Source organism: Elephas maximus, chromosome 2, assembly GCF_024166365.1.
Source record: "Elephas maximus indicus isolate mEleMax1 chromosome 2, mEleMax1 primary haplotype, whole genome shotgun sequence".
NCBI classification, from domain to species: Eukaryota; Metazoa; Chordata; class Mammalia; order Proboscidea; family Elephantidae; genus Elephas; species Elephas maximus.
The window spans coordinates 225136398-225208486 of record NC_064820.1 but is presented as its reverse complement, the minus strand read 5'-3'; the positions used below and the strand labels follow the sequence as shown (position 1 = coordinate 225208486).

The 72089-nt window shown below is 45.6% G+C and overlaps 1 long non-coding RNA gene across 2 annotated transcripts; it reads right to left on the bottom strand.

Annotated features, from left to right (window-relative positions):
* Positions 1-13182: 13182 nt before the first annotated feature.
* On the bottom strand, positions 13183-55190 carry LOC126062113 (uncharacterized). 2 transcript variants are annotated; one of them, XR_007513979.1, is made up of 4 exons: positions 54984-55190; positions 50704-50839; positions 31883-31937; positions 19949-20190 (listed from the first exon to the last, which is right to left on the bottom strand). It is a non-coding gene; the product is annotated as an uncharacterized LOC126062113 (long non-coding RNA). The 2 variants fall into 2 exon arrangements; XR_007513978.1 differs by lacking the exons at positions 50704-50839; positions 54984-55190 and adding an exon at positions 13183-13244 and having other exon boundaries at positions 19981-20190; positions 31883-32119.
* Positions 55191-72089: the final 16899 nt, after the last annotated feature.

Sequence of the window (72089 nt, the reverse complement as noted above, 5' to 3'; positions counted from 1 at the left end):
GTGACTCCATATACAACAGAAAAAAATGCTGCCCTGTCCCGCGCCATCTTCAGGACCGTTGTTGTAGCTTCTGTGTACTCTGAGTGTCTTTCAACTGAGGGGGCTCATTTTCCAGGAGTGTACCAATGTTCTATTGTGATCCATAGAGTTTTCTTTTCTTCCTTCCTTTCTTTCTTTTTTTTATTGTGCTTTATTTAGGTGAAAGTTTAGCGAGCAAATTAGTTTATCACTAAATAATTAATATACGTATTGTTTTGTGACATTGGTTGCCAACCCTGTGACTTGTCAACACTCTCGCCTTCTCGATCTTGGGTTCCCCATTTCATTTGTCCAGGTTTCCTGTCCCCTCCTGCCTTCTCGTCATTGCCCCTGGGCTGGTACAGCCATTTAGTCTCATATACATGTTTGAACTACATGTGTTACTGTTTATTTTATAGGCCTGTCTAATCTTTGGTTGAAAGGTGAACCTCAGGAGTGACTTCAGTACTGAGTTAAAATGATCTCCAGGAGCCATACTCTCAGGGTTTCTCCAGTCTCTGTCAGATCAGTAAGTCTGGCCTTTTTTTGTGAGTTAGAATTTTGTTCTACGTTTTTCTCCAGCTCTGTCTGGGACCCTATATGTGATCCCTGTCAGAGCAGTCGGTGGTGGTAGCCAGGCACCATCTAGTTGTGCTGCTCAGTCTGGTGGAGAGTGTGATAGTTGTGGTCCATTAGTCTTTTGGACTAATCTTTCTCTTGTATCTTTGATTTTCTTCATTCTCCCTTGCCCCAGATGGGGTGGGACCAGTAGATATATCTTAGATGGCTGCTCACAAGCTTTTAAGACCCCAGATTCTACTCTACAAAGTAGGATGTAAAACATTTTCCTTATAAACTGTTATGCCACGTGAGCTAGATGTCCCCCGAGACCTGATCCCTAACCCTCAGCCCAGTAACTCAGTCCTTCGGGGGTTTGGATGCGTCTATGAATCTTCTAAGACTTCGCCTTGGTCAAGTTGTGCTGACTTTCCCAGTATTGTCCACTGTCTTACCCTTCACCATAATTACCACTTATCTATTGTCTAGTTAGTGCTTTCCCCACCTCCACCCACCCATAACCATCAAAGATTGTTTCTTTCTGTGTGTAAATCTTGTCACGAGTTTTTATAATAGTGGTCCCCTACCATATTTTTCCTTTTGTGATTGACTTGTTCCATTCAGTATAATGCCCTCCAGATTCATCCATGTTGTGAGATGTTTCTCGGATTCATCATTGTTCCTTATCGTTGTGTGGTATTCCATTGCATGTACTGTAGTTTATTTATTCATTCATCTATTGATTGGCACTTCGGTTGTTTCCGGCTTTTTGCTATTGTGAATAAGAGTGAAATGAACATGGCTGTGCATACGTGAGTGCACGTGACGGCTCTTATTTCTCTAGGATGTATTCCTAGGAGTGGGTCTGCAGAATTGTATAGAATTCCTGTTTCTAGCTTTTTAAGGAAGCAGCATATCGTTTTCCAAAATGATTGTGCCATTTTGCATTCCCACCAGCACTGCATAAGAGTTCCAATCTCCCTGCAACCTCTCCAACATTTGTTATTTTCTGTTTTTTTTTTTGATTCCTGCCAGTAATGTCAGGGTGAGATGGTTTCTCATTGTAGTTTTGATTCACATTTCTCTAATGGCTAGTGATCATGAGCATTTCCTTATTTGTTAGCCACCTGAATGTCTTCATTGGTGAAGTGTCTGTTCATATCCTTTGCTAATTTTTTAATTGGATTATTTGTCTTTTTGTCATAGAGGTGTTGGATTTTTCTATAGATTTTAGAGATTAGACTTTGTTGGATATGTCATAACCAATTTTTTTTCCAGTCTTTTTACTCTTTTGGTGAAGTATTTTGATGAACATAAGTGTTTAAGTTTTAGAAGATCCTAGTTATGTAGCTATCTTTTGGTGTTTGTGTACTATTATTTATGATTTGTGTCCTATTTATGCCTATTAGGGCCCTTAGCGTTGACCCTATTTTTTCTTCTATGATCTTAATAGTTTTTCGTTTTATATTTGGGTCTTTGATCCATTTTGAATTAGTTTTGTGTATGCTGTAAGGTATGGATCCTGTTTCATTTTTTTACAGATAGACATCCACTTTTGCCAGCACCATTTGTTAAAACTGATTAGTTGTTCCATCTTGTTAAAGAATGCTCTTTGTTGGGTCGGGATTGCGTTGTATTTGTAGATTGATTTGGGTAGAATTGACATTTTCACAATGTTGAGTTTACCTACCCATGAGCATGGTATGTTTTTCCATTTATATAGGTCTCTTTTGGTTTCTTGCAGCAGTGTCTGTAGTTTACTTTATATAGGCCTTTTACGTCCCTGGTTAGATTTATTCCTGTTTTTTTTTTTTTTTTTTTTTTAGGGGCTATTATGAATGGTATTGTTTCCCTGGTTTCCTTTTCATAGTTCTGTTTACTGGTTGTCTTAGTCATCTGGTGCTCTATAACAGAAGTACCACAAGTGGATGGCTTTAACAAAGACAAATTTATTTTCTCACGGTCTACTAGGCTAGAAATCCAAATTCAGGTTGTCATTTCCAGGGAAAGGCTTTCTCTGTCAGATCTGGAGGAAGGTCCTTCTCATCAATCTTTCCCTAGACTAGGAGCCAAAGGACAGGCTCTGCTCCTGGCCCTGCTTTCTTGGTGGTATGAAGTCCCCCATTGTCTGCTTGCTTCCCTTTCCTTTTATCTCTTGTAATATAAAAGGTGGTACAGTCCACACCCCAGGGAAACTCCCTTTACTTTGGATCAGGGAGGTAACCTGAGTAAGGGTGTTGCAATCCCACCCTAATCCTATTTAACATAATTTAATCTTTCCTCAGTAACCACAGGCAGAGATTACAATTTACAACACATAGCAAAATTATAATCACAAAATGGAGGACAACCACGCAATACTGGGAATCATGGCCTAACCAAATGGACACATATTTTTGGAGGACACAATTCAATCCATGACATTGGTGCTTAGGAATCCAACTGATTTTTTGTACATTTACCTTATGTGCTGCTACTCTACTGAATCTTTCTTTTAGTTCCAGTTGTTTTCTTGTGGAATCTTTTGGGTCCTTTATATATAGTATCATATCATCTGTGAATAGGGATTTTACTTCTTCCTTACCAATTTGGATGCCCTTTATTTCTTTTTATTGCTTTATTGCTATAGCTAGGACTTCCAGTACAATGTTAAAAAGGAGTGGTGGTAAAGGGCATCCTTGTCTTGTTCTTATTCTCAGGGGGTATATTTCAGCCTCTGTGAGAATGATGTTGGCTGTTGGTTTTGAATAGATGCCCTTTATCATGTTGAGGAATATACTTTCTTTCCTATCTTATTGAGAGTTTTTATCAGGAATGGGTGTTGTAATTTACAGATTGATGTCTCTGGTTCCCTGTTGTAAGTGTTTTAGTTTTTTTTTTTTATCCTTGAGGCTTCATTACCTAGGTTTATATCTGGCTGATGCTGTCCTGTGTCCTAGATTCAGGCTGTTGTCTCTTCTCTAACTGAAGGACTACCTTTAGTAATTCTTGTAAGTTTGCTTTGGTTTTCATGTATCCCCCTAATTTCTGTTTATCTGGAAATGTCCTAATTGTGCCATCATATCTGAGCAAAAGTTTTACAGGGTATATTGTTCTCAGTTGTTAATTTTTGTCTTTCAAGCTTTTGTGTATGTTATCCCATTGCCTTCTTGCTTGCATGGTTTCTGCCAAGTAATCAGAGTTTAGTCTTATTGTTTTCCTTTTGTGACATTTTTTTTGAGCTGCTCTCAGGATTCTTTCTTTTCCTTTGGTTTTATTCAGTGTGATTATGATATCTCTTGGTGACTTTCTTTTAGGGTCTATCCTATATGGCATTCATGGAGCTTCTTGGATGGTCAGCTTTTCACCTTTCATGATATTAGGGAAGTTTTCCATCGGCAAATCTTCAAAGATCCTTTTTGTGTTTTCTGTTTTCTCCCCCTTTTCTGGAACTCCAATCAAATGCAAGTTTTTGTTCTTGACTGTATCCCACATAGTTCTTAGGATATCTTCGTTCTTTTCTCTGATTTTGCCTCAAACAAAGTGATATTCAAGGATTTATCATCAGTTTCACTGATCCTGTCTTCCATTGTTTCAAATTTGCTTCTAAAATTTTCTACTGCATTGTCCATTTCTGAAATCTTGTTTTTTGTCTTTTGGATTTTTAATTGCTTTTTTTTTTTTTTTATGACTTCTAGTTGTTTTATTTTGACATTTTGTTCTTGTATTGTTTTCCTGAATTCTTAAATTGTTTTGTCTGCGTTTTCCCCATTTTGTCTGTATTTCCATGATTTTGTCTATTTTTTCCTTATTTTTTCTGTGTTTTCCTTCATTTCATTCCTATTCTCTCGGAGAGTCCTGTATATTAGACTTTTGAATTCCCTGTCAAGTAGTTTCATTGCCTTTTCTTCTGCCAGAAGGCCATCTGTGTCTTAGTTATCTAGTGCTGCTATAACAGAAATGTCACAAGTGGATGGCTTTAACAATCCATTAGGCTAGAAGTCTGAATTCAGGGCACTGGCTCCAGGGGAAGACTTTCTCTCTCTGTTGGTTCTGGAGGAAGGCCCTTGTTATCAGTCTTCACTTAGTCTGGGAGCATCTCAGTGCAGGAGCCTCAGGTCCAAAGGACACACTCTGCTCCTGGCATTTGTTTCTTGGTGGTATGAGGTCTCCATGTTTCTCTCCTGCTTCTCTCTTTTATATCTCAAAAGGGATTGGCTTAAGACACTACCTAATCTTATAGACCCCATCAATATAACTGTCACTAGTCCATCTTATCACATTATAGTGATAGGATTCACAACACATAGGAAAATCACATCAGATGATAAAATGGTAGGAAATCATACAAGGGAATCATGACCTAGCCAAGCTGATGGATATTTTGGGGGGACACAGTTTAATCCATGAAATCTGGTGTTTCATTTTAGTCACTTACTGGAGCCATTCTGTCCTTTTATATACACATATAGACATACAGACATATAGATATAGATATTGTCTGTTGTCTCTGGGACACTCAGAAATTATTTTCTTCATTTATTGATTGTAGGTTTGTTTGTTTCATTCTGCTCTTTTGTTTTATTTGGTTATGTCTGGGTGGGTAGGCTGGGGGTGTTTTGTTGCTTGCTTGTCTGTGGGCAAGACAGTTCTTTCCACCTTGTCCAGGCAGGCAGGGCTGGCCACTCAGCTATGCTACAGCACAGCAGGCCCAGCAGGGGAGAAGGGTGGAGATGGGTTGCTTGAGGCATGAACTTGGGCTGGCAGAGAAGGTCTGGGGTGGTGTGGCAGGGTGCAGCCCAAGGGTCTGGAGGTCTGCACTGGGCTGCTTGGGGGCATGGCACTCAGTGGGTTGGGGCCAGGGGTTGGCATGAGGTGAGGTCTGGAGGTCCGCACTGGTGCTGCTTGGGGGCACTACGCTCAGTAGGTCTGGGCAGAAAGGCAGAAGAGAAGGGAGAGGTTGTGGTGTGTGGAGCTAAGTGGGAGAGAGAAAGAAGAGAAAAAAGACAGAGAAACAGATGCAAAAAAATGAAGAAAAATAAATAAATAAAATGGTGACATGGTGGAAATCAGTGGATGGGGGTAGGGCATACCTGGAGCTGCAGTGAGCTGGTGACTGCTTAGCTGAGAGGTGTAGCACAGCCCACTGAAAAGGTGCAGTGATGGCACATAGGGCTAGGTGGGCAGAAGAAAGGAAGGGAAAGGGAGAGGAGAAACAAAAAACAGAAAGAACAACAATAACAAAAATATGGCACTAAAAACCCAGTCATTGCAGTGGGGTAGAACGTCGATAGCAGCCAGCTGATGTCTTTCTCACCCAGCAGTGTGGCATGGCCTGTGAGGAAGAGACAAAGACAGCGCAAGGCCAGGTGGGAGGAAAATGGAGAAAGGGAAAGATGAAGAAAATAAAAAATATTGTGCTGTGGGAGCTGACCAATGGGGGCGGGGCAGACCTGGGGAGGTCATGTGCTGGTGGCTCTTTACCTGAGCGGTGGGGCATGACCCTTCAAGAAGGAGTGGGGAGGGCACAGAGGCTTAGGTGGGTGGGAGAAGGTAAAGGAAGGAAAGGAAAGAGAGAGAGAAGAAAGAAAAAAAGCAAAACAAAACAAAAAAATATGGTACCAAGGGAACTGGCCATTGGGAGTGGGTGGACCTGGTGCCGCAGTGAGCTAGTGTCCCTCCAGCCAAGCAACTGTGGCCTGATGGAAGGCAGCAGAGGCAGTGTACAGCACAGAGGGGTGGGGGTGAAAAAGTGTATATCTCCGGTTATGGGGTGTTCTGTCTCCTGCTGGGAGCTCCATGAAGTTGTCTTCCCATACTCCCTGTCTGGGGTCACTGGAGGCTGTGCTCCAAGATGGGGGATCCATGCCTTGTTAGCTGGCAGGGGTCATCCACTCCGTAGCTGTCCTTGTTCTCTGTTCTCCATCAGTTTCTTCTTCCATTTGGTGCATGATCTAGTTCTTTATCCTTTCATTTGATGCTTAGGGCTTCAGGAGTGATTTTGTACCTGTTTTACTTAGTTTTTTGGGTCTTTGCTGCACAGGGACTACATGATGCTTCTGTTTATAGCACCATGTTGGCTCTACCTCCTTGATCCATAAGGTTTTCATAGGCTGATTTTTTGGACATAGATTGCCTGGCCTTTCTTCCTAGTCTTTCTTAGTCTTGGAAAAAACCAAACCCCATTGCTGTCAAGTAGATTTCAGCACATGGAAGTGTCATTGAACCCATGAGTGAAGCCACTGGTACTTGAAATACCAGTGGCATGGCTTCCAGCATCACAGAAACATGTAAGCCACCACAGTACAATAAACTGACAGATGGTGGTGATTTAAAATACTAGACCATTTGTAATATTTATCCTCTGCTCTTCCCTAGGTGTGGGAGACCCTGCCCCTGCTTCTTTGTGCAGTTAGTTCATTCTCACCTTTGGGATCTCAGATCCAATGTCTCCTCTTCAGAGATGCCCTCCTGAGCACTGGATCCAAGATGACCCCACCATCCCCCTTCCCCACAGTCGTGCCCCATACCAGCAGCCTGCTTGTTTCCTTGACAAAAGAGCACCTGCCATTTCTTATTTGTACATTGTCTTTTCCACCTGGAGGATGCAAGCTTCACAGGAGCGAGATCTCACCTATAGGTTTATCACCAAGTCCCCAGCACAGAGCTCAGTGTCTGGTACACAGAAGATGCTCCATGAATATTTGTGGAGTGAACAAAAAAGAAAGAAGGGATGAATTAACACAGGCTGCTTCCAATTACCAGTAGCGTTTTGCTGAAATTGTGGTTCTATTCATTCTAGGCTCTTAGTTTTTTCTTCTTCTCCTCCTGCAGCTGATAGTTCTGCCCTCGGCTGTCAATTAGCCCCTCTCCCAAGGCAGGACCACAGAACCTAGAGACTAAATCCACCGGGCTTGCTTAGGAAGCAGATATATAAAGTCGTGGTGGGACCAGAAACTTTGTAAGGCTGCAAGTAAGGGTAGGGTTCTGCAAGGGCTGGAGCCGTGTCTACAGATACCAGATCTGTATGTAGTTGTATCATCAGAGAATGCATCCTACTGCACCCACAGGACCTGGGGCTCCCAATTCTTAGCTCAGATCTTGGGGGTGATGGTGCAGACCCTCCTCAAGGGCAGGAGACTGAGAGAGTTCTCTGAAACAGGAGCCAGGGAAACTCCAGTATAAAGGACTCCTTGATCCCACTTTGAGGATTGGTACGAAAGCCAACAATGTGAAATTCCTGCCTATGTTTATGTGATAACTGGTGTTGGTGGATTAGAACCCAGGCCCTATGTAATACCTACCCCTCCCCCCATCCCCAAACCTCCATCTCCTCTCATCAGTGTTATGGGTTGGGACTGATGGGACTGAAGGGAGTGTGGCACTGAGAAGGGCTTGGGAGACCCCAGCCCACTTCCCCGAGGGACTTTCTAATGACTTGAGCTCCTCCTTACGGTAAATACTTGAGGATTTGGGTCAAACATACACATGCTATATACATTTGGCCATGGAAGACACATCTCTGAATTATCTCCTGAAAGTCTGGCGAGCAGTGGCGAAGGACACTGATTAGGGAGGAGAGACCTGGATTTGAAATCCATGTGTGTGATTTTGGAGATCTCAGGCTCCACATCTGAAGTGGTATTGACAATCCCTCTCATGCTGCCAGCACCCAGGAACTGGTCCCTCTGCCTGGGCTGCTCCTCTTGCTCTGTGGGGAGGCCGACTCCTACTTGCCTGCAGGGCTCAGCCCTCCACCTGCTTGAGGAGACAGTTGCTGGGGCCTTGGTCTGTGTGCCCATCCCACCCCAGACCCCTCTCTCTCACATCAGTCTCCCTGCTTTCCTTCGGAGCTCTGGGCTTGTCCTCGTGACCGGAACCTGCCATTTCTCAGCATATCGTGAAGGTGAGTTATCAGTGCTGCAGAGCCCGGAAAAGTTCATGAGGGAGGAGGTATCTCACAAGTCCTACTTTGAAACAGATGCTGTCTCTGAGGCATCCAGAGCTCTTTTAGAGATTTGGCTACGTGGAATATCCGTGGATAGGGTTCCAGGGCTTTTTGCCAGAGAACATCCAGGTAGCTGCTTCTTCCTTCTGGTAAACTCACTTCCTCCTTCCTTCCTTCCTTCTTCTCCTCTTCTCTCCCTCCCTCCCTTCGTTCCTTTGTATTCTCTTAGGCACTTACCACTCTTGGGCACTGTGCTAACTGCTTTTGTATACATTCGCACTCTTAATTCTCAAAGCTACCTTTTCAAAAGGCATGATTGCTATCCCATTTTACAGGTAAGGAGGTTTGGAGAGGTGGGCTCTCTACCCATGGTCATGTTGTTGCAGGGTGGAAACCCCAGATTCTGCTAGGTGCAACTAGTCTCAGCCAATAAACTAGAGACCGAGGTGGGAGGGTGGAAACTGTCAGGGCTGCTGTCTCCAAGGCTGCCCAGTGAGGGTGAGCGGGAAGGTTACTTTTAAGGGATTTACAAGTAGGAAGTTCATGCAAGTTACATCAGCAACATTCTTAGTCATAGTACGCGGGTGTGATGGGGGGCACATATAACTTCATGCATTGCGGGTTCAGAAACTGGCAGTTAAATTCCACCCAGAGGTGAGGAAGTTACTATGTATGAGGTTATTTAAAGAACTGAAAGGTAATTCTGAATGTCAACATGGCACCTAAACTGGTTTCTGCCAATTTGCTCCAGTTTGGGGCAGAGTTTAAGGGGAGTGGAACCAGAATTTTAATGTGAAGCTACTGGGCGTGCCAAGGAAGCTGATCGAGGCTGTGGAATTTTCCATAGCCTGGGGACTTCTGTCTTATTGTGACAACCAGTGTGGGTGGACTCCAGGGTCTGGGCCTGCTTCTCTAACCATTACGCAATACTCCCCCACCCCCATCCTCAAAGATCCAGCCCTGGAGGTGCCAGATCTGCTAATACAGTATAGGAGAAAGGCCCTGAACACAGGGGAGACCTCCCTGAGCCTGGGGACTTCATAGAGTAGAATCCCCCCAGGATATTTACTTGATGGGGGTAGGGGGAAGGATTAACGCTGACTTCACAGGGTAAGTTGCATCCCCTTATAATGTCCCTTTTGTTGAATTCCTTGATGCCGCCGCCAACATTCCAGTCCCATATCAAGCTTCAGATAAGGAGAGAGCGCTTCAAATCCCCCTTTGTGTTCCCTGTTTCTCCTTGGAATGAAAAACCAAAAGCCAAACCTGTTGCCGTTGAGTCAATTCTGACTCATAGTGACCCCATGGGACAGAGTAGAACTGCCCCATAGGGTTTCCAAAGAATGGCTGGTGGATTTGAACTGCCGACCTTTTGGTTAGCAGCCGAGCTGCTCTTAACCACTTTGCCACTAGGGTGCCAGGGGAGGAGGGTTTAAAAGAAGTCACTGTTTTTATATGTTGGTTTGTATGCTTGGGCTTTGATGAGACCAAAGCCTCAGGAAGGAGCCCTGGTGGTACAGTGGTTAAGCACTTAACTGCTAACTGAAAGGTCGGCAGTTGGAACCCACCAGCTGCTCCTTGGGAGAAAGATGAGGCAGTCTGCTTCTGTAAAGATTATAGCCTTGGGAACCCTATGGAGCGGTTCTACTCTGTGCTATAGGGTCACTATGAGTCAGAATCAACTTGAAGGCAATGGATTTGGTTTGGCTAAAGACCCAGGCACAAGTGCATCATGAGTCACATGACTCAGGGAGAGCGACATGTTACTGTTTGCTGCCATCAAGTGAGTCCTGACTCATGGCTACCCCCTACACAATGGAACGAAATGCTGCCCAGTCCTGCTCCATCCCCAAGATCGGTTGCGAATCGGAGAGTTGTGAGCCATAGGGTTTTCACTGGCTGATGTTCAGACATAGATCGCCAGGCCTTCCTTCCTAGTCTTAGTCTAGAAGCTCCACCGAAACCTGTTCAGCATCATTTGTTGTTGTTGTCAGGTGCCATTGAGTTGATTTTCAGTGCAGAGCTGCCCCATAGGGTTTTCCTGGCTGTAATCTTTATGGAAGCAGATCTCCGGGCCTTTGTCCTTTAACATTTTGGTTAGAAACTGGGCACTTAATCATCGTGCCAACAGCATCATAGCAACACACAAGCCTCCACTGGCAGGTGGGTGGTGGCTGCACGTGAGGTTCACCAACCAGGAATCAAACCCAGATCTCCTGCATGGAAGGTGAGAATTTTACCACTGAGCCACCACTGCCCTCAGTGTTCTTGTGCTGTCTAATAGTGACCCTATATGGCAGAGTAGAACTGCCCCATAGGGTTTCCTAAGCTGAAATCTTTATGGGAGCTGACTGCGAAGTCTTTTCTTTTGTGAAGCGGCTGGTGGGTTCGAACTGCCAACCTTTTGCTTAGCAGTCAAGAGCTTTAATAATTGCACCACCAGGGCTCCTTGTAGGAGAGTAATAAACCCAAAACCAAGCCTACTGCCATCGAGTCGATTCCGACCCATAGCGGCCCTATAGGACAGAGTAGAACTGCACCATAGTTTCCAAGGAGTGCCTGGCGGATTCGAACTGCCGACCTCTTGGTTAGCAGCTGTAGCACTTAACCACTACGCCACCAGGGTTTCCCCAAATCCTCTGTGTGACTCCCCTGAGGCAGCACCAAGGCACAAAGAGGGCAGGAAAGACGGAGCCGGACCACTCTGTCCTGCTGGCTTGCGCCAATGGTCATCTGTTCCTGACTCAGGAACAGGCTCCACCTGGGGTCTGGCCCTCCTGCCACCTCAGTTACTCTTGTGACAGCACCCAGCATCTACACGAAGCGGCCGAGAACCCACCAGCCTCAGTTCCACAGGTGTGGGGCCTTGACTGGAAGAGGTGGAGCTCCGGCCTGATGCAGAGGGAGGCCGGGATCCAAGACCAGTCAGTGTGGCTCTGCCCACCTCACCCTGCGTCCCTGGCACAGGTGGGCCCGGAGCTCATTCACCTTCCTTAGGAGCATCTCTTTCCTGTCCACACGCACACCAAAATTCTGGAGGTCGTGACATTTGTCATGTGCTGATGGGGTGTGGAGGAGGGGGAAAAAAGAAAAGATCTGAGTGGACTCCAATCTGTTGATAGAGAGCTCCTGGAGAGCCTCTGGAACCTTCTAGATCTGGGAACGTCTGACTCCGAGGAGGACACTCAAATCCCAGGAAATGTGTGTACACTCCTTGGAACTATCGTCAGGCCACAGTATCCCCAGCAGCGGCTACAAGGAGCTCTGAGGAAGCGTGGCCACAATCCCGGGCTGAGAAAAGCAAAGTGAGCTGGACAGCTGTCGGTAGTTTGAGTCTAGTTTTTGGAGAAAAAAATAAGACTGCCTGGGGTTTCTCATGCAAGTGGACAGGAGAGTGGGGCTCTAAGAGCTGCCAGAAGAAAGGAAGAGGGGGGAGAGTGAGGCCGGAGCAGCGGGGCATAAGCCATCAGCATGGGGACGCCCACCTGCACCTTCATGGCACTCGAAGCCCCCAAAGAGCCTTCCAAGCTGGCTGAGCCTAGTCAGGCCCCTGGCCCCATATGCTGGGGGGTTCAGAAGAGAAGGTCTTCAAGTGTCCCAGGACCACATGCAAGGAATAGGGGGCTTGTCCAAAAGAAATAGAGGTGCTAAAAGGAAGTGAAAGGGGATGCCAGTGTGATGGATTGAATTGTGTCCCCCCAGAATGTGTATCACTTGGCTAGGTCATGATTTCCAGTATTGTGTGATTGTCCACCATTTTGTCATCTGAGATGATTTTCCTATGTGTCATAAATCCTACCTCTATGATCTCAATGAGGCTGGATTAGCGGTAGTTATGTTAATGAGGCAGAACTCAATCTACGAGATTAGGCTGTATCTTAAACAAATCTGTTTTTTGAGATATTGAAGAGAGAAGAACAGAGAGATAGGGGGACCTCAGACCAAGAAACAAGAGCCAGGAGAATAGCATGTCCTTTGCACTTGGGGTCCCTTCACTGAGAAGCTCCTTGACCAGGGGAAGATTTATGACAAGGAGCTTCCCCCAGACCTGACAGAAAGAGAAAGCCTTCCCTTGGAGCTGACACCCTGAATTCCAACTTCTAGCTGCTTAGACTGTGAAAGAAAAAAATCTCTTTTGTTAAAGCCATTCACTTGTGGTATTTCTCTTACAACAGCACAGATGACTAAGACAGCCAGCAAATAACATTTCCCTTCCCTTGATTTGTCCAGTAGCAAGGCATTCCACAGACACCTGGGAATTGCCATCCAGCATTCCAAAATGCTGTATACTGCTGATGGGAATGTAAAATGGTGCAGTCACTTTGGAAAACATTCTGGCAGTTCCTCAAATAATTAAACATAGAGTTACCATATGACCCAGAAATTCCACTCCTAGGTATGAACCCAAGAGAAACGAAAACATGTCCATGCAGAAACTTGTACACAAATGTTCATAGCAGCATTTATAATAGTCCAAAAGTGAAAGAAAACAACTCAGATGTCCATCAATTGATGAGCGGATAAACAAAATGTGATACGTACATACAATGGAATATTATTCAGCCATAAAAAGGAATGGAGTCCTGATCTACTCTACAACAGGAGCCTTTTGGATATTCAGTGAACCGCTGATTCCTCAGAAACCGCTGGTACTGCAGGAAGATCTGCCAGAAGTTTAAGTTGGATTCAGAAGAGGACGTGGAGCGAAGAGTATCATTGCTGACGTTAGATAGATCTTTGCCTAAAATGGAGAATACGAGAAAGATGCTTACCTGTGTTTTATCGACTACACTAAAGCATTCAACTATGTGGATCACAACAAATTATGGATAACATCACAAAGAATGAGAACTCCAGAACACTTAGTTGTACTCCTGAGGAACCTGTACGTAGATTAAGAGGCAGTCATTCGAACAGAACAAGGGGATACTGTGGTGTTTAAAGGCAGGAAAGGTGTGTGTCAGGGTGTTATCCTTTCACCATACTTATTCAATCTGTATGCTGAGCAAATAATCCGAGAAGCTGGACTATATGAAGAAGTACGTGGCATCAGGATTGGAGGAAGACTCATTAACAATTTGCAATATGAAGATGACACAACCTTACTTGCTGAAAATGAAGAGGACTTGAAGCACTTACTAATAAATGTCAAAGACTACAGTCCTCAGTATGGATTACAGCTGAGGGTGAAAAAAAAAATTTTTTTTTTCTTTTGAAGGTGAAGAAACTGAAAATCCTCACAACTCGAATGATAAACAACATCATGATGAATGAAGAAGAAATTGATGTTGTAATTAAGAGTCCCACATAGGACTAATTCTAGTATGTACATGTAACACAGCTTTGGTCTTGTTGAACTGTGACTTCCTTCCCAGTAGTGCCACAATATTTGTGATGGCAGGAGGGTCTTTGAAACCCTGTACTAGTCTTTCTCCCTGGCACTGGGGTCTTCCTGCCAATGCACTCTGCCCTCTCCTGGTCCCCAATTGTTTATCTGATGCCCTGAACAGCGAACACTTCTCTGCTACTTCTGCCATTGACCCTAAAAAACCAAAAACCAAACCCTTTGCCATCAAGTCGATCCTGACTCATAGCAACCCTATAGGACAGAGTAGAACTGCCCCATAGAGTTTCCAAGGAGCGCCTGGTGGATTTGAACTGCTGACCTTTTGGTTAGCAGCTGTAGCACTTAACTGCTATGCCATTAGGTTTTCTGCCATTGCCCCTGCTGCTCCCCATCTCATGGCCTTGCACATCCATGGTAGACCTCACCCTTCACTGGACTCATTTACTTTGGATTTTCGGCCCTTTAATCTTGTCAACTTGACTCCAGGATTTTAAGTGTGGAGCCAGACAAAGCAATGAGAATCCAAGGAAAGGCTATTTTAATACCCACACATGCTGTGGCCCTGGCAGACAGGAAACCTAAGGAGAGAGTGAAGAATGGAATCAGGCAGGAAGCAGGTAAACTGAATCTAATCCAGTGGGAATGCATTGTTCTGGCATCTTCAACATTGGCCTTCCATCTTGTGTTCTAAGATGGCTGTTCCAGCTCTAGCAAGAAGGAAGCAGGAAAGGAGAGGAGGGCGTGTATCCGCTCCTGAAGGAACTTTTTAGACATTGCCTACTCCATTTCTACTTACTTCCTGCTGGCCAGACTTTGGTTACAGGGAAAGGGAGACATGCAGTCTTTATTCTGCATGGCTGTATGTCAACCAGGAGGTGGAGACTGATGATGAAAGGAGAGAAGGGGTGGTAGCAAAACTGCCCCAGAGAAGGTGCAGGCTCTATTCAGACAGAATTGGGGCACCACAAAAACACAGGGGATATGTGTATAAGGCCACCCCAGTTGCTGATTGCCATTTTGTTGTCAGGTGCTGTTGAATCACTTCCGACTCAAGACAACCTTATGTATAACAGAAGGAAACATTGCCCAGTCCTGTACTATCTTCACGATCATTGGTATATTTGAGTCCACTGTCGTGGCTATTGCATCAATCCATCTCATTGAGGGTTCTATTCATTTTCATTGGCCCTCTTCTTTACCAGATATGATGTCCTTTTCTAGCAACTGGCCTTCCCTGATAATGCATCCAAAGTAAACAAGTCAAAGTCTCACCACACTCGCTTCTAAGGAGGGTCCTAAATGGTTACCAGTGTATCACGAGAGTCAGACCCTAAGTCCAAGTCAAAAGTCTCCGGTTAATAAGCAACTTCAGTCCTATAGAAGGGAAACTCCAGTCAGCCTAGAAAGGTAAACTTGTTTTCTTAGTTGGCAAGAGTCTTTTAACACTAGGAAGGCTTAGAATTAAACAGAAACAATGAAGAAAATCAAACCATAAAAATTAATATTAGGACATTAATTTTAGAGAAAAAAACTACTGGGCATGTTTGGTATTTAAAGTCTTTGACATAAGCTAAAAATAGAACTACCATATGACCCAATATTACACTTGTAGGTATATGCCCAAAAGACTTGAAAGCAGGGAATCAAACAGAGACTTTGTGTTCATTGCAGCACTATTCACAATAGCCAAAAGGTGGAAACAACCTAAATGTCCATCAACAGAGGAATGGATAAACAAAATGTGGTACACACATACAGTGGAATACTACTCACCCCAGTAGAGGAAATGAAGTCTTAATACATTCTACAATATGGAAGGAGCTTGAAGATGCTATCTGCTGCCATCGAGTTAGTTGATTCCAACTCATAGCGATCCTACAGGACAGAGTAGAACTGCCCCATAGGGTTTCCAAGGAGCGCCTGGTGGATTCAAACTGCTGACTTTTTAGTTAACAGCTGTAGCTCTTAAACACTGCAACACCAGGGTTTCCTTTTTGAAGACATAATGCTGAGTGAAATAAGTTAGTAACAAAAGCACAAATATTGTCTGACCTCACTTATATAAAAAGATTAGAAAAGGCAAATGTTCAGAGACCAAAGTTTATCAGTGGTTACCAGTGGCAGGCAGGAAGGGAAAAAGCGGTGTCAATGGTGATTGAAAAATCCCATTGATTAAGAGTAGGGATGCACAGCCAATTATTGTAATTGCTGTCAATAAGTTATACACCTGTAAAAAGTTGAACTGGCAAAAGTTGTGTGATAGATATATTTATGACAATGACCGAAAAGAGAATAGCTGCTGAGGATGCTTATGTATAACCAAGAACCTCACGGGATTTGGTTCATTAGTTTCGAAGTTTAGGGTCATGGTGTCATGGGACATCCCAATTAATTGGCCTAATAACGTAGTTAGTGATTCTGTTCTACCTCCTAGTTCGTTGCACAGTGCCTGAGGTCTTAAAAGCTTGCAAGCAGCCACCCAAGTCAGGACAATTGGTCTCTATTTGCCTGGAGCAACAGAGGAAGAAGGAGAGTCAGGAACAGAAGGAGGAAATGGAATGTGTGCCTAACTGCCTCCATGAACAACTGCTTTCTTTGCCATGAGACCAGAAGAACTGGAGGGTGCCCAGCTACCATTACTGAACGTTCTGATCAAAGCTTCTATAGAAGAATCCTGATCAAAAAAGTGAAAATGCAGAACAGAATTTCAAATTCTCATGGACAGCAGACTTTTCTGCAGCCAAAGGGTCTGGGTGAAACCCTGAAATTATTGCCCTTAGAGAATCTTTAAAACTCACAGCAAGAATACCCCCTGAAGTCTTCATAAAACCAAACAATGGTTTAGCTTAAACTATTGAGTAAAAAATGTCTGCCTTGAGAATTACGCTCTTTTAAGAACTATCTATATGGGATCAAAGTGACAAGAGCGACTCAAAAGATTAGACAGGAACCTTAGGGGACAACGAGTTTATGTTAATGCGGGAAGACCAACTCAGAGAAGGAGGGTGAAAATGGTTGCACAACTCGCACTCAATGTCACTGAATTTTACCTGGAGGAATGGTTGAATTGGTGTATGTTTTGCTGTGTATAGTCTCGGTAACAACAAAATAAAAATTAAAAAAAAAATAGGTCTTTGAAATATTAAGAGAATTTGACATATTATAGTTACTTTTAGATTAGCCTTGTCATTCAGACTTAAATTATGGCATTGAGTAAATTGATTTTAGACCTGTGATTTTAAGTGGGAAAGGGTAAGAGCATTTTACTAAGTTTGTGCACAATATTGGAACAGTCAAGGACACTTGATATTCACTGTACTCAAAGCCTTTACTACGTTTAGGGGAGTGACTGAAGTACTTGAAAAGCTTTTGCTTTTTATGGCCATTTGAACTAATTTTAAAAAGATAACAAATTCCCCTATTTGCAGATGACATGATCCTATACATAGAAAATCTCAAAGATCTAATAAGATTTAGCAAATTGCCAGGGTACAAGATCAACACACAAAAATCAATTGGGTTCCTCTGCACTAACAAGGAGAACTCCAAAAGGGAAATCGAGAAAACAATACCATTTACAATAGCCCCCCAAAGAATACAATACCTGGGAATAAACCTAACCAGGGATGTAAAAGACTTGCACAAGGAAAACTATAAAACACTACTGCAAGAAACTAAAAGAGACCTACATAAATGGAAAAAAATTCCATGCTCATGAATTGGAAGACTTAACATTATGAAAATGTCAATACTACCCAAAGTAATTTATAGATATAATGCAATACTGATCCAAATTCCAACAGCATTCCTTAATGAAATGGAAAAATTAATCACCAACTTTATATGGAAAAGAAAGAGGCCCTGGATAAGTAAATCATTATTGAAGAAGAAGAACAAAGTAGAAGGCCTCACATTACCAGATCTTAGAACCTACTACACAGCCACAGTAATCAAAATAGCCTGGTACTGGTTCAATGACAGACATATAGACCAATGGAATAAAATTGAGAACCCGGAAGTAAATCCACCCATCTATGGGCAGCTGATCTTCAACAAAGGGTCAAAGTCCATTCAATGGGGAAGAAACAGTCTCTTTAAAAATGGTGCCAGCAAAATTTGATATCCATTTACAGAAAAATGAAACAGGATCTATACCTCACACCACCCAAAAAAACTAACTCAAAATGGACCAAAGACTTAGGTGGTCTTTTCTGTCATTTAGATGCTAAAGCTAAAACTATAAGCACCTGGAAGATAATATAGGAACAAAACTAGGGGACCTAATTTTTGGCTATCAAACACAACTACAAATACATGAACAACAGAAGAAAAATCAAATAACTGGGATCTCCTAAAAATTAAATACTTGTGCTCATCAAAAGCCTTTACCAAAAGAGTAAAAAGAGAATCTACAGACTGGGAAAAAATATTTGTCAAAGGCATATCTGATGAAATTCTAATCAACAGAAAGACAAACGGTCCAATCAAAAAATGGGCAAAGGACATGAACAGACACTTCACCAAGGAGGATACTCACGCGGCAAACAAACACATGAAGAGATGCTCGTGATCATTAGCCATCAACCAAAAAAACCAAACCTGTTGCTGTCAAATCAATTCCAACTCATAGCAGCCCTATAGGACACAGTAGAACTGCCCCACAGGGTTTCCAAGGAGTGCCTGGTGGATTCAAACTGCCAACCTTTTGGTTAGCAGCCAAACTCTTAACCACTATGCCACCTGGATTTCCCGTTAGCCATTAGAGAGATGCAAATCAAAAGTACAATAAGACACCACCTTACCCCTGTAAAAATGGCACTGATTAAAAAACAAACAAACAAACAAACAAAAACAGAAAACGACAAATGCTGGCAAAGTTGTGGTGAGATCGGAACTCATATGCTGCTGGGATTATAAAATGGTACAACCACCATGAAAAACTGTATGGTACTTCCTCAAAAAGTTAGAAATTGAAATACCTCATGATCCAGCAATCCTACTTCTAGGTATATATTCCAGAGATAGAAGAGCAGTGACATGAATAGACATATGCACACCTATGTTCATTGCAGCACTATTCACAGTAGCAAAAAACTAAGTGCCCATCAATGGATGAGTGGATAAACTAATTGTGGTACATACATACAATGGAATACTATAAAGAATAATGATAAGTCCACAAAACATTTCATAACATGGATGAATCTGGGGGATATTATGCTGAGTGAAATAAGCCAGTCACAAATATTGCACGGTCTCACTTTTATAAAAAGACAAGGATAGGCATACACACAGAAAGCGACATTCTTTGATGTTTACCAGGGATGGGAGGGGGAGGGCAGGGGAATCACTTTCTAGATAGTACCAAAAAAACCAAACACTTTGCCGTCGAGTAGATTCCAACTCATAGTGACCCTATGGAACAGAACAGAACTGCCCCATAGGGCTTCCAAGGAGCACCTGGTGGATTCAAACTGTTGACGTTTTGGTTAGCAGCCGTAGCACTTAACCGCTATGCCACCGGGGTTATCTTTCTAGATAGTAGACTGTTGTTATTTTTGATGATGGGAAAGGCAATACCCAATACAGGTGAAGTCTGTACAACTCAAGCAAAGTAAATGAAGACATGAAGAAGTACAGAAGAATAAGGGACAATTTCAGTAAATAGCATTCAATTTTGCAACAATAGTAATGACAACCAAAAAATATGTGTGGTTACACAGATATGTGATATGTGTATAGGAAGGCACGTGTGCGTATATGGTTGGAGCCCCGGTAGCACAGTAGTTAAGATCTCAGCTGCTAACTAAAAGTTTGATGGTTCAAATCCACCAGCTGCTCCTTGGAAACCCTGTGGGGTGGTCCTATAGGGTCACTATGAGTCAGAATCAACTCGATAGCACACAACAACAAGATATTAAAATGTGAAACTTAATACAGTCAATATTAATCTCAAAATCAAGAAACCACAAATGGCCTTTTTTTCATGAAAGCTGCTCTGAAAGACACCGAAAATCTCACATTGAAAGTTTTCCACTTTGAAGCTTGTCTTAGTTATTTAGTGCTGCTATACCAGAAATACCACAAGTGGATGGCTTTAACAAGACAAATTTATTATCTCACAGTCTACCAGGCTAGAAGTCCAAATTCAGGGCATCAGCTCCAGGGGAAGGCTTTCTCTGTCGGCTCTGGAGGAAGGTCCTTCTCATCAATCTTCCTCTGGACTAGGAGCTTCTCCGCACAGGAAACCCAGGTCCAAAGGATGCACTCTGCTCCCAAAGCTGCTTTCTTGGTGGTATGAGGTCCCTGCTCTGTACTTGCTTCCCTTTCCTCTTATTTCCTGTAAGATAAAAGGTGGTATAAGCCACATCCCAGGGAACTCCTTTTACATTGGATCAGGGATGCGACCTGAGTAAGGGTGTTACGTCCCACCCTAATCCTCTTTAACATAAAATTACAATCACAAAGTGGGACAACCGTATAATACTAGGAATTATGGCCTAGCCAAGTTGACACATATTTTTGGAGAGCACAATTCAATCCATGACAAAACTGCTTTTAGGTTTAGCCCACAAGGCGACTCACCCAAGGATCCTACCCTAACTGCATCTTCTCCACTACCTCCCTGTCAATCCTGCCACCCCTCACTGGTCTCGCCTCTCATCCCATGGAATTCCACGGGGATTTGATAGGTGCCCCATGGAAAATATAGCTTCCTGGTTAAAGTCCTTTAAGAAGACTGCTCTGTGAGATAATAGAACCTTTTCCTCTGAGCCTGACTGCTTCAGACACACCTATCAGTACCTGAAAGTCTGGTCAGTTGATCCAAGATGTGAGGGGAAGAAGAGCTTTTAAGGCACTTTAAGCCCCAGAGGAATCTCTGGATTGTGCAAATGGCTAACACATTTGGCTGCTAACTGAAAGGTTGGTGGTTCAAGTCCACTCGGAGGCACTTTGGAAGAAAGATGGGGTGGTCTGCTTCTGAAAAGTCAGCCATTGAAAACTCTGTAGAGCTCTGTTCTACTCTGACACACATGGGGTCACCATGACTTGGAATCGACTGGTAAACGCCCAGAGCTGAGAGCAGGGACCATACCTGTGACAGTCCCTTGGCAGATCTTTGCAGCTAAACTAAAAGGAATTAGTTATTGGTAAGTGCTTTTTAAGTGGAAAGGATGGTGAGGTTATGAAATCCCAGAAAAGTTTACAGATACATGACTAACTTGGGGTTGTTTTTTTGTTTGTCTTGTTTTTTTAACCGATCTATGTTCCTCTTATCATGTTTGATTTTTAGAATCTGGGACCATGCAATTTGTATTCAAAGAAAAGTCAGCAACAAAAGACGGGTGATCGGATCGTACCCCTGTCCTGTGACCAGCAGAAACGGGGTCAGCCCTCAGGCGGAGGCAGTGAAACAGGAATACCGTCCTTACTGACCCTACCTGAGCATTCTGAGGCTCACACAAGATTTGGATCAGTGGAGTTATTGTCATCACGGGTTTCCAGTAAGGCACAGGCTTTCTCAAAACCATGCGATTAAGCTGCGATAAAGCCCTTGGCTCCCCAGGGGAAACCTGATAGGGATCAGAGTCTTCCTGCCCTTTGCAATTTTCTCCGGCCCCTCCTTTCACTCTCTCTAACAGCCCCGTAGGATGATTTCTTTCTCCTCTGTATCTTCAATGCTTCCGCTGAAAAGACAGAGTCGATGGAAGTCTGTGTTTCTAGCTCTATGTACCCCAAATGCTAGCATCTACCATAGCAAGGGGACCCTCCTGCCCAGAGACACACACACCTAACATTGCAGCCTTGCAGCGGACTATGCCCGTGGGGAATACGAAGACCTGGAGTTTCAAGGTCACAGTGGAGTCTATGATCTTTAATCCACAGTTGATCTTTAGAGGTTCTTTGAATGCAAATTGTTTTTGTGCCTAGGAGAGTGGATCAAAATCGCATTTTCAGACAGGGTGTTGGAGGTGCCTCCCTGAGGCCCGACACTTCTCTGCCAGAACATCATTTCTTTGGGGTTAGGCATGGCATTCTCCTGGTGGGCAAATCTTCCCAGGACGGGCATACCCTGAGCATGAGTGAGGTCAGTGGTAAGGGGTTTGCTGGGCAGTAGACTCGCCTGAGTTTGCCGTCTGAACTCTGTGTGACCTCAGCCAAGCTTACACTCTGCAGCCTGGGTTTCTGTCCTATAACTGCGTTGTTGTTGTTAGCTGTCAGAGTTGGCCCCTGACTCATGGCCTCAGGCACAACGGAACAAAACACTGTCTGATCCTATGCCATCCCCATGATCAACTGGGGGTCAGACTGCTGCGGTTCATAGGGTTTTCACTGGCTGAGTTTTGGAAGTTGATCACCAGGCCTTTCTTCCTGGTCCATCTTAGTCTGAAAGCTCCTCTGAAACCTGTTCATCATCACAGCAACACGCAAGCCTCCGCTGACAGACAAGTGGTGGCTACACGTGAAGTGCATTGGCTGGGAATTGAACCTGGGTCTCCCACACAGAGGGTGAGAATTCTACCACTGAACCACCACTGCCCCTGTCTTCAATACCCAGCAGTCAATTCTCAGCCATCACTGTTGCGCTAGGTTCCCTCCTCTTCCTCTTTCCAGGTGGAGCATTGTCTAACAAGTCCACACAAGGACAATTTAATGGCATGTTAGATCCCATTAGTTATCTAAAGGACAGGTACCTTTTGTTTTGGCTGACTGACTTCTGTTGATTAGGGTATTTTACAACTCAACCAGGGTTCATATTAACTTATAGAAAACTGATAGCAATGAAAATGATTCTGTCTGATGGAAATGCAATTGAATTTTGACCTGTAGGAACACAAATAGTTTCTGTGTGGTAGAAAAATCAACCCTAAGGGACAGTTTTATAGTCCTGCAGAGCATGGATGTGATCTAACAATCTCTTTCCAGCATCCCTTTCATCAAGGGCTGTATCCTTTTGTTTCTTCTATACTTTTTGAACCAGCTTTACCATTCTGTTCATTTCCTTGTTAATGACCTCAATAAATCTTTGACAGAGGCTCATTTTACAAGACAGTCATGCTTTTGACTTTTTCAAAAAAAAGTATACATTGGCAAGGAAACCCTGGTGGTATAAAGGGTAAGTGCTACAGCTGCTAACCAAAGGGTCAGCAGTTCGAATCCATTAGCCACTCCTTGGAAAATCTGTGGGGCACTTCTACCCTGTCCTATAGGGTTGCTATGAGTTGCAATTGATTCAACAACAATGGGATTGGTTTTTTGATTTTATGTTGGTAAAGGCACCATTCTTTGTTTGTTCTTAGTCTGCCCCACAGGCCATGCCTTTTCCTCATCTCAGGTTTCTTCTTTCTTTGCGTATATGCTGATTCCAAAATTTATATCTCTCCAAGATGGACCTCCCCACCTATATATCTGTCCCCCTAACATCTCTGGCTCAAATGCCTTAGGTAGATAGGTAGGTAGGCCATCTCAGGTACAACAGAAATGAAACCTTGCCTACTCCTGTACCATCTTCACAATTGTTGATATTGCTTGAGTCCATTGTTGTGGTTGGAGCTCTGGTGGCACAGTAGTTAAGAGCTTGGCTGCTAAACAAACGGTCAGCAGTTTGAACCCACCAGCTGCTCCTTGGAAACCCTATGGGGCAGTTCTACTGTCCTAAAGGGTCGCTGTGAGTTGGAATGGACTCAATGGCAACAGGTTTATTGTTGTGTCCACTGTGTATTTTGAGTGCTTTCCAACCTTAGGGGGTTGATAGTTCAGCACTATATTGAACAATATTCCGTTGTGATCCTTAAGCCAATTTTTGGAAGTAGATCACCAGGCCTTCTTTCTTCCTAGCCTGTCTTAATCTGGAAGCTCCTCTGAGACCTGCGCACCATGGGCGACCCTGCTGGCATTTGAAATACCAGTGGCATAGCTTCCAGCATCATACCCATTGTCATCAATTACAACTCATAGTGACTCTATAGGACAGAACAGAGCTGCCCCATAGTGTTTCCAAGGCTACTGTAAACCCTTACAGAAGCAGACTGCCACATCTTTCTCCCGTGAAGTGGCTGGTGGGTTCAAAATGTCAACCTTTCAGTTAATAGCCAAGTACTTAACTGCTGCACTACCAGGGTTCCCTTCCAGCATCACAGCAACACGCAAATCACTACAGAATGACGAACTTACAAACAGGTAGTGGTGGACGTCTTACAAGCACTCCAAATTTGACTTGTCCAAAACTGAACTCCTGATGACCTCCTCAAGCCCAAACTCTCTTCTTCCCTGACTCAATGGCAATTTCATCTTGCTAGTTTTCTACCCAAAGACCTTGTCTCCTCTCCTTCATTCACACTTCACATCTCATGTGTCAGGGAATCCTCCTAGCTCTACCAGGACCCAATCACTTCTCACTATCTCCACCTCACCAACCTGGTCCAAGTGATCGCCATTCTCTCAACTATATTACTGCAATAGCCTTTCTCCTGGTCTCCCAGGTATCCTTGCCCCTTTGCGGTGATTGTCCTATTACCCTTCTGTTCAAGCCCTCCAGTGGCTTCTGATTTCACACAAAGTTAAACCCAAAGTCCTTTCAACAGCCTACAAACCCTTTATCCATTGTTCTCAGGTAGTAATGAACATCAGAAATTAACTGCAGAGTCCGCAACCCTGGCCATACCCCCAGAGATCCTGATGCAGTAGGTTTGGGGTGGGCCTGGTAGTCTGCATTCCTACTGAGTTTCCAGGTGATGCTGACATTGCTGGTCTTCGATCCATTCTCCTGAGTGGTTATCTATTACATCTGCGGCCCCCAAACAAACATACTTCTAGGCAGTAAAGCCCTTACACAGTCAAGCCCTTCCTCTTTAAGTATGGAGCGGGCACTGTGACTCACTTTAATCAATAAAAGGTACCAGAAGTAATTGTGCCATTAATGAGCCTAAGCCTTAAAAAGACTAGGAAGCCTCCACTTTTGTACTCCTTGGAGCTCTGAGCCACCAGATAAGTGGTCCAACTACCTGCTGTAGAGTTATGTGGAAAGACTGCACGGAAGTAAAAGTATCTCTATTTGCAGATGACATGATCTTATACACTGAAAACCCTAAGGAATCCTCAAGAAAACTTCTGAAACTAACAGAAGAGTTCAGCAGAGTATCAGGACACAAGATAAACATACAAAAACCAGTTGGATTCCTCTACACCAACAAAAAGAACATCAAAGAGGAAATCACCAAATCAATACCATTTACAGTAGCCCCCAAGAAGATAAAATACTTAAGAATAAATCTTACCAGAGATGTAAAAACTTATACAAAGAAAACTACAAAACACTTCTGCAAGAAACCAAAAGAGACTTGCATAAGTGGAAAAACATACCTTGCTCATGGATAGGAAGGCTTAGCATTGTAAAAATGTCTATTCTACCAAAAGCCATTTATATATACAATGCAATTCCAATCCAAATTCCCAGGACATTTTTTAATGAGATGGAGAAACAAATCACCAATTTCATATGGAAGGGAAAGAGGCTCAGATAAGTAAAGCATTACTGAAAAAGAAGAACAAAGTGGGAGGCCTTACTCTACCTAATTTTAGAACCTATTATACTGCCGCAGTAGTCAAAACAGCCTTGTACTGGTACAACAACAGATACGTAGACCAATGGAACAGAATTAAGAATTCAGACATAAATCCATCCACATATGAACAATTGATATTTGACAAAGTCCCCAAATCAGTTAAATGGGGAAATGACCGTCTTTTTAACAAATGGTGCTGGCATAACTGGATATTCATCTGTAAAAAAAATGAAACAAGACCCAAACCTCACACCATGCACAAAAAACGAGCTCAAAATGGATCAAAGACCTAAATATAAAATCTAAAACAATAAAGATCATGGAGGAAAAAATAGGGACAACGTTAGGGGCTCTTATACATGGCATAAACAGTATACAAAACATTATTAAGAATGCAGAAGAAAAACAAGATAACTGGGAGCTCCGAAAAATCAAACACCTATGCTCATCCAAAGATTTCACCAAAAGAGTAAAAAGACCACCAACAGACTGGGAAAAAGTTATTGGCTATGACATTTACGATCAGAGCCTGATCTCTAAAATCTACATGAGACTGCAAAAACTCAACTGCAAAAAGACAAATAACCCAATTAAAAAATGTGCAAAAGATATGAATAGGCACTTCACTAAAGAAGACATTCAGGTAGCTAACAGATACATGAGGAAACATTCACGATCATTAGCCATTAGACAAAAGCAGATCAAAACTGCAATGAGATTTCATCTCACTCCAACAAGGCTGGCATTAATCCAAAAAACACAAAATAATAAATGTTGGAGAGGCTGTGGAGAGATTGGAACACTTCTACGCTGCTGGTGGGAATGTCAATGGTACAACCACTTTGGAAATCGATTTGGCCCTTCCTTAAAAAGCTAGAAATAGAACTACCATACGATCCAGCAATCCCACTCCTCGGAATAGAGAAATAAGAGCCTTTACACAAGCAGATATATGCACACCCATGCTTATTGCAGCACCGTTTACAACAGCAAAAAGATGGAAGCAACCAAGGTCCCCATCAACAGATGAATGGATAAATAAGTTATGGTATAATCACACAAGGGAATACTATGCATCGAAAAAGAACAGTGAGGAATCTGTGAAACATTTCATAACATGGAGGAACCTGGAAGGCATTATGCTGAGTGAAATTAGTCAGTTGCAAAAGGACAAATACTGTATAAGACCACTATTATAAGAACTTGAGAAATAGTTTAAACTGAGAAGAAAACATTCTTTTGTGGTTACAGAGGGGGGAGGGGGGTGGGAGAGGGGTATTCACTAATTAGATAGTAGATAAGAACTATTTTAGGTAAAGGGAAAGAGCATACAGTACAGGGGAGGTCAGCACAATTGGACTAAACCAAAAGCAAAGAAGTTTCCTGAATAAACTGAATGCTTCGAAGGGCAGCGTAGCAGGGGAAGGGGTTTGGGGACCATGGTTTCAGGGGACATCTAAGTCAATTGGCATAATAAAATCTATTGAGAAAACATTCTGCATCCTACTTTGAAGAGTGGAGTCTAGGGTCTTAAACGCTAGCAAGCAGCCATCTAAGATGCACCAGTTGGTCTCAACCCACATGGATCAAAGGAGAATGAAGAACACCAAAGACACAAGGTAACTACGAGGCCAAGAGACAGAAAGGGCCACATGAACCAGAGACTACATCATCCTGAGACCAGAAGAACTAGATGGTGCCTGGCTACAACTGATGACTGCCCTGACAGGGAACACAACAGAGAACCCCTGAGGGAGCAGGAAAGCAGTGGGATGCAGACCCCAAATTCTCATAAAAAGACCAGATTTAATGGTCTGAATGAGACTGGAAGGACCCCAGTGGTCATGGCCCCCAGGCCTTCTGTTGGCCCAGGACAGGAACCATTCCCAAAACCAACTCTTCAGACATGGATTGGACTGGACAATGGGTTGGAGAGGGATGCTGGTGAGGAGTGAGCTTCTTGGATCAGATGGACACTTGAGACTTTGTTGGCATCTCCTGCCTGGAGGGGAGATGAGAGAGTAGAGGGGGTTAGAAGCTGGCGAAATGGACACGAAAAGAGAGAGTGGAGGGAGACAGCGGGCTGTCTTATTAGGGGGAGAGTAATTGGGAGTATGTAGCAAGGCGTATATAAGTTTTTGTGTGACAGACTGACTTGATTTATAAACTTTTACTTAAAGCACAATGAAAATTATTAAAAAAAAAAAAAAAGAGTGCACAGAAAGGCCACAGAGAGCCGGAGACTACATAGAGAAGAGTGAGAAACCCAGCCATGCTAGCATCTCCACTGAGCCCAGCCCCAGCTGACTGCCAGATGAATACAGCCATACCAGAGACTTCTGGCAAGACCAGCAACAGAAGAGCCACCCAGCTGAGCTCAGTTCCAGCTGACCCACCAGCTGAATCCAGCCATAAGGGACCATTAGCAAGAATATCAGAAGAGCTGCCCAGCTGAGCCCAGCCCAGATGGCAGAAATGTGAGCAAATGAATTGGTTGTTGCTTTCATCTGTGAAGTATTGAGGTGTTTTCTTACTCCTGTTTCCTCTCTGACCTCAGTTCCTGTTGCTGTCCCCTTCAATCACTCCACCCCAACAACACTGGCGTTTTTACTATTTCTCAAAGACCATATATATTATCTTACCTCAGGATCTTTGCACTGGCTGGTCTCTCAGCCTGAATTTCTCTTCCCCCATCTAGCTGCTTGGGGCACTTCATCATCCTTGAGGTCTCTGCTCAAATCAAACCTGACTACCCAATTTGAAATTGTGACACCTCCCAAATATTCTCTCTTCCTTTCTGTCTTTATCTGATAAATCACCATCTGACATATCACAGATTTACTGGCTTGTTTGTATGTGTCTCCCCCAAGGAGAATCTGAGTCCCATGAGGTGAGGCCTTTCTTAGTAATGACTCAGTGAATAAATATTTTAGGAGGGAAGGAAAAAAGAGAGGGAAGGAGGGAAGAAGAAAAGAAGGAAGGAAGGAAAGAAGAAAAGGATGGAAGTAGGCCAGCCCATTTCACAGGTTGTCACATAAAACATCTGGCTGGCTGCCCAGTTCATCACAGAAGACCCATAAAATAAAGCTCCCCATTCCGTAGATTTCCCTCTGTAATGATGGGACAGGCAGCAGGAGAATTGAGGCAAGGGTGGCAGATAAAAGGAAGGGAATGGGCCCAGAGAGGGACAGGAGCACTGAAGACAAGCTTGATCTCTTCTAGGTCCCGCCTGGAGCTCTCCTGGCCTCAACCCTGGCTCTTGTCCTGAGTGGAAGAGTAGAGAAAGAAGTGGGCCTGATTGTCTCCTGGCCCTTCGCAAATCCAAGGTTTCCCTGCATGGCACTTGGTTTGGTGGGCGGAAATCAAGATTAAGAAAAAGAAGAGGAAAATCCACATGACCACCCAGTGGTCACAAAAGCCCTTACCAAACACTCAGCTCTCAGTCATACAGACAATGCCACACAGAATTAGGTTCAGGGAGGTGGGAAACGTCCCAGGATGGTGTTAACCACAACCCAACTCCTGGAGCCCTGGTTCTTGAACATCAACACGATTTGGGAATTTAGTAAAATGCATACTCCTGGGCCTCAACTAGGCCCCAGTGCAAAAGGGCTTAGCCCAGGAATCTCCGTATTTTGAACAAGCTCCTCAGAGGGTGTGACAATGATGGCCCCTGGACCACCCTGTGAGTATTCCTGCTCTCCTGGAACTGGGGGCCAACCCTGGAACTCTCATATGCATATCACTGGATCATAGCAGGGACTGAGAACCCACAGCAGCACCAGGCGAGCAGCTGACAGGATTGCCCAGACCCTCCTTGCTCTTCTTCTCTTTGCTTGAGCATCTTCGCATGAAAATGCCTCCACCTTTGAATTCTTCCTCCAAGACCCATACCTGGCTGTCTGTGCCATGCTCTTCCATGCCATTCATGACATCCAGGAATCACTAGGGCAGGGGGGCTAGGAGTGGGTCCTGGAGAGGGGCCTTGTAGTCATTCTTTTCTACATTCACCTTGCAGAAATGCAGAATGGAGTGTGCATCAGGATGGTGAGAACTGGGTAGGGGAGCTGAGGTAATGAGGAGCCCATGGGGGCATATAGGGCAAGGCAAGGACTCCCCAGGAGAAACCAGCGCATTGTAGTATGTTTGTACTGCTAGATGAGTTTCATCTTCTACCTCCCAACCTGAGAAACTGGAGGTCAGGGCTGATTTCTTCATCTGGGTACCCCCCAGCACCAAGCACGAGCCTGGTGGAATTAGCATTGGATGGTGGATGGATGGATGGATGGACGGACAGACGGAGTGATGGATGAGTGGAGGGATGAGTGAATTGATTGACGGATGGGTGGGCATACGAATGGATGGATGGATTGATGGATGGATGTGTAGAGGAACGACTAGAAGGATGATGGATGGATGAGTGGGGGAATGAATGTTGTTGTTGTTGTTGTTAGGTGCCGTCGAGTCAGTTCCGACACATAGCAACCCTGCACACCACAGAACGAAGCACTGCCCAGTCCTGCCCTACCCTTACAGTCGTTGTTATGCTTGAGCCCATCGTTGCAGCCACTGTGTCAATCCACCTCGTTGAGGGTCTTCCTTTTTTCCACTGACCCTGTGCTCTGCCAAGCATGATGTCCTTCTCCAGAGACTGATTCCTCCTGACAACATGTCCAAAGTATGTAAGATGCAGTCTCGCCATCCTTGCTTCTAAGGAGCATTCTGGCTGTACTTCTCCTAAGACAGATTTGTTCATTCTTTTGGCAGTCCATGGTATATTCAATATTCTTCGCCAACACCACAATTCAAAGATGTCAATTCTTCTTCCGTCTTCCGTATTCACTGTCCAGCTTTCACATACATATGATGCAACTGAAAATACCATGGCTTGGGTCAGGTGCACCTTAGTCTTCAGGTGACATCTTCGCTCTTCAACACTTTAAAGAGGTCTTTTGCAGCAGATTTACCCAATGCAACGTGTCTTTTGATTTCTTGGCTGCTGCTTCCGTGGCTGTTGATTGTGGATCCAAGTAAAATGAAATCCTTCACAACTTCAATCTTTTCTCCATTTATCACGACGTTGCTCATTGGTCCAGTTGTGAGGATTTTTGTTTTCTTTATGTTGAGGTGCAATCCATACTGAAGGCTGTGGTCTTTGATCTTCATTAGCAAGTGCTTCAAGTCCTCTTCAGTTTCAGCAAGCAAGGTTGTGTCATCTGCATAACGCAGGTTGTTAATGAGTCTTCCTCCAATCCTGATGCCCCATTCTTCTTCATATAGTGCACCTTCTATATGAATAGAAGGATGGATAATCTTTGCTGCTGTGACTTAAGAGACGATTCCCCAGAGTCCCTGCTAGTCCTGCTTGTCTGGGGTCTCATCTCTGTAAAGGCAGAATGCTGGGTGGGGAGGGGAGTAAGGGAGTCTTGAGCTTGGAGAAAAAATGTGAGGATAATTTGTCAGTGAGACAAGGATGAGAAAGAGATTGTGGGCGGTGAAATAGAGAGAGCACTAGTGAGTCAGGGACGGGGAAGAGAAGGAGCAGAGAGACTGAGTCCAGGCACTTTGAAGGTTTAACCAATTGCATGCCCAATTACTTCTAATAATACCTTGTACCTCCTCGGCGCCTTTCTCCTGGGAGCTCAAAGCCTGTTAAGATGCACGACATTCCACTGAGGGAAGAGGGAAGATACTGTTATTATCATTGCCATTTAATAGACAGGCAACGAGTCCCATGGTAGTGGAAGGATGTGCCCAAGGTCACAGGGCTGCTGGACCAGGGATGGAGCCTGGGTAGGCAAGAAAATACATTCCCCCACTGAGCATCTGCCTCCCGGGCATGGTGAATTGTATGGTACTGTCTGCCATGAATTCTTAAGAATTAGTAAGACACTGATCCTCACAGCACACTGTGAGGTCATAGCTGTTACCAGCCCAGTTTGAGGATGCTCTGGGGGAGGGGGCCGCTGAGTGACTCCTAAGTCACTCAATGTATCAGGGATGAAACTGGAGCCCGAGTTTTATCCTTGGGCCCAGTGGCTGACATCCATCTAACCCAACATTCTGGAAGAAAACACATTAGGCAGCGCAGCCCCTTAGAGGGTCTGTAGAACCTTCGTCCTTTCTCTGAGGTTCTGTAGAAGCTTCGTCCTTTCTCTGAGGCCTCCACATGGAGCTTCAAGCCTCTTGGCTCCTCTGGGCCTCAGCTTCCTTTCTCTTATTCGTCTCTCTGCTGGGGTGAGACTTCGCTCTTCCCAGACTATTCCTCTACATCCCTCCCTGCCTCTAATGTCCTTGTCATCATAAGGGGTCATGGGGCTGAGGGTGTACAGGTCAGGACAGAGCGGGGTGGGGGTGGCATTCCTCAGGCCTGAGTCAAAGAGGTGAACTGTTAAAGAGAGCAGCCCACCACCCCCCTCAAAAAAAAAAAAAAAAAAAATCCCAACACGGCAGCCAAGAATGTACCTGGAAGGGCGTGATTTCTTGGCTTCCTCAAGCTCCAGAAGTATCCTTTGTGCCTCTGTTGAAATGAGAAAAATGTGGAGCATTCTTGAGTGCTTGTGCCCTGGGGGAAATCCTCCTGTGGAGACTGGCAGGGGCAAGGCAGCTAATCACCGTGCCCTGGGGCCCAGTTCTCCTCCCTCTCACAGGTTCCCAGGACAAGTTCCCAGGCTGCAGAGAAGGGGGTGGGGAGAGCGGGAGAAGAGGAGGGTTCCCTACCTTGAATGCAGAGCCCCTGAGAACCAAGTCTAAGATCTTGACGATGAAGAGGGAGGGGCAATTAACTAGTCACTCCACACCCATTTTATCACTTGCACCCACAACCCTGGATGGCACCCATCAAACATGCTGATTAATCAGGAAACCAGGAGCTCTGTGGGGGCAGGTCTCTTGTCTTGAAAACCTCTGTAGCTTCAGAGATTAGCACAGCTCCTGACACATTAGTAGGTGCTCAATACTTTTCAATGAAATTGATGGATGAATGGATGGACGGATGAGCAGATGAAGGATGAAAGGATGATAGACAATGAATGGAAGGATGGATGAATGGATGGATAGATGGGTAGGTGGGTGAATGGATGGATGGCCGGATGGATGAAGGATGGAAAGACAGATGATGGATAGCTGATGGATGGATAAATGATGAATGGATGGATAATGGATAGATGATGGATGGATGATGAATGAATGGATGAAGGATGGATGGACGGATGTCAAATTGATGACCAGATGGATGATGGATAGATGGATGATAAATGGAAGGATAGATGGATGCATGATGGATGATGGATGGATGGATGGACGTGTAAGGGGGAAGGGAAGAGCTTGCACTCAGGAAAGAAAGAGAGGAAATGGTCCCTACAGGGGTCCCTGACTCAGCAGTTAAATGTTAAGCCATCAAAGTGTTCCAGCCCATAGAAAGTCAACAAAAAGGGAAGGCAGTGCCATGAGAAAAGGAGGGGGAAGTAGGAGGCCCTTTCTTTCTCTGAGTAGCCCGCTTGACACTCCCTGATCAAGTGTACTTTTGCTATTAGCCCTCTGCTAACTAATAAACCTCTGCTTGCTTGGCACTATTTGTCTCAGTGTTCGAATTCTTTCCTACACTGAAGACAAGAACTGAGGCTATTCTCTGGTAATGGATAGATGGATGGACGAATGGACAGATGGACGGGTGGACAGGTGGACGGGTGGGTGGGTGGATGCGTGGGTGGATGTGTGGATGGATGCACGGACAGACGGACAAATGAACAGGGTGCTGGCCATAAGAAAGAGATTTCAGATTCTGCCAAAATCCCCATTGTAAGAGGCCATTCAATATCAGGCTTGAAACAGCCAAGCTTAAACATGGGATGTGTGAGGAGAAGTTCCCTACTTGTCCCCTACACATGCATCCCACCAAGGACTCTTTTTCTTTTTCCTTTTTTCTAATTTTATTGTACTTTAGGTAAAAGTTTACGGAGCAAATTAGTTTCCCGTTCAAAAATTTATACCCAGATTATTTGGTGACAATGGTTGCAATCCCCGCAATGTATAAGCACTCTCTCCCTTTCCCTGCACACACTGGGTTCCCCGTGTCCATTCATCCAGATTTCCTGCCTCTTCCTGCCTTCTCACCTTTGCTTTTGGGCAGGTATTACCTTTTTGGTCTTGAATACCTGATTGAACTAAGAAGCATATTCCTCACTTGTGTTATTGTTTGTTTTATAGTCCTGTCTAATCTTTGGCTGAAAGGTGGTCTTTGGGAGTGGCTTCAGCTCTGAGTTAGCAGGGTGTCTGGGGGCCATAGTCTCAGGGCTTTCTCCAGTCTCTAACAGACCATTAAGTCTGGTCTTTTTTTGTGAATTTGAATTTTGTTCTACGTTTTTCTCCCACTTTGTCCAGGACCCTGGTGGTAGCCAGGTACCATCTAGTTCTTCTGGGCTCAGACTCCACCAAGGATTCTTGACTTAGACCAATCCTCCACCTTCAGAAGCCCCGGGCTTTGGCAGACAGGTGGCACAGCCCGGGGGAGGAATGACTGAGGGAGGAAGGGGTGCTCAGGAGTGGTGGGGAGGCTGAGAACTGGGGTGGCCTGGCCTCCTGGCTGGCCTAAATTCTAGTTCTGTCCATTCTTCCCCCCAAATCAGGCCAGCAGGCTCCAGCCAGGCTGGCAATCCTCAGGAGAGTCTACCCTAAGGTATGACTCCTGTCTGCCGGTAGGTGCTTCAGGCAATCCCAATTACACCTGTCCCTTCCCTTGGCCCCTTTTCATCTGAAGCAGAGGGCTGTGATTACACCCCCCTCTTACAAGTGACAGAAGGCCAGGGCACTCACAGCATGCCTTTCAAGCTGTCGCCTGACTTTATGAGCCGCCCATAAAATTCTCCAGGTGGCACTGGGAAGAGGGTCACTAATGTTGCATTGCTCTTGGAGAGACAGTCCTCCCTTTCAGGTTGTTCATGCCATGTAAGGTGCCTGGGGATAGAGGGAGGACTGGAAGGCAAGGAGGGAACAAGGTCACAGCTGTCTGGGGCTTCCAGACCACTTTGCTCAAAGGCTCCATGCCGAACCCAAGTAGTGTTCCTTCTTGCCAAGCCCCTGGAGTTCAAACCCACCTCTCATCTCCTTTCCTACCCACGTACCTTTTGCAGGCCACGATGGCTTTACCTGGAAGCTGATGAGCTTAAGCTTCAGGGTCCCTCATTTGCATGGTTCCTGGGAGCTATAGTTTGTTATAGGTGGGGTAGGGAAGCCAGAATGCAATCTATGTAAGCTTTTCTGGTACACTGCCTAAATAGATCACAGAAGGAAGGGACCTGAATTTTCATGACTCTAAAAATTTCTTACACCACCCATCTGTCAACTTGTTATACTGCGGTGGCTTTCATGTCGCTGCAATGCTGGAAGCTATGCCACCGGTGTTTCAAATACCAGCAGAATCACCCATGGGTGAACAGGTTTCAGCAGAGCTTTCAGACTAAGACAGACTAGGAGGAAAGGCCTGGCAATCTACGTCTGAAAATCAGCCAATGGAAACCCTGTAGATCACAATGGAATATTGTTCGATATAGTGCTGGAAGATGAGCCCCCCAGGTTGGAAGAAGGCACTGAAAATACACAGTGACCACGACAACTGACTCGAGCATACCAATGATCGTGAAGACGGCACACAACTGGGCAGTATTTCTTTCTGTTATTCATAAGGTCGCCATGGGTTGGGGCCAACTCAACAGCTGCTAGGACAGGAACAATAATTGCTTGTGATTTTTGTTCAACTTCTAAATAGGAATTCACTTTGGTACCTAATTTTGACGGAACAATTTCGTGTTCTTTTTCTTAAAAAGGCTCCCAAAACTGTATAAGCTTCTGTCTGCAAAACCTAGCCGGTCTTACAGGTATATTCACAACGGCAAATGATTTCAAACTTTGAAGTGAAACCTGCCCAGGCGTTAACCAGCCCATGGGCACCATCAGCCATGCTGAGTGTGGGCACTCCCCTTAATCGGCCTTAAGGCGGCCCCCAACCCCAGACCAGTTCGTTCTAAGACTCTGAACATCCAGGCCTCCCGGCCTGGGGGCACGTGCGGCGTTCGGCTCTTTCACCCTTGGCCTCAGCCAGCGTGGGCTGGCTGGACCCCCCGGCCTACCTGCTGCATGAGAAGCCAAAGCCTGCTTGTAGCTCAGAAATGCTATTTCAGTGACTTTCCCAGGGAGTAGGTGCCAGGGTTGGGATTGGAACCCAGGTCGTCTGGCTCATGCATGGGTGGTGCGTCTGGTTGCCTCAGAGTCCCTGGGTGGTACAAACAGTTAACGTGCTCAGCTGCTAACCAAAAGGTTGGAAGTTCATATGTACCCAGAGGTGCCTCAGAAGAAGGGACTGGTGATCTAATTCTAAAAAGCCAACCATTGAAAACCCTATGGAGCCCAGTTCTACTCAGACAACATGAGGTCACCACGAGTCATCGTCGACTGGATGGCAACTGGTTTGGTTTTACTCCAGTACAGCCTCATCTTAACCAAGTACATCTGTGAAGACTCTGCTTCCAAACAAGGTCCCATTTGCAGGGACAGGGATTAGGACTTGACCATATCTTTTGGGGGGACACAATCCAACCCATAACACCCTCCCATGAAGGAGGACAGGGTAGAGAGAGACCCCAGGTGGATCTGGTACTGGGGCTAGGGACCAGGTGGGAGGAGAGTGCCCACCATGGGCACTCGGAAAGCTGCCCACCCTAAACAACAATCCCCCCTCTCCTGGGCACGAGGTCTGAATGTCACCCAGCCCTGTGCCAGTCCCCTCTGGAGACACAGTGCCCCTGGGAGAGAAACACCTCTGGCAGGGAAGCTGGCTCTGAGGGCTCTGGGGATGGAGGCAGACAGAAGATGGGTCACACAAAGGGTTCCTTTGCAGCTCTGCCTAGCGGCCCTTGGTAGGGCAGGAAAAGCCCCAGAAGGGGATGGACAGGCACAGGATGCTCCTGAGAGTCCCTGTAGGGGGAGGAGAGGGGGTTACAGTACGTGAGTATCTGCAAGAGCTGCTGTCTGCTGCGTGCTGCCACAGGTACCTTCTGGAAGGGGTCGGGGGCGGGGTATGGGGCTGCAGGTTCTGGCAATCACCTGGGTCTGTGACTGAGGAGTGCAGAGGGGAGGGGCGGCAGCAGGCAATCAGAAAAAAAACAGTTGCCATGAAGTTGACCCTGACATATGGTAACCTCATGTGTGCCAGAAAAGAGCTGTGCTCCACAGGGTTTTCAGTGGTTGCTGTCTCCTTTCCCATGCCTCTCTTGGGGGACAGGGGGACACGCATCCAGCTAAGTGAGGGGCCGGGAAAACAGGTCCCTTGGGGTATGGAAGCAGCTTAGGGCAGCAGCCCAGGGAGGCACAGAGGGGCCCCTGATGTATTCAGCTCCACAAGGGGAAACAGAACTCCAATTGGACTGCCTATTGTCACCTTATTTATTTTTGAGGGGGCTGGGGAGGGGATCTATAGAGATGAAATAAAATTCCAGCTTCAGGGAAAGCAATTTAGACTGTTAACAACCCATGTGTGTACTCGTAGATTGATCAGGGCTGATCATGTCAACTTCCAACTGTGTTTGTATCTAAGGGTCATGGTGATTTTTGCTGGTGATTGCGCAACCATTTAAATCCCTAGGAAGGAGTTGGCCAGGATCATGTAAACACAACCTCAAGCCCTCAGTGCTTTTGGCTGCCTTCAGGAGAACTGGGTGATGGAATTTTTTTTTCTTTTCTTTTTAATCATAGCTGAATTGCTCATCATGTCTAGAAGGCCTATGGAGGGCAGGCAAACATGTTGCCTCATAACATTCTCCCATACAGAGCTCCGTGAGTCACCCAGGGTTTTAAAGCCTGAATGGCTGGCTTCTCAGGAAGATTAGCCATAAGTCCTGGCTGCACTTGCCAGCTCAGCTGGCAGCAGAACTCACTCACGTGGACTAGAAAACAGCACCCCAGTAGATGCAGCCCTTCCGCCATCTTCCACAAAGGCAGGGCCACGCGGGCTGGGGCGTTTTCCCATTGTGTTGTTTCTTTTTGTTATGTGATGTATAACGAGTAGGGCTAGACCCGGTTTTCAAACATTTGAAGGTAGAGAAGCTTTTTTATTGTGAACTCTGACGTAGAAGGAAGTGCGTAGAACAAAAAGCTCAATGAGTGACAACAGTGTGAACTTCTTCGTGGCGCTCACCTGGCTCCTCGCGGGTGCGTCCACTTCTAAAGCGTTAAGAACGGAAAAAGAATCACAAGACCCTGCTCCTTAGATAAGTGTGCTCACGTGGACCACGACCCGTCTGTCGGTTTGTCAAACTGGGGTAGCTAGCATGTTTCTATGATGCTGGAAATGATGCCACCGGTATTTCAAAAACCAGCAGAATCACCCGTGGTGAATGTGTTTCACCTGAGCTTCCAGAATAAGACAGACTAGGAAGAAAGGCCTGGTGATCTACTTCCAAAAAGTAGCCAATAAAAACCCTATGGATCACAACAGAATATCACCCGATACCTTACCCCTAGGTTGGAAAGCACTCAAAATACACAGGAGATACAACAGTGAACTTTAGCAAACCAACGATGGTGAAAATGGTACAGGACCAGGCAACATTCTGTTCTGTTGTGCATGACACCACCATGAGTCAGAATCAACTCGACGGCACCTAACAATAACAGCAACAGGCTTAGGTAACAACAGTACAAAGAAAAGCAAGGAAGTTATTAACTGCGAAAGTTAGGGTGGTAGGAGCCTTTGGGTAAAGTAAGGGACAGCGGCTGGGAAGGAACACAGGGCAGGTAGAACCTCGACAGCCCCCAGAAGTCCCCTGTGCCGCCATCCCTACGTAGGGTTGCGGGTAGCAGTATTTTGTTCTTTTCTATGGCTGTCTGAATGCAGTTGATTCTCGTTATTCACGGAAGTTGAATTAGCAAATACTGAACTAGCCTTGTTCTTCCTTAGATTTGAATTCCCACCACTCCCCCACTCCTCCTCCCCCTCCCCTTGTTCTGTGCACACACATGTCTGCTAATGCTTGGGAAGGCTTCCTGAGTGTTTTTCGCAAACGGGAGAATTCAAAGCGCTCAGCTGCTAACTGAAAGGTTGACGGTTCGAACCCACACAGTGGCTCCGTGGGAGAAAGACCTGGTGACCTGTTCTTGTACTGATTACAGCCAAGAAAGCCCTATGGGGCAGTTCTACTCTGTCACATGGGGTCACTATGAGTTGAAATCTGACCCCACGGCACCTAACAACAACCAGAAGAAGAACAACGACAACAGGTGAATTTGAAAATACCAAATCAGCCCCTAATGAGGCCCAACTATAGATCACAGTTTATCTGGACTTTGGGTTGTTTGCAGCTTGGGGCTATGATGAACAAATTGCGGTGAACACTTTTTCTATGTCTGCTCGGGGATTATGTGCATCTCAATGCATTTATCCTTCTTCCTCCTCTCCTGCCCACCTTCCTTTCCTCTCTTTCTCTCTTTCTTCATTTTCCCCTCCCTCCTCTCCCCTTTAGCCAATGAACATCTTATGGATCACAACTGAACATTTTCCAACTCACTCACTTTGGACATGTCATCAGGAGGGATCCATCCCTGGAGGAAGACATCATATCTGGTGAAGTAGAGGACCAGGCCCTCAGTGAGATGAATTGGCACAGTAGCTGCAATGATAGATTTGAGCTTGTTGGCGATTGTGAGGATGACACAGGACTGGGCACCTTTTTGTTCTGTTGTCCATGAGGTCTCCATGAGTTGGAGTGAACTCAACAGCAGCTACTGGCAACAGTGCTTATGTAATGGTTAATGTAATACACCAGCTTGGCTAGGCTATAATTCCCAGTGGTGTGGCAGATACAGAGTATCACCTCCCATTGTGTGATCTGACCTGAGCTGCCAATCAGTTGGAAGAGGAGTTTCCTTGGGGGTATGGCCTGCGTTCAATGTCCTGGCAAAGCTCGCTCTCTCTCGATCCTGCGTTCATCTCGTCATCCTCTAACCTCTGGTCCTTGGGATGTCAGAAGCCTTCAGCCTGCTACCTGACCTGCAGATTTTGGGTTCATCAGCCCCTGCAACCACCTGAGTCAGGAGAAGCTTCCAGCCTGCTGCCTGACCCATGGATATGGGGCTTGCCCGCCTCAACAACTGTATGAGCCATTTCCTTGAAATAAATCTCTCTATATATTTATTCACTGGTTTTGTTTCTTTAGAGAACCCAGCCTAAGATACTCCCTTTACTCCACCTAGGGCACCCAGGCCAACCCAGGGCTGCAAGGACCTGCCTGCTCTCAGTGGGGCCAGGTAGCCCAATGCCCTTGCTAAGGTTGCACCCAGGAAAGCAAAGCTGTTCCTGGTCCCCCAAATGTCCATGATGGTGCCTTTGCTCAATGCCTGTTCCCTCCACCCCATTCAGGGTGTATTCTATTCCCAGTTTCCAACACAGGCTACCAAATATTTTTTCCTCGCAAGCTATATGTTTTGTACAACTTTACAGGGCGCAGCATGTGACTTTGGAATTGATGAAGGACCCAGGCTTTGCTCTTTGAGGCTCTCCTCTGAGTGACCCCTCTACTCCTCCAGACCTCTGTGCAACCTGTTCACTTTCCTCACCAGGCCCTAACACACCTCCTCCAGGAAGCCTCTCATGGTTGCCCTGACCCCTGTGGACTCTCCTTCTCATGCTCCCAGTGCCCAGGGAACTTTACCACACCTCTCAGCCCTCACTCTGCGTGTGGTGACGGGCATGTAAGTGGTCAAACTTTCTGAGTGGCAATTTGTTCCACTTCTCCCAAAGTTGAAACTGCCCGTGCCTTCTGGCTGGGCAGTCCGACATCTAAGAATCTGTTCTACAGAAATGCTGCCAAAAGTGACCCAAGATGTACCTATCTATCCGAATGGCTAAAATACAAAATACTGATAACACTAAATGTTGACAGGGACGTGGAGAAATCAGATCACTCACACATTGCTGGTGAGAATGGGAAGTGGTACAGCACCTCTGGAAAGCAGTTTGAAAGTTTCTTTAAAAAACTAAACAAGTGCTGGCCATATGCCTTAGCATACCCAAGCAGGTATCTCAGAGAAACGACTTATGTCTACACAGAAACCATACGCAAATGTTCACAGCAGCTTTATTTCTAAAAGCCACAAACCAGAAACAACTCAGATATCCACCAACAGGTGAAGGGTTAATTAAACACACAGACACATCATATCGTGGAATACCTGGTAGTTGCTGTGAGTTGCCTCCACCTCATGGCTATCTTACGTATAACAACGAAATGTAGCCTGGTCCTGTACCATCCTTGTAATCACTGGCAGAATACTACTCAGGGGGAAATTGTTCACTGTTTTTGTTTTTTTTTTAACATGGTCTATATTGTTAGAACTTGTTATGTTGAACACGCACTATTTTTGTAATTAACAATAATCATTTTAAAAATTGTTAAGTGAAGAAATAAAGCAATGAATAGATCCTTGGTGGAAAGCAGGGATCAGCAAACTTTTTCTGTGAAAGGCCAGATGGTAAATAGTTTCAACTTTGTGGATCATATGGCCTCTGTTACAATTACTTAGCTCTTGTGATTGTATCCATACATCAGTATAACATATAACATGCATCCAAGCATCCATAGTTCATGTGTGAGTGAATAAGCATGGCTGTGTTCCAATAAAACTTTATTTATAAAAACAGGCAGCAGAATTTGACCTGTGGTTTGCAGACCCCTGCTGTAGAAACATGAAAGAATCTGGGTGGGTTTTATGTCAGATTAAAGAGAAAGCTGAGAAGCCACTCACTCACCTCAGACAACCTGTGAAACCTGGAAGAGAGTGAGATTTTTCTCCTTGCTGTTGCACTTGGCTTTTACCAGAATTAATGGCAACATAGATTTTAAAAATTGATTTAGCGTAAGTTCAGTTTCACATTGACTCAAATAGAGCAGACGATTATCAATGGCTGATAACATAGGGAGATCACATGCCCATAATTTAGCTGGAAGAGCTTCTTCAAAATACACTTTTCTTCCTCAAAAAGTTAAAGATAGAACTACCATATGACCCAGCAATTACACTCCTAGATGCATCCTCAAAAGAACTGAAAGCAGGAACACAAACAGAGACTTGTACACCAATGTTCATTGCAGCGCTACTCACATAGCCAAACGGTGGAAACAACCCAAGTGTCCATCAACAGATGAATGGAGAAACACAATGCGGTCCGTCCATACAATGGGATATTATTCAGCCAGAAAGAGAAATGAAGTCCTAACACACACTACAATGTGGATGAACCTCGAAAACTTTATGCTGCGTGAAGTAAGTCAGACACAAAAAAACAAATATTGTACGATCTCGCTTACATGAAATATCTAGAATAAACAAATGCATTGAGACCAAGGTTTATTAGTGGTTTCCAGGGACTGAGGGGAGGTGGAAATGGGGAGTTTTGCTTAAGGGGCACTGAGTTTATGTTTGGGGTGACAAAGAATACTGGAAAGAGTGATGATGGGAGCACAACATGGTGAATGTAATTAAAGTCACTGCATGGTACACTAAAAAATGGTTAAACTGGCAATTATTTTTGTTATACATAAAAAAGGTAAAGAATAATTGCCCTGCACTGTCTGGGCAATTAGGTCCCTAGGTGGCATAAACAGTTTGTACTTAACTGCTAACCTAAAGATTGTTGGTTAGAATTCGCCCAGCAGTGTTGCAGGGGAAAGGCCGGGTGATCCGCGTCCTTTAAGGTTGTTGTTGTTGTGTGCCGTCGAGTCAATTGTGACTCATAGCAACCCTATTTGACAAAGTCAAACTGTCCCATAGGGTTTGCTAGGCTGTAATCTTTTCTGGAGCAGATCTCCAGGTCTTTTCTCCCTCAGAGCTGCTGGTGGGTTCTAACCACCTACCTTGCAGTTAGCAGCTGAGAGCTTAACCATTGTGTCAGCAAGGCAAGCAAAGCCTATGGAGCAGTTCTGCTCTGCAATACAGAAGGTTGCCATGAGTTGGAATCAACTCGTGGGGGTTTGCTGTTTATTTATTTATCTGCATGGGCTATTGCAGCCATTCCTTTGACAGAAGACACCCACTGCCTGCTGTCTGTGAGGATTTCTTCTGCAAAAGTCTCCTGAGGACCTTTCAGGCAACAATACAGCCCTGCATCAGGATCTGCTTTCTTTCACTGTGGAACTTCGAAGCGTGGCTGTAAATGTCAGTGAGAGAAAGCAACCACCTTCCTTTTCTAAGAAAGATTAAAAAGGAAAAAATAAATTATACGAAATACTGGTGGCAAATAGGTCTCGGGGAACAGAAAGGAAAATTCTAGGTGTGGTCGTTCTCAGCATTATCAGCCCGAACTAGACCACAATGGTGAGAGAACAGACTTCAGCCCCTTAATGCATTTGTCGTATCTGGGCGGGGCTGGAGCATCAAGAGCAGCGGGGACTGGCGAAGAAAGTGCATTTGCTGATGTTTTGTCACATGTCAGTCTGTGTCTCGTGGACATATCACTATCTCATGTAACCGTCACTGCAATCCTATGAGTTAGGCATTAATACACCCATTTTGTAGATGACAAACACGAGGCTTAGAGAAACTGAGTCACTTCCAAGAAACTGCTGCCTTAAGATACTGCAACTGGACTCAGCTCAGCCTAAACCCACCTCCTGTACTCCAACCCCCTCAAGAACGATATATCATGTGTCTTAGCTTCGTAATGCTGCCATCACAGAAATATCACATGTGGATGGCTTTATAGAACAGAAATGTATTCTCTGACAGTTTTAGAGAGTATAAGTCCAAATCAGGGTCTCGGTCAAGTTTTCTCCTTCTGTGAGGCACTCTCCTAGCCTCTGGTGTCTACCAGCGATGTTGGCGTTCTTTAATGTCTGTCTTCCCCCTTTGGGGGTCTCCTTGTCTACTCTGTTCTTTTTATAACTCTAAAGTGATTAGGTTTAAGACCCACCCTACTCTGACATCACCTCATTAACATAACAGAAGAAAACCTTTGTTCCCAAACAGGGTCATATTTACAGGCACAGGGGTTAAGACTTCAACACTTTTTCTTGCGGGAACACAATTCAATCCACAGCATCATAGCACATGGATCATGGGAATGCGTGTTTGTGATTTTGTCAGAATCAGGCTAAATCATGGTGGTCGATGATATTTCCAGGTAATATCCTGGTTTGGCCGCTTGAGCAGGGTTCCTGAAGTTACCGTAACAAAAAGTCTTTCCTTCGCAACTTTTCCTCCAAAACCCGGCTTCCGGGCCTGCCTCTGTACATCTGGGTGCTACATCAACTGTGACACATGTGTGCCTGTGTCACCGATCAGCGCGAGCTTGCTCTGCTGACTCAGCATCCCGGCCTGCTGAGCTAGGAGGAAATCATGAGGGAGTTTCCAATGTCCTGAGTCAGAGCCACACTCCAGGGAAGGGCAGCTCGGAAGTGAGCGAGGTAAAGCTGGGAAAAGCAGCGCGGGAGGGGCTCACCCATGAGAGGGTCAGAGACAGGAGGGGCTTGGTGTTTTGTCAGCGTCTCTCATGCGAATGGGTGGTAGCTGCCATCTCTCTTGTTATAGCCACACTCTGAGAGCCCTGGACCAGGGACTCAGCGAGAGTGGACAGTTACTTCCTAACATGAAAGTAATTACCTCACAGCAGTCACTTGGTAAATGTCTGCTGAAGGGAAACCACATGTTGAGGGCTCCTATGTCTCCTGTCTTTCCTCCGCTGATATAACACAGGCTCCCCCAGAGTTCAAGCTCATAATGTTATTGGCGAATATTGTCCACGCTGGTCATTTTCTTTCACTTTTATCTCATTGTAGCTGGCTGAGTGATTGAGTTAGAAAAGAGGAACAAGAACTAATAATAATAACAACCCGAAGCACACCTGTTGGCTCTGAATCACGGTGACCTTATACATAGCAGAAGGACATGTTGTCCAGTTCTGCGCCATCTTCACGATCACTGGTAAGCTCCAGTGTTGTGGCCATTGTGTCAACCCATCTCACCGACGGCTTCCTTCATGTTTGCTGACCCTCTATTTTACCAGACATAATATCCTTTTCTATCAGTCTTTCCTGATGGCATGTCCAAAGGAAGTGATTCAAAGTTTCTGATGATATTCTGTGATCCATAGAGCTTTCGTTGGCTGATTTTTCGGAAGTTGATTGCCAAGCTTTTCTTCCAAGTCTGTCTTAGTCTGGATGTTCCACTGAAACCTGTTCACCATGGGTGACTTCCTTGGTATTTGAAATACCAGTGGACTAGCTTCCAGCATCGCAACAACACGCAAGCCACCACAGCACAATAAGCTGAGAGGTGGGTGGTGGGCAGCAGTTCTGGCTGTTATAAATGGAAAAAGTCCAGACCGCCGTTTGGAATAGCACAGACTTCCTGTCATACTGAGAAAGATTTGTTTGTTCACAAGACCAGCCAGTAATGTTCAGAATAACCTCCTCCCTCCAAATGTTCTGAAAATGGGTTTCAGCTTTATTGGAGAATGGCTTCTGAGAGCAGCACCTTTCAGCCTTCTCCAGGACCAGTGGGCAGTGACATGAGCGTGAGCTGGCTTGGGCATTATCTCATGCCCGAAATCCGCAGTGCTTGCCTCAGGGAGTCTGCAAAGTAATATGTCTGGGTTGCTGATTTCTAAGAAGGTCATGAACAAGTCATTGTGGGCAGCAGCTTTGGGGAAAAGTCGAATGAGGAGAGGGAGTATGGTTTTAGACCTATATGTTGATTACTGGGTGTTATGGGTTAAATTGGGTTCCCCCAACTAAGTGTTGGAATCCTAACCCAAATACCTGTGTGCCGTGTAGGATTTTCATCCTCAACATAAATGAAGAAGTCCTCAGGTTTGATATGCCTAAACTCATTTAGTTTATTGCAAGGTAGTCATGACAAGGCATGCAAGTAAAACCTCATAACACTAATTTAGAACCAGAGAATCAGGATTAACAAAGACAATGTTGGTTCAATGGTTACAGTCCAAATCTGTAGACTTCAGGCATTTGTCTTTAATGAGAGGTGCCTGGAGATAGTCTTGACCGTGGCTCAAACTTGGCAGAGGTCTTTCATAGCTAGTGTATGAGGTTGACAGTGGTGGGCAAAGTCTGAGCAGACTCTCGGTATTCAGAGAGAGTAAGAGAGAAAGAGAGTGTCTTAGGATGGGTTTTCTAGGGAAGTAAAACCAGTAAAATGTGTAAATACATATATAGAGAGAAATTTGTATCAAGGAAATGGCTCACGTGACTGTAGAGGCTGGAATCCCCGAAGTCCATGGGTCAGGAAAGAGGCTTCTCCTGATTCATATAGCTGCAGGGGCTGACAAACCCAAGATCGGTAGGCCGGGGAGCAGGGCTCTTGCTCACAGTCTGTGAAGATCAATGAATTCCACAACCGGCAGGCAAGACCACAGGTAAGCTGGTACTCAAGTCCCAAGAACCGGAGGTCAGATGAACAGGAGCCAGCTGCAGGACCCACAATGAGCGAAAGTCCCCAAGGCCTGCCTGAACACAGTCGATGTAGGCCACACACAACCAAGGAAACTCTCCTTCAACCAACTGGCTACTCACAGCAGATCCCATCATGGGGGTGATCGCATATCAAATCTGAACAGGGAAGTGACCACAACACCACATGACTTCTAAAACACTGAGAATCATGGCCCATCCAAGTTGACACACAATCTTAACCATCACAGAGAGTAAGAAAGATCACTTTGGCTCTGCCTTCTCTCAGTGAGCGAGCAGAAATGAACCCGGGGTTTATATGTGAATTCCTCACCTTGGCTTCATAGGATAAGGGCCAGTGTGATGTCAAAGACTAGTATGTTACATCTTCTCTCCAGGGTTAGAGATTAGTTGAATGTCACATCTTTTCTTCAAGGTTAGAGATTAGGGAGATTGTTTAGACTTACGTCTCAAGGCTAGTTTGCAAAGATTAACTATGTTATGTTTTCTTTTGTCACAAACCACGAGGTCAAATTGAACCTAAAGGTTGTTTACATACTTCACATGCTTCTAAGTTCAGAAATTTTCTAAATAATTTTCCAATGACTTGCAGGTTTTTAATAACTTACAGTTAATGTTAGAGAGCCTCACAAAGCTAGACATGCTTCTATTTCTAAGTGCATATTATGTGTTTTGAAAGTATAATAGTGACTTATATCTTACATGATTTGAGAACATTGCAGAAATATACAGAACACTGTGGCTGTAATGCGGTTTGGGAATAGCATTTTCTTTGTTATGTTAATAAGGCCATATCAGTGTAGGGTATATCCTAAACCTAATCACTTTTGAGTTGTAAGGTGCAGCATAGACACAGAGATAAGGAAGCAGGAACAGGGGGAAGATAGATGACACATGAAGATTGCCAATGTCTTAGGCTGGATTCTCTAGAGAAGCAAAACCAGGAAAACATATAAATATACAGATAGAGAGAGAGAGATTTATATCAAGAAAATATCTAGGTACATGTCGTTGCAGAGGCTGGAACATACCAAGTCCCTGGGTCAGGCTGGAGGCTTCTCCGGACTCACGTAGCCACAGGGCCTGGCAGACCCAAGATCTGCAAATTGGACAGCAGGGCTCTGGCCCACAGGCTGCAAAAATCAATGAATCCCAAGACTGGCATATCAGACAGTAAGGCTCTGGATCATAGGCTTAGAAGATTGATGAATCCCAAGATCAAGAGGCAAAACGGCAGGTAAGCTACTAGCTCAAGTCCCAAGAACCAGAGGTCAGATGAATAGAAGCCAGCCGCAAGACATGGAGTAAGTAAAAGCCCACGAGCCTTGCCGGAAAGTCCACCTATATTGGAGGCAGGCCACACCCCCAAGGGAACTCCCTTTCAACTGAATGGCTACTCACAGCAGATCCTATGGTGGAAGTGATCACATTGTATCAGATCTCATCATGGAGGTGATTACATCATTATACGACTGCCACGCTACATCATAACTGCCAAACCACTGAGGTTCATGGTCCAGGCAGCTTGACACACAACCTTAACCATCACAGCAAGGAACCAAGAAACACCAGCTGCCAGAAGCTGAATTTGTCAAAGAAAGACCTCCCCCGAGAGCCACATTCTGAATTCAGACTTCTAGCCTCCTGAACTGTGATAAAATAAATTTTTGTTCTTTAAAGTTACCCACTTATTTCTGTTACAGCAGCACTAGGAGACTAATACACCAGGTAAGACCTGGGTTCAAATCTCAACTCCACCAATCCCTGGCTTTTGTTACTAAATAATAATAGTCCCCTTACCTGATACTATAAAGCTTAGAGTTTATGTAAGTATTACATTTTGCAACTAGTAGTTCCGTCATGGAAACCCTGGTGGCGTAGTCTTTAAGAGCTTCGGCTGCTATCCCAAAGGTCGGCAGTTCAAATCCACCAGGTGCTCCTTGGAAACCCTTTGGGACAGTTCTATTCTGTCCTATAGGGTTGCTATGTGTCACAATGGACTCGATGGCAACAGGTTGGTTTTCAATTTCTTCATAAAAGACAGTTTTCAAAAAAATTCCTTATGAAACAACAGATTTACTAATTTGAGCAATAATTTTAAGATTCCCTTCTTATAGTCTCATGATTTATTTCCTAAAGGAATTTGGGAGCAAGGTGATAAAAACAGGAACGAAAATAACTTTGTTTGTCATACAATGAAATTTCCCTTGGGTTTAAGGTTTCTTTATTGGATTTCTGCTAGACAGACACATAAATAGTTGAGTAAATATCCACCGGGAGTACTTGGGTGGTTGTTATGGATTGAATTACGTCCCCCCAAAATAAGTGTTCCAAATCCTAACCTCTATACCCGCGGTTATAATCCTATTTAGGAATGGGTTGTCTTTATGTTAATGACACAGAATTAGTATAGGGTGTATCCTGAGTCAATCTCTTTTGAGTTGTAAGAGAGATTAAACAAGCAAGCAGAAGCAGAAATAGGGGAAGAGAGATGCCAAGCTGCATGAAGATTGCCCAGGAGCAGAAGCTCAAAGAGACAAGGACCTTCCTCCAGATCTGACAGAAAGAGAAAGCCTTCCCCTAGTGCCAACACCGTGAATTCGGACTTCTAACCTCCTAAACTGAGAAAATAGATTTCTGTTGGTTAAAGCCTCCCATTGATGGTATTTCTGTTATAGCAGCACCAGACAACTAAGACCATAGTACAAATGGTTAACACATTCGGTTGTTAATCAAAAGGTTGGCAGTGCCTCGGAAGAAAGGCCTGGCAATCTACTTCTGAAAAATTAACCATTGAAAACCCTGTGGGGCACAGTTCTACTCTGACATACAGGGGGTCATTGTGAGATGGAGTCAACTTGATGGCAACTTTTAAAAAAATACCCGCCTATCTGAAGCTTCACCCTCTGATGCCGACCTGCTAAGTTGAACCCTACAGACATCACAAAGACTAAAGGGTAGGAAAAAAGTCAACAATTATTCTGAAGCAAAGATGAGAAGATAAGGGGCAGGGAAACTAGAGTACTGGAATGGGAACAAGCAGAATCCAATTAAAGAGAATGTTGACACATTGTGAAAAATGTAGCTAATGTAACTTCCCCTGGGCACCTCACTCAAAGGTGGCAAGACTGGGGGTATGGACTCCCAAATCAGTGCCTATTACAGCAAGCCACATACACGACCATCTACAGAAATCAAGTATCACGCACTCATAAAGTGGTGATGAAGATTTGCAAAATTAACACCAGTCTTCCTCCCCCACCTCCCCACATGTGTTCTGCAGAGAGGAGGATTCTTTCCCGGTGGCAGGGAGGCAGAGGAGCAGGTCTCTACTTGTCGGGGCCTGTTCTGTCCCCGGTAATGGACTTACACTACCATTTTGGGACACTGGAAAAGGGAGGCGGGAGGCGAGTGGCCACCAAATGAAAACACCAAATCAGTTGCCATCAAATAGACCCTGACTTACGGAGACCTCATGCGTGTCAGAACAGAACTGTGTGCCATAGGGTTTTCAATGGCTGATTTTTCAAAAGTAGATTGCCAGGCCTTTCTTCTGAGGTGCCTCTGCATGGACTCGAACTTCCAACCTTTCTGTTAGTAGCCAAGTGATATAACCATTTGCACTGCAGAGGGGCTCCCAGAGCAGCCACAGCTGGGCCCTGGGATGATGGGCTCCAACACTCTGGCTTTCCGTAAACCAAAGTCCCCAGAGTGCGCCTCCCTGCCGGTCCCCGGGCTGCCAGCATAATGATGGCCAGGCACTTCTCCAGGTCAGCCAGTTAGGTCAGAGACAGCTTTGTTCTCAGCTGCAAATGACTGTGCTCACAGCCTCCCAAGTGCAAATGGGTGCTGAACTTGGACCTGACCCATGTCCTAGGAGCATCTCCATAGAAGGAGCTGCAAGCTTGATTTATGGCTCAGATGGACATTTTCCCAAGGGTAACGAGTTTGAGACCCACAGCACCGGTAGGGGCCATGGGGCAGGGCAGGCACCAGGACCTTCACTCATGTCTCGATAAGAAGATGGAGTGAGGCCAGACACAGGACAGTGTCCACAGGATTTTCTGTGTGTGTGTGACCCTTTTGCCAGAAATGGCTTTCATTTGTTCTTTCATTCATTCATTCATTCATTTTTCACTTCCTGGTCCCTAAGCCTGGATCTTTCTTCTCCCGGAGAGCTGGATTTCTCCTTCCTGTACTTTTTTTTTAGGTTTCTGCTCAAATGTATCCTTTTTGGTGACCTTCCCTGCCCACCCGATCCAGACGAGGGTTCTCATCACTCAAGTGCTGTATCCGTCTTCTAGGGCTGCCGTAACAAAATACCACCAACTAGGTGGCTTATAAGAACAGAAATTTACTGTCTCCTGGTTCTGGAGGATAGAAGTCCAAATTAGGATGTTGGCTGTGTGGATTCCCCCTGAGGCTCTGAGGAAGAATCTGTTCCACTCCTCTCTCCTGGTTTCTGCTGGCCCCAGATGTTCCTTGACTTATAGATGTGTCTTCTCATGGCCATTTTCCTCTGTGTGTCTGCTAACCAAAAGGTCGGCAGTTCGAATCCACCAGGCGCTTCTCGGAAACTCTGAGGGGCGGTTCTACTCTGTCCTATAGGGCCGCTATGAGTTGGAATCAATTCGAAGGCAACAGGTTTTGCTTTTTTTTTGGTACTACAGTATGACCTCATGTTAAATGATACCATCTTCAAAGACCCTATTTCCAAACAAGGTCAGTTTCACAGGTACAGGGGTTAGGACTTCAGCATACCTTTTCACACACCAAATGCCTTACGCAACAGTTTTCCTTCATAGCACTTACCACTTCCTGACATTCACACCGTGTTTCTATGCCGCTGTCTGTCTCTCCCAGTAGAGACGTGGCTCCCAATCGAGCCACAGGGTCAGGAGCCTGTCGTGCGTGTTCACTGCTGTATCACCAGCACGTAGAACAATGCCTGGTCCCGTTGCATGCACAATTAAAAAATGAAATAAAGTAGAAAGTGAAAGCCTCGCACAATTCCATACCTCCTCTTGAATTGACCATTTGTAACAATTTGCTATAAATTCTTTTGCATTTTAGACCACATGCTGATTTTTAAAACCACTATGGGATCATCTTATAGTCAGCATTTCACAACTTGTTCAGCAACACATTTTGGACAGCTTTCTATGCAGCTGTGTACAAACTAACCGAATTCTTTCAGTAGCTGTATACTGTCTTATTGTATAGATGTGCCACAGTTTACGTGATCAAACCTCTTCTGGTGGAAAAGTGAATTGTTTCCAAATTTGGGTCTCATAAACCATGCTGTAATAAATATCCGAGATGCATTATTTCTGTTGCCTTGTGCAAGTCATGGGCACAGTTCAAAAGCTGTGTCATTGGGTATGAATGTTTTACATTTCGTTAGACTTTGCCAAATTGCTCTTCCGAAAGGCTGTACCGGTTTACATTCCCTCAGCGGTGTAAGAGAGTTTGACTTAGCTCACATCCCCACCGGCAGACTTTATCAGACTTTCAAATCTTTATCTACAGTGCTTTTAACACATTGTTTCAGAAAAAGTTGGGTCTCACCGTACCTTCTTATTTGCGTGTTTTTGATGTTTACAACTGTGTGCTGGGTATGTGTGTTTATGTGTGAGTGCACGTGTGTATACGTACATGTGTTCATTGTGTGTGCACATGTGTGCATTGAATATGTACATGAGTATGCTCACGTGCACGTGTATGCTTGTGTGTGTCTGTATGGGTATACATGTGCTTACATGTATGTGCGTGCGTGTGTGCATGTGTGCAAGCATATGGGTGTTGTACACAAATTTCTGGATCATCTGAATGACCGTTTTATATTGTCTGCTGCTGTGAGATCTCCCTGTCCCTACTTACTCTGGGTATATACTCATAATCACATTGGCAACCAGCGCTAAATGTATGAATGAAGGCTTTGTAGTCTACCGAGTCAAGGTCACCTTGACATGGACGGGTAGAGGAATGCTGACCCAAAGAGCCTACCCTGCCCTGTTGCAACCAGGGCCACGTTCCCGCTGGGGGTTGGCAAGGCCTGTGGATTTCATCCCTTGTTGGTAGGCACTCACGGGAGCTCATTAGCAGTTAAGTACAGTAAGAAAAAAACTACAGTGCTGCCATCAAGAGATGAACGGATAAACCCACGTGGTACATACACACAGTGAAGTCTTATTCACCATAATGAGAATGAAGTTCTAATAGATGCTACGACATGGATGAACCTGGAAAACGTGATGCTGAGTGAAATAAGGACATCCCACTTACATGAAACATCTAGACTAGGCAAATCCATCCAGATGAAATATTAGTGGGGGTATGAAAAACAAAACCACACTGTAATTTTTGTATTACAAGCTCATTTTTACTGCATTTTAGAGTGGAGTCTTAACATTTTTAGGCTCATCGAAATAATGGATTGGAAATTAAACTGAGTTCTTTGTTAAAAAATAAAATAACAATAATAGTCATAACTCAAAAGAGGGTCCATTGTCCCCAAAATCAAAATAATCAAATCTACAAGGATCTATGTAACACACACAACTATGAATATTTTTATTATGTGGTACCTCCTTAATTGCGTGCTTTTGATGTTTACATATGTGTACCGTGTCTGCATGTCTATATCTGTGCCCGTGTGTATACATGCGTGTACAATAGTGACTCTTTTTTTTTTTTTTTTTTAACAAAATAGCCTCATCCATCACATGAAACGCTCGTTGTTCATTAGAAATGTTTGTTTTGTAGTTTAAAAAAAAACTTTTGTAGTTTTGTAGTCTTGTCGAATTTCATTTCATCTCTTTGGCTTTTAGTTGCATAAATAAGAGCTGTAAATACAATACATTCATGCATAGTGCTGTTTCTACACATATAAGTAACATTAAAATAAAAACAATATAAGAAAAACTGAGACGTCCACACAATTTTTCCATGAAAGGGGGTTGTATTCATTTCCTGTGCTGGTATAACAGACTATCACAAGCTTCGTGGCTTGAAGCAGTAAGATTTATTCTTTCACAGTTCTGGAGGCCAGAAGTCCAAAATCAAGGTGTTGGCAGGGCTGTGCTCCCTCCAGAGGCTCTAGGGGCGAATCGTTGCTTGTGTCTTCCAGCTTCTGGGGGCTCCAGGTGTTCCTTGGCTTGTGGCAGCATCGCTCCAGTCTCCGCCTCTGTCTTCACAAGGCCTTCTTTGTCTTTGTGTGTGTCCAAGTCTCTCGTTTCATTGGATGATTTTATCTTGAGATCCTTAACTAATTATATCTGCAAAGACCCTGTCTTAGTCGTCTGGTGCTGCTGTAACAGAAATACCACAATTGGATGGCTTTAACAAAGAGAAGTTTATTCTCGCACAGTCCAGTAAGCTATAAGTCCGAATTCAGGATGCTGGCACCAGGGGAAGGCTTTCTGTCTCTGTCAACTCTGGAGGAAGGTCATTGTCATACATCAGTCTTCCCTTGGCCTGGGAGCTTTTCCACACAGGGACCTCAGGTCCCAAGGACACTTTCTACTCCTTGTGCTACTTTCTTGGTGGTATGAGGTTACGCTATCTCTCTGCTTGCTTCTGTCTTTTATGCGTCAAAGAGATTGACTTAAGACTATCCAATCTTGTAGACCTCATCAATATAACTGAAACTAATCCATGTCATTTTGTCATAGTGATAGGATTTACAACACATGGGGAAATCACATAAAATGGTGGACAATCACACAATACTGGGACTCATGGCCCACCTAAGTTGACAAATATTTTGGGGGGACACAATTCAATCCATGACAGACCCTGTTTCTAAATCAGGTCACATTTTGAGGCTCTGGGGTGGGGGTCAGGGAGGGGTACTATTCAACACACTGCAGAATCCATATATACATAGAAGCTTGAGAAATGCTAAGTTAGGGGAACCTGAGCTGAATGCTGTGCATTGCAGGCGTGGACTGTCTTGGGTGGGTGGGTGGGTGGGAACGGTGCATGAGCTGGGAGGCAGCAGGAAGGTCCAGGTGCTGTGAGAGGCTTGGTCATAGCTTGACTGTGGCTCTGGATAAATTATTTCATCCTCAAGCTGAGGTCCAAGCGTAGTTGGCACTGAGAGGGTGGAAACCAGTCCTCAGACGAGGAGCTAACAAGAGGTAGGTGGGTGTTATGGATTGAACTGCGCCCTCAAAAAATATGTATTGATGTTCTGGCCCCCTGTACCTGTGGATGTGATCCTGTCTGGAAATAGCGCTTGTTCAGTTGTTATGGTAATGGCCCTATCAGTGTAGGGTGGATCCTAAACTTAGCCTTTTCTGAGTTATAAAAAGACCAGCATAGACACAGAGACACACGCAGGGGAAGACAGACATCACGTGAGGATCGTCTACAAGCCAGGGGACCAAGGAATGCCAGGGCTACTGACAAGGAAGGAATCAACACAGCTGAGACTCTGATTTGGGCTTCTGGCCTCCAGAACGAGAAAATAAATTTCGGTTGTTTAAAGCCACCCCCTTGTGGTATTTATGTTACAGCAACACCATAAAAAAAAAAAAAAAAAAATCTCATTGCCATTGAGTCAATTCCTACTCATAGTGACCCTATAGGACAGAGTAGAATTGCTCCGTAGGGTTTCCAAGGAGCAGCTGGTAGATTTGAACTGCCGACCTTTTGGTTAGCAGCTGAGCTCTTAACCACTGCACCGCTGGGACTCCACACAACACCAGGTAACTGAAAAGAAGTCCCCGGATAATGCACATGATTAAGCACTTGGCTACTAACCAAAAGGTTGGTGGTTTGAATCCACCCAGGGGTGCCTCAGAAGAAAGGCCTGGTGATCTCCTGAAAAATCAGCCATTAAACACCCTGTGGAGCACACCTCTTCTCTGACACGCATGAGGTTGCCCTGAGTCTCAGTCACTCTATGGCAACTGGTAAGGAAACTAAGGCAACAGGATAGTAGCAGCTCCTGGAATTATCCTTGCAAACAACTAAAGGGCTATGAAGGGAAACTGAGGCAGGGATCAGAGCATAGTGTTGAGGTGGGAAGATATGGTCAGAGGGAGGAGAGCAGTGACTTGGGGATCGTTCGAGCCCCCAGCACTGACCTTTCGATGTCCGCTATACCACAGGAAGACTTCTGCCAGGTCCCAGGGCTTTCCGTCTTGATCCTGAGGGCTCAGCGGCTGGCACGGGCTCAGGCTCTTGCGGAGGTCACAGGGGACTCTGACCCAGAGGGCTGAGAAGACAGAACTGGCCCTCGGGACATAGTCTGAAGGCGATTCTGCAGTGGCTGGACGTGGGTGGTATTTCATTCCTCATGGCTGTGAATAGCATATTATCCCTTAAAATTTTCTGGGTCCAGAAAGTCTTCTTTACTTGGAGGGGTGAGGGGGAAAAACTTTGCTTCCTAATTAAACGCTTATCCCAGGACTTGAGAAGATTCAAATCTCTTGCAGGATCTTTTTGTCTTTCCCACAGGCAAGCTGCCCAGTGCCCGAGAAGGGGTGTCCTCTTCTGTGTCTGTAACCGAACTCTGACAGCTATCTTCTCATCTGTTAGCTGGAGTGTGTGGTTCTCTGTTCCATCAGCAGCACAAAATACACGGTTGCTATTCCTGGGCTAACTTGTCTGATTCCTCCTTCCTGTCAAAAATATGTTTGAAATATCGCTTAGTCAGCAGACGTTGTCCAAATGGCTTGCTATCTATTCCTCCAGTTCCAAGTTTCATACGGTTTCAAGTTAAAATCATCACAAAGCAGCAGGCTCTTTTAGCTTTGTTCTCTCAGATAATTACTTCGCTAAAACCAAAAACCAAACTCGTTGCTGTCAAGTTGATTCCGACTTAAAGAGACCCTATAGGACAGGGTAGAACTTTCCCATAGAGTTTCCAAGGAGTGCCTGGTGGATTTGAACCGCCGACCTGTTGGTTAGCAGTCATAGCACTTAACCACTACGCCACCAGGCCTTCCAAATTACTTTGCTGGGTAACAGATTAATGCATGTCTGTGACTTCCACCCAGGGCCGATATGAGAACATTCTCTATCTTGTGCCAAACCACAGGCAAAGGTGCAGTTTCAGTAAAGAGCTATGTGATCGGTTCCTTCTAGATTGGCAACAAGCCAAAAGTTAGATACTCACACCCTTGGGGTGATGTTAGGGAAACAGGCACTCTCACACTTTGCTGGGAGGGGGTACAAACTGGAGAGAAAGTTGGCCATTTCCATCAAAATCATGAATGCATACATATACCTTTGACTCAATAATCCCACTTCCATGAATCTACCCTACAACTCCACGTACTCGTGTGCAAGATGACGTTATTTACAATACTATTCATTGTACCATTTTTAATAATGGTCAAAGGTTAGAAAGAAGCCAAATGTCCATCAACAGAGGAATGAGTGAGTCAGTACATTTTCAGAACTTCCTGACTATGGAACACTCCTGTTGTTAGCTGCTGTCAATCGGCCCCCCAGGCACAACAGAAGGAAACGCTGCCCCAGTCTGGCTCTATCACAGTGTGGGTTGTAGATCAGACTGTTGTGATCCATAGGGTTTTCATTGACTGATTTTTTGGAAGTAGATTGCCAGGCCTTTCTTCCTAGTCTTAGTCTGCAAGCCCCACCAAAACCTGTTCAGCATCATAGCAACCCGCGAGCCACCACTGACAGATGGGTGGTGGCTGCACAGGAGTTGCATTGGCTGGGAATTGGACCTGGTTTTCCCACCACTGAACCACTTTGCCCACCTAGGTGTGGTAGACAGAATAACAGTCCCCCCAGAGTGTCCGTGGCCCTGGAACCTATGAATATGTTACATCACAAAAAGGGATTTTGCGGATGTGGTTAAATTAAGGGCCTCGAGATGGGGAGATTACCTACACCCCCCTCACCTGTTCTTCAGGTTAGCTTGCGCTAAATGTAGTTTTTACCTGCAGTTAGATTATAGGACCAGGGACATGATCTCTCTAAGTCATTTCTGTTCCCATTTTATCACTTTACAGTAATTATCCTGATTTACATACTCTGACGCATCTTCTTTAGGGCAGATGTTAGGTCTTCTATCTTAAATAAATAAATGTGTAACTTCTAACAGTAGCTCTCATTTCTTGAGCTCCTATTAAAGCCAGATGATGCTAAGTGCTTTGTTTTCATCATCCGTAATTGTCACAACGATCCTAAAATTGAGATTCTTATTCCTGTTTGGCAGAGGAGAGAACTGAGGTGCAGCCAGGCTAAGCAGTTGTCCCCGTGTTACAGAGCTACTCAGTAGAGAGCTGGGATTCGGATTTAGATCTGTTCGCCTCTACGACCCACACCCTGCCTACTCCAGCTCAAAGCTGGGCTGGAGGTGCCGCCTGCTTCTCAGAGCCGGCACCCACCCCATGCCCTGTGCACCTGCCCTGCACCAAGGGGGTGACCTGAGGCTGCACACACACCTCTGTCCCTTGCTTCTTACCGCTCCGAACTCACCCACAGACGGCAGGTCCTTAGGATTTCCCGCACGTCCTGTTCAACAAACACGTGTTTGTTTATTTAATGCTTCTGTGCTAAAAACTAGGTAAGGAGAAAAATAAAAAACCAAACCCATGGCTGTCGAATTGATTCCAACTCATAGCAACCCTATAGGACAGAGTAGATCTGCCCTACAGGGTTTCCACAGCTGTAATATTTACAGAAGAAGATTTCCATAGCTTTCTCCCATGGAGCAGTTGGCAGGTTGAATGGCCAACCTTTCAGTTAGCATCCAAGCACTTAACCACCGAGCCACCAGGGCTCCAGGTAAGGAAAAAGTGGGGTATGTGTAAGCCCAACATTGGTGATGTAGTTTTAACAATTTTTTCTGAAGATGTATTAGTATTCTACTGCTACTGTAACAAGTTACCACACGTCCAACAGCAGAAACAACACAAATTTATTCTCACGCAGTTCTGGAGGTCAGAAGTCCAACATGGGCCTCACTGGGCTCAGATCCAGGTGTTAGCAGGGCTGGTTCCTTCTGGAGGCCCCAGGAGAGAGCTGTCTCCTTGCCTTTCCCAGCTTCTAGAGTCTGCCTGCATTCCTTGGCTTGTGGAGCCTTTTTCCATCTTCAGAGCCAGCCAGGTCAGGTCAAGTCCTCATGTAGCAACACCTGGCTTTCTCTCCTGCCACCCTCTTTCTCTTTTAAGGACCCTCCTGATTAAATTGGGCCCTCATTAATCCAATGTCATCTCCCATCTCAAGGTCCTTAAGTTATCACATTTGCAAAGTCCCTTCTGCCACGTAAGAAAACATTTTCACAGGTCATTAGGATGTGGACATCCCAGGGCCATTATTCTGCCAACCACGCAGCAAATAGACAACAACCAGAAAGTTCCTAGGATCTGCCTGGTCTTTAGAGTGAAATCCAATCCCCTCAGCCTGGCCATCCTGTGCTGTGGTCTAACAGCCCCAGGCAACCCCTTCACCCTGGCCAGTGCCCCTCAACCCCCTGCACAGTCTGCTCCTCCTATAACCGAATTTCTCAGGTTCTTGTCTTATCCTATTAGTTGATCGAAATAAGACAGATGCCAATTGCAAGGGAAACAGAAAGTGGCAAATTTATTGTCTGTACAGACAAGGAGCAACATGGGGCCTAGTGGCTGAAAGACCATGTGCTCCCCCCCACCCCCACGCCCAGGGGATGGGGGCCTTTTATGTTCTTGAGTTCCCGGGGGGAGGGATTGGCACCTGAAACCCTACACCTCGAGCTCTCCCAAGCCCAAATTTGAAGATCCGGGTGCTGAATCATGCTGAGTCACTTTTCATAGGAAGTCCACGTTGTGGAACTTCTTGCTTTGCAAAGTGGCTCGGGTGGAACTGTGAGCTTGAGAATATCTTCCCTTCCAGTGATGCTCAGGTCTGGGGTCAGGTAAGGGCACTATTCTCTTGATTTGAACATGTGCCAAGGCCTTGGCACGCACATATGCAAAGATTTGGCACGTGGGACAAACGAGGTTAGAAGCCCCAGTTTATAAGGACAACGGACAAGGGGGGAAGAGCTGCAGTGGAGTGGAGTTTCGCCCCCACCTTGAAGACCAGAACTAATGAGGTTCTTCCCCGCATGTGGTTCTCACCACAGTTGTCCTCTGTCCTCTGCATCCTGCTTCTTGTATTTCAGCTCACATAGGCCACAATCACTAGAAAAGGACATCAAGTTTGGCAAAGTAGAGGGTCAGCTAAAAAGAGGGAAACCCTCAATGAGATGGGTTGACACATTGGCTGCAACATGGGCTTAAACACATCAGTGATCATGAAGATGGTGCAGGACCAGGCAAGGGTTTAGTTCTGTTACGCGTAAGGTCTCCACAGGCTGATTTACAAAAGTAACTGAGAAAGGGAGTTCCTGGGTACTGCAAACAGGTAGCTTGCTGGGCTGCCAGCCAAAAGACTGACTGTTCAAAGTCACCCAGAGGTACCTCGGAAGAAGGGCCTGGTGAATTACTTCTGAAAAATCAGCCATTGAAAACCCTGTGAGGTACAGCTTACTCTGACACAGGCGGGCACCATAAGTTGGAATCGAGACTCCATGGCAACTGTAAAAAACTGAGAGAGGGGCTGGAGCTTTAATTCTGTCAAAGCACGGAAACACACTAAGTCTTCCAAGGCATCGGGAGCCAGGGGTTTGATGCCCATCTGCACCTGGAAGTCTCGCGCTGCCTTCTACACAACCAGCATGTCATCATGGGTGCCTCTGGCCATCCTCACCCTCCCTCCCCAAGAACGAAGGGAAAGGAGTGAAGCTGAGCCAAGGTTCTAGAGCAAGGCTGCTCCTCCATGCTGGTGTCTGCCCAGGCTTGTCTCCCAGGCCCCAGTAGCATGCTTCCCACACGGCCGTCCCAGGATCCTATTGGCTGCATCAAAGCCCCATTCGGCCCCTGAGGCTGCTGCTGGAGGAGGACACACACGTTCCCCTGTGTCTTGACAGCAAGACTTCCGGGGAGGCGGTTGGAAAGGAATCTGGGAGGAACTGCCAAACTATAGGAATGTCTTCCACAGAGTTGCAAGGCCTGTCCCTGGCTGGAATGGCCCAGAGTCAAGCTGCCACAGCGCCCCCTGCTGTTCGTTCAGCAACGCCTTCAACCACCGTCCACCTTTCCACTGCCTGGGTCAGGGTCAGATCAGTAGGACAGACACCTTGCCCCTCTTCCCCCAAAGTGCCCCCTCATTTCTGGAACTATCAGCCTTCAATCCTTGCTTTGCTCACCCTCAGCTTCCCTTCAGCAACTAGAACAAGGCAGGGATTTCAGCAACTGAGTTCAAGGTATTTAGCAGGGACCAGTTTCCCAGCAGTTAAGTGCTAGCCTGCTAACCAAAAGAGCAGCAGTTCAAATCCACCAGCCACTCCCTGGAAACCGAATGGGGCATTCTACTCTGTCCTATAGGGTCGCTGTGAGTCAACTCGACGGCAACAGGTTTGGGTTCAGGGCTAGCCTTTGCTAAGGAGCCCTGGGCGATGCAAACAGTTAATGCATTCAGCTGCTAACTGAAAGTTTGAAGGTTTGAGTCCACCCAGAGGCAGCTCAGAAGAAAGGCCTGGTGATCTGCAGCCAAAAAACCCAGCCATTGAAAACCATATGGAGCACAGTTCTACTCTGACACACAGGGGGCCGGCGTGAGTTGGAGTCTACTCTACAGCTACTGGTTTTTAAATTTTCCTAAAAATATAAAATACATTTATATTTAAAATATCTCTTTTATTGTTGCAAAGTTCAAGACAAGGGCAGGGAGCGGTCCAGGCCACTTCCCTAATACCCACAGATACCAAGCATTTGTTTGAGGGGATCCAGAGATAGGCTTAGGAAGGTCCACTGTCCCCGCCTGACTCCCTCCCCCCCCCCCCCCCCCCGCCACACACACACCTTCACTGCATCCAGGATCTTGTATTTCTGGTCCTGTGTCAGGCGAGGCATCCCAGACGCTGAGGACTGTGGACATGCGTGGCCCAGGCAAAGGCACAGAGCTCTCTCCTCTGGAAGCTGCGGTGCCCAGCTCAGGTGACATCCGGCTCTCAGCCAGGCTCCAGCCAGCAGAAACCCGCCCATTCTCACTTGAAGTGAGTGACGCCAATGGTGTAACTTCCCCGTGCACAGAGCCCAGAATGGTTCCATCCCAACACACATGTGGTGGACACCAGGTTTGAGGCTACATCCACTGGTCCCAAACACTGACACTTGTCACAGAAGCTGCAGAAAGAAGGGTTCACCTGGAGGGTCTTGGCCTCTGCTACCCCTTACACTGCTACCCCTAAGCATGAATGCAGGGACCCAGATTTGCCTTCCCCAGCTGAGACACCCTTGCCTGCAGCGGCCACCCACCCAGTGCAGTAGCTTGGCTCTCTTTGACATTCAAAAGTCTTGTGCCTATATGCAAACATGTTATTGCATTTTTCCTTCTCTTACAAAAATGAGAGGTGATTGAAAAACTGAAGTGGTATAAAATGCAATGCATCAATGTCGCTGAATTTTACATGTGGAAACTGCTGAATTGGTAAAGGGTTTTTTTGTGTGTATTTTCACAGCAATAAAAAAAATTAGCAATAATAAATATTAAAATAAAGAATGCAATAAAATACAATGGTTAATCAATTTAACCCATTTGAGGCAAAAGTGGAAAGCCTTAGGCACAGAGAAAGTAGACACTGGTACCCCAGAGATGTTCCCTGGACTTCGGCACCAGCCCAAGAGCTCTGCCTGAAGAGAAAGCACAGAAAGGAACAGAGGTGTGAGATGCCACGGATGTATCTAGAAGGAGAGTGAGAATTAGGAATATTACAAGTTTTTTGTTTAAACTTCCTGGCCTGGTGTGTGTCTTCTGACTTTGGCACCTGCTTGTCCTGGAATACATTCTGTGCAGAAGCCGGAACTGCCTGTATTCTTGGGGTGGCAGAGCCTCAGGGCTGCCCACAACCCTGCAGAGGAAAATGTCCGGATGAGAGAGAGCCCAGTGATTTCCCTAAGGCATGCCTTTAAAAACGCTGCTGTGGGAAATTAAAAATAAGTAAATAAATGCAAAGAAAAATACAAACAATCCATGCCAAAAGACCAAGCAAATCAGTCTTCAAAGAAATACAACCAGAATGCTCCTTAGAAGCGAGAATGGTGAGACTTGGGCTCACTTACTTTAGACATGTTGTCTTAGTCATCTAGAGCTGCTATAACAGAAATACCACAAGTGGATGGTTTTAACAAAGAGAAGTTTATTCTCTCACAGTCCAGGAGGCTAGAAGTCCAAATTCAGGGCACCAGCTCCAGGGAAAGGCTTTCTCTGTCGGCTCTGGAGGAAGGTCTTTGTCCTCAGTCTTCCCTTGGTCTGGGAGCATCTCAGCAGCGGAACCTCAGGTCTAAAGGACACACTCTGCTCCCAGTGCTGCTTTCTTGGTGGTATGAGGTTCTCCTGTCTCTCTGCTCGCTTCTCTCTTTTATATCTCAAAGAGATTGACTTAAGGCACTATCTAGGCTTGTGGACCTCATCAGTACAACTGCCACTAATCCATCCCATTTCATCATAGTGACAGGATTTACAACACATAGGAAAATCCCGTCAGATGATAAAGTGGTGGACAATCATACACTCATCCAAGGGAATCATGACCTAGCCAAGCTGACAGATATTTTGGGGGGACACCATTCAATCCATGACACATGTCATCAGGAAAGACCAGTTGCTAGAAAAAGACATCATGGTGGTAAGGTAGAGGGTCAGCAAACACAAGGGAACATGTCTCCATGAATTCCTATTATTTGGATCATGGCTCTGCTTGTTTTGAAACAGAATCCTCTTTGGAAAATAGACTGGATTTACTGTTGCCTTTGATTTGACCTGACTCATGGCGACCCCATGCACAACAGTCCTGTGCCATCCCCATGATCAGTCGTGGATTGGACTCTTGGGCCCCAAAGGGTTTTCATTGGCTGGTTTTTGGACGTAGATCACCAGGCCTTTCTTCCTAGGCTGTCTAGTGTGCAAGCCCCACTGAAATCTGTTCAGTATCAAAGCAACCCAAAAGCCACCACTGACAGACAGGTGGTAGGTGAGCATGAGGTGCACTGGCCAGGAATCAAACTTGGGGCCCCGCATGGAAGGCGAGAATTCTACCACTGAACTTCCACTGCCCCTTGCACTGGATTTAGATCTCTTAACTCCTTGTGATTCCTCCATCCACAACAGTCTCCATAAAAGCAGCTATCAAACTCCGTAAGCACCACCTGAACTTTCTCAGTAAAGGATTATGGCCTTTGGGCTGGACCAAAACCAAACCCGTTGCTGTGGAATCGATTCCAACTCATAGTGATCCTAGAGGACAGAATAGAACTGCCCCATAGGGTTTCCAAGGAGCAACTAGTAGATTTGAACTGCCAACCTTTTGATTAGCAGCTGTAGCTCTTAACTACTACACCACTGGGATTTTCATATTTAGTAGAAAACCCAAACCAAATTTACTGCTGTCAAGTCGATTCCTACTCATAGCGACCCTACAGGGCAGAGCAGAACTGCCCTACAGGGTTTCCAAGGAACTCCTGGTGGATTTGAATTGCCGACCTCTTGGTTAGCAGCCAGACTCATAACCACTACACCACTAGGGTTTCTCCTCCTTTTCTTTGGACATGTAGAATGCTAGACTGCCCCCTCCTGGTAGGAAACACCAAGTCTCAGATTTCTGCTCTGTAGTTGCTCTGCCTTCTAAGAGCCTGTATTGGCTGGAGAGGGCTCTGAGCCTAAATCTTTAATCGCTAAAGAATAGTGAGTCTTTTGCTCCATAAAACAAGGTTGGGTTGTAATCATAGATGGCCCTTCAGCATATTCCCAGGTCTTCTGGAGTGTGTGTGAGGTTGCACAGGCTGTAATTGAACTCGTTCCTGCAGAAGGGACACCAGTGACTGAGTATATCCTATGAACAGGCAACCAACCATGTGCTCAGTGCTGTGCGTGGCCAAATGGGGTCTGAGAAAGCAAGACTCCAGCCCTTGTCCTTCAAGAAGTCGCCAATGGCTCAAGGCTTCCACACACCAAGCCCAGCATGCAGACCTGCTGCCAGTGATTGGAGGAGAGTGACGAGCAAAACAGCACTCCTCATCTTCCCCAGGGCTGTCAACCCAAAGATTTTGTGGTCCATTCATGTCACCCTCATCCACCATAAAGCCCCGTCACATTAGATCCTCTTTTATATGCTACCTCTGATATGTCCTAGATCTGAGTGGAGAGAGATGAAAAATGAAAATTTTGTTTCTTGCCCAGGGATGAAGGCTCCTCACCCTTCTGGGACATCCTAACCAAAAGACATGTGAATTTTCTGCCTCTCCTTGCCTGGCCTCACTCTAGACACCGTACCCAGAGTAAACACTGGGAGGCTCTTTGGGAACTTACCTCTTAAGTCCTTCAGATCCAGCAAGTTGAACTCTTTGTTCCAGGGAAGCTTTGGAGGGAGCCACTACCTCAGATGTGGACCATGTTAGGAGACTTGAGCCTGGCTACAGTGCAATTCAATTGAAACATACCGCAAGCCACGAACGGGAGCTACAGATGTAAGGTTAAACTTTCTAGAAGCCACGTTCAAAAGGTAAGAAGAAACAGGCATAACTGATTTTAAAAATTTACTTTATTGAGCCCGATATATCCAAAAGGCTATCATTTCAGCACATAATGATGTAAAAAGTTATTAGACGTTTCACAGTCTGTTTTACACAAAGGCTTTGATAGCCAGTGTGCACGTTACACCTAGAGCGTAGCTATCGGATCAGCCACATCTCAAACGCTCAAATGAGGCACGTGGTTCCTGGCCCAGACGGCGCAGCTGTACTCTGTGTGGGGCTAGCCCAGCTCTCTCTTCCTTAGCTAGCCAGCAAGCTACTCAGCCTAGGAAGAACTGGTGTGGAAAAAAAAAAAGTTCCAACAGAAAAAGCTGCTCTGAAACCTAAAGGCCAGCAGTATCACTTACTTACTCTCCCTCCTTGCATTGCTAATAAGACCTCGTGGTTATGGGTCCAATCCTCCCTCTTCCTTGGTCTATAATCTCTAACGAATGGAAATCACACCTTTCCTGATACATAAAAAATAGGAGGAGAGAATATGCAGATCCTCTTGCCTCTTGCCCCTGACCCCCTTGATTTCTGCCCCGATTCCAACATCCACTACAGTGGGATTATACCTCCCAGGCCATCCAGGTTTGGGGGTTGTTATGGATTGAATTGTGTCCCCTCAAAATATTTGTTGTAAAGACTAACGCCTAAGACTGTAGTTATAATCCCATTTGGGAATAGGTCATCTTTGTTATGTTAATGAGGCAGTATTAGTGTAGTGTATCTTTTTTAAAAAATATTTTTAAAAATATTGTGTTTTAGGTGAAAGTTTACCCAGCAAATTAGATTCCCACTCAACAATTCATACTCAGTTTGTTCTGTGACACTGGCTACAATCTCCGCAATGGACTCGTAGTTTCCTAAACTGTGAGAAAATAGATTTCTGTTTGTTAAAGCCTCCCACTTGTGGTATTTCTGTTATAGCAGCAGCAGGTAACTAAGACAGGGGTGAAGGATGCTGAAATCAGACCATTAAGGGGCCTGCTTTAAGGGGGGAAAAAAAAGAATACATCATTCTGAATATAAACAAGATACAAAGTAAAACTTATTTAGGGTGAGAAAAGAAGTCAGGGCATATTACAGTTTTAATAAAATTGTCAATTACCACAACCATCACAAAACCCAGAAAAAAAAAAAATGACGTTTTTAATAATTAACTGCCTGATACAACACTATGTTTTTTTCCCCTACATCTGTCTACATTTTTGCATGACTTTTGATCTTGGTTCATATTATAATGATTTTGTAACACCATTTTTTATAAAGGTAATTCAGTCTTTTGGTATGATGGATCAAATTTTGTTGTTTATCATTGATAGCTGAGATACATAAAACAGGAAATTGTAGGAACTCTGATGAGTTCTATTTCACATGATTCCCATACAAAAACCAAATAACACGTGCCTAATTGCACCACATTGAGGACAGGTAGTCCCTGACTTAAGATGGGGTTCCATTCTGACAATTCCGTTGTAAGTGGGTTCTCACGTAAGTCTAATACCTCGTTTTTTTTCCTTTAGTTTTAATTATTGCTGCTTTTTATTATAAGTATCTTCGTAAACCCAATCGTTATTTTTCTTTGGGGGTTGGAAATATTACTTATAAACTTACAGATACATTTTAAGACAGACATACCTAAAAAAATACAAAAGTCATAAAAACTTACTCAAGACAATGAAGAAGAGTTGGACAACGTTGGTATTTTGTCAGTTGCGGTAGTAACTCGACTCGTGGATGGTTCCGGATCATCTGGATTATCCCTGGGAATGGGGCTATCGTTTCTAGTTAGAAAATGACTGAGAGTTGTCGTGATGGTCCTTTTCTTTTTTTCTTCACGTATGTTACAATAACATCTCACCGTTTGCCAAATCGATCGACTTCAGCAAAAGCGATCAGCATTTGGGTCCGTGTCTTCAAGCAACTACAGCCCCTAATTTGGTTCAGGAAAAAAAGCTTCAGCTAATCCTTTCACTGTAAATCATAACATTAAACATCCATGAGTGAACATTTGAGAATGATAACATCTGCAAATTACACACTGCAACGTTATACTTAGTACATATTACTAACAATAAGAAGTACAAAAAACAGACGGCTGTAAGTGCAGTTCGTAATAACTCGAATACGCCGTAAATGGGGGGCTACCTGTGTATTCCTGATAGGAGAGAACTTTTGACTAGACATCAATAAAAGACAAGCCTTCGGGTTACCACTTTACACGTCCAACGATTATAAGAATTTTCCACAGACTAGCTTCTTCCTCCATATGTTTCAAATGTGTTTCTCCTCCAGTATCCACATGCTTCCCATGATGGATGCTATAGGACATATTCCTGTCGTGAAAGGACCTCTGGTCCTGCCTTTTCTGCCAGCACAGAAGCAGTAGGAAGGTTTCTGGGACAGCCCTGCACCAGGTCAGCCAACAAGGAGCTTTAACTTTACCTTGAAAGAACTGATAGCCACATAAATACGACTCAGCAAGCCCAAAATAAGTGTACTTCTAGTTCAACTTTCCCTCAACTCACCCTAAAAACACCTGTGCCTCTTCAACACCACTGATATAAGATGAAGTATGATGTAAGGAAAAGCCCTGGTGGTACAGTGGTTGACTGGCTCGGCTGTTAACCGAAAGGTTGGTGGTTCAAACCCACTAGCTGCTCTACAGAAGGTTGTGGCAGTCCGCTTCTGTAAAGATTACAGCCTTGGAAACCCTGTGGGGCAGCTCTACTCTGTCCTATAAGGTCACTATGAGTCGGAATGGACTTGATGGGAACAGGTTTGGTTTTTTGATGTTGTAAGGGAAACTGGAATAAAAATACCTTAATTTTGAAAATGTTTCAGATTTTCAATGTGACACTGTGGTACTGTTGTTGGGGCTGCCTCCCCTGGACCTTAGAAGGATCCAAAGCAAGTGAGATGCCCAGAAACTTCCTTCAATTCTCCATAAACTCCTCTCATTCAGTCTGCTCATCTGCCCCCTGGCTCTGACCCTCGGAGTTATAAGTTTTCATGCTTTGATTCCCTGGTCCCTGGCTACACGTCCATCTATATAATCTCTTGGCATTTATGGAGTTCCTATTAAGACCCAGATACTGTGGACCGCCAAGGTGGGTAAAAGGTGATTTTTATGGTTGTTGGTTCAGTGCTGGAATTCTCACCTTCTAGGCAGGAGACCCAGGTCTGACGCCCTGCCCTGCCCATGAGCAGCCACCACCCGCGTTGCTGTGATACTGAACAGGTTTCAGCAGAGCTTCCAGACAAAGACAGACTAGGAAGAAAGCCCTAGCAATCTATTTCCGAAAACCAGCCCACGAAAACCCTATGGATCACCACAGTCTCATCTGCAGCTGATCATGGGGATGGCGCAGGACCAGGCAGTGTTTTGTTCTGTTGTGTATGGGGGCCAGCTCAGTGGCAGCTAACAATCACAACAATATCCTATAAAAGTTTATGGACTGTGTAAGAGGCACAGCAGGGGCTGATGAAACCCTCATATGGGGCAGTTAGTCAATCAGCACAAGGGGGAGCAGACCAGGAGAGCTGCCAGGGTTTTGTAGAGAGAGAACATGACTGAGGCAGAGACCGTGGGGACATGGGCCACAGTCTTGGCCTTGAAGAAGGCTGAGGATTCAAGTAAGTGGAGAATGGTCAGTAAAGATATTCAAGGGGAGAGCAGAAGGCTAGAGGCCAGGAAGCAGCATGTTGTCCCATGCCCCATTCTGTCTGACATATAATCTTTCTAGCATGAGACAGATACATAAACACGCTGCTGCCCAACTCCAGCTGCACATGGCTATTGACGGTTGGCAGCCCCTCCCCACTTGTCCCCCTGCTATGGGTTGAGTTGTATCCTCACAAAAGATATAATTAAGTCCTGACTCCTGGTACCTGTGAGCATGACCTTGATTGGAAAAAGAGTTGGAAATAGGGGTAGAGATTCTTAGTTAACATGAAGTCATACTGGAGTTGGATGGGTCATAATCCATTCTGAGTGGTGTCCTTATAAAAGAAGATGCCAATGACCAATGACAGGGAGACACAGAGGGGAGACAGCCATGCAAAGACAGAGGCAGAAATTGGAGTGATTATTCTACAAGTCAAGGAACTCCCAGGATCCCTGGCAACCACCAGACGCTCGAAGAGACGAGGAAGGACCTTCCCCTAGAGCCTTTGGAGGAAGCAAGGCTCTGTCAACATCTCCCCGTGCTGACCAGCCAGACTTGGAGTTAGCATCACCTCCCAGCTCCTGTGGGTCTTGGTGGCTGCATCTTTCTTCCAGAGTTCCCATGCTGTGTAGTCCCACACATATGTCTCTCTGGCCCTCTATACTGGCTTTTCCTCTCGCTCTTTCCCTTGTTTTCTCCTTACAGCTTTGCCCTCTTGGTTCAAAATCCAGGTTCCCAGCCAGGATGCCATATTGCCTTCTCCTCTCCCTACTCAAGAAGTCGTGTAACATACATGGGTGTAAAGACCCAAGTGTCCCCTGCCACATGTACGCTGCAGAAGGCACGGGGAGCCTGAGCCTGCTTCAGGGGCTGACACTCCCACCCTGCTCCCCAAGGGAACATATGACTCCCATGGCCTGAGTCCCAGGTACTGGGTCACAGCAAAGTGGAACAGATCAGGGAGCACCTGCCAAGAGACCGGCAGGGGTGGGGCTAGAGGGGGATTGGCCCGCAGCCAGGTGAGCCCACTGCCTTGCCACCCCCTCCGTATGTCTGCAAGCTTTGCACAAATAAGAACGGTTCCCCAGGGAAAGGCCAGCGATGGGAGGGCAGCCGGCGCTGGAGGGGATGTTTGTGAAATCTCAAGCCCCACACTTCCTTAACCCGAGACAGTGAGAAATCCCAAATCAAAAGCATCCCGGGAACAATGCCCCGAGCTCCCCGTCTTCTCCCTGATATCTCCTGTCAGGCTCCTGCACTTCCCAGCCGCAGCCGCTAGCTTTTAACCCCTGCCAGCACACTGTCAGGAAGCTCCGGGCTCCTTGGACTCTCCCTAAGTCAACAGGCTGCAGGGTCTTTGTGCAAGGGCAGACGCTCACATCACCCAGCCAAGGGTCTCTGCCTGGGGCTGGTCCTTGCCCAGGGACCTTGGCTTGGGCGAGTGACCAACGCACGTACCTCCTCCCCAGCACTGATGCCTGCTCCCGGCCTCACACCGCCATCTGCCCTCAGGCTCTATGTGAGCAGCCTGAGCCCAGTACAGCTTGAGGGACAGTCCCATGTCTGAGAGAGGGCTGAATTCAGTGCCCAGAGATCATGAGTAGTAGTCCTGGCTCGTCCCCAGGCTTGATCTTACACTGGGAGGCCATTCCATCAGCCTTGGGTCCAGCTTTGTCCCAGCTTCCACCCCCTGCCCTGCCTCTTTCCAGCCTCGTGACCTTGGCAAAATGACTCGGTCCTGTGGTGGCTCAGTTTTCTCACCTGTAAAATGGGATAGCAAGAATGTCCCCCGTGGAGATGTGATGGGAGTTAGATGACATAATGCCTGGCTGTCACTAACCAAATGTTATTACTTTTAATACTCTTGGCCTCAATTTCTTATTTGCAAATTGAGTAAAATAACCTCCAAGATCCCTTCCAAGTCTTTGTTCCTACTTGTTCTAGCCCAAGGTGATTGGGCAGCGCCCTCTCGAGCCAGCAGGCACAGCTTCTATCCCGAGTGGAGGATGCCCCATCCCCAGAGCAGGCCTGTCCCCTTCTGCCCTGTGAGGACCACCCTTTTCCTCTAGGGCAAGCCCCTGGCTAAGGTACCATCTCACAGGGTCCCACACCCAGGGCAGTGCTCTGCGGTGGCCATGGAGGAATTCTTAGTTGTTTTCAAACACAGTGGTTGCTAGCTGCCATCGAGTGATTCCATGGTACAACAGAATGAAATGTTCCCTGGCCCTGTGCCATCTTCATGGTCGATGGTCTGCGCGAGGCCATTGTTGCAGTCACTGTGTATTCCGAGCGTCCTCTAACCTAAGGGGCTCATTTTCCAGCACTATATCAGACAATATTCTGTTGTGATCCACAGGGTTTTCACTGGCTGATTTTTGCAAGTAGATCTCTGTGCTTTTCTTCCTAATCTGTCTTAGTTTGGAAGCTCCACTGAAACCTGTCTACCACAGGTGACCTTGCAGGTATTTGAAATACCATTAGCATAGCTTCCAGCATCACAGCGACACGCAAGCCACCGTAGTGGGACACGCCGACAGATGGGTGGGCAAACCAGGTACATTGTACATTCATGTTGCACACTGGACCCTGCAAATTATGTAGCTGGTCCTGCCCTGGTCTAAAGGGATTCTAGAGCTTTCCTCTCTCTGAAGTCAGGACCGTGGTGAGGGTTGGGAGGAGAGGTGGGAGGGGGCTGGAGGGAAGTGGGAGAAAGAGACAATGATGCGTAAACCATGGGATGAGGTGACTTCCAGTTATCTTAGCGTGGAAAGCAAGAGGTGGAGACAGTGGGATGAAAAGGTTTGTACAAGGTGAACTCCAAAACCTAGGCTGTGGCTCCATCGTTTGCACAGGGTGTGGGGAGAGGGGTTGGTGTGAGGGAAGGGGGGCAGGGCAGGTGCAGGATAAAGGCTCCCGCTGGAGGTGGGAGAGACCTGACAGGGTGCAGGAAGGGTGCGAGAAACAGGTCGGGGTGGGGAGATGCCCAGAGGAGGGGAGGAGGAGGGTCAGGTGGGAACAGCAGGGAGCCCAGTTGTCTCATGGGATGGGGGAGGGGAGGAAAGGAAGGCTGCAAGTAAAGGGAAGCTGAGATTGATCTTGAAAGGCAGGAAATCAGCTGTCCTTGGCTTCTGCCCTCTGGTCATCAGCTGAGGGTGCTTGGAGGGGAAGTATATGAAGACCACTGCTGCGGAGACCAGGTGAGACACCTCCTAGTCCACCCCTGGAGCTGTTGTCAGGCAAGCTGAGGACCAGGAACATGAATCTGAGCAGCTCCTGACAGGATCTTGAGGGGCTTCTGCAGCAGCCCCCCCTTTCTGGCAGGTGGGTTTGAGGGAGGGAGGGACCAAGGGGCCAGGGAGTTGGGGCATCATGAGAATGACTGATAGTCATGCAACCCAGGTCAAATGAGGATGAAGGGGCTGGCAGTTCTGACATGGTCACAGGCCCAAGAGACCTGGAAGGACAGGAGGTGGCAAAACAATTCTCCTTGTAAGCCACCGTAGGTCTAGCGATGGGATGGCCTTGCCAACCTGCAGGGGGTGAAATCCCAGCGAGGCTCTGCGGGGCTGTGGCACACACCCCCTCCATTCTCCTTCAGTATAAGTGAGACATGCGAGGGCCTGCAAAGCTCTGTGCTTCTCAGGCTGCTGCGTGCAGACCCCCGATGCCGTATCTTCTGAGTGGCAATTCTATGTGAAGATTTAGGGCAGAGATTTTAAAACTAACTTGGGTGGCTTATGTAATAAAGTGACAATATTTCATTTAGAGATAAAACACATGTGTGTGGAGACATTGTGAACGTCAAGGAGGTGACAGGGCCTCAGATGGCCACGAGATGACCTCATGTTTTCGCAGCATTAGAGGCAGTCCAGTGGAAACGTTTGAGAAGCACTAAGTCCAGTGAACTGTCCTCATTTTATAGCTGAAAGGACTCTGCCCCGAGAGGTTG